Source organism: Triticum aestivum, chromosome 3D, assembly GCF_018294505.1.
Source record: "Triticum aestivum cultivar Chinese Spring chromosome 3D, IWGSC CS RefSeq v2.1, whole genome shotgun sequence".
Classification (NCBI taxonomy): Eukaryota; Viridiplantae; Streptophyta; class Magnoliopsida; order Poales; family Poaceae; genus Triticum; species Triticum aestivum.
Window position 1 is genome coordinate 278,543,070 of NC_057802.1, and position 72,089 is coordinate 278,615,158.

Consider the following 72,089-nt stretch of genomic DNA (forward strand, 5'->3'; position numbering starts at 1 on the left):
ATCTAGGCATGATCATGAATATAGGCATCACGTCCGTGTCAAGTAGACCAAAACGATTATGCATCTACTACTATTACTCCACACATCGACTGCTATCCAGCATGCATCTAGAGTATTAAGTTCATAAGAATAGAGTAACGCATTAGGCAAGATGACATGATGTAGAGGGATAAACTCAAGCAATATGATATAAACCCCATCTTTTTATCCTCGATGGCAACAATACAATACGTGCATTGCTGCCCCTCCTGTCACTGGGAAAGGACACCGCAAGATTGAACCCAAAGCTAAGCACTTCTCCCATTGCAAGAAAGATCAATCTAGTAGGCCAAACTAAACCGATAATTCGAAGAGACTTGCAAAGATATCAAATCATGCATATAAGAATTCAGAGAAGAACCAAATATTGTTCATAGATAATCTTGATCATAAACCCACAATTCATCGGATCTCGGCAAACACATCGCAAAACGTATTACATCGAATAGATCTCCAAGAACATCAAGGAGAACTTTGTATTGAGAACCAAAGAGAGAGAAGAAGCCATCTAGCTAATAACTATGGACCCGAAGGTCTGTGGTAAACTACTCACAGATCATTGGAGAGGCTATGGTGTTAATGTAGAAGCCCTCCGTGATCGAACCCCCCTCCGGCAGATCGCCGGAAAAGGCCCTAAGATGGGATCTCATGGGTACAGAAGGTTGCAGGAGTGGAAAAGTGGTTTCGTGGCTCTCCTGGATGTTTTTAGGGTACAAGGGTATATATAGGCGAAAGAAGTGCGTCGGTGGAGCTACGAGGGGCCCACGAGGGTGGGGGGCGCGCCTACCCCCCCTAGGCGCGCCCTCCTGCCTCGTGGCCGCCTTGTTGCGTCTCTGACTTCCACTCCAAGTCTCCTGGATTGCGTTTGTTCCAAGAAAGATCCTCGCGAAGGTTTCGTTCCGTTTGATATTCCTTTTCTGCGAAACACTGAAATAGGCAAAAAAAAGCAGCAACTGGCACTGGGCCTCCGGTTAATAGGTTAGTCTCAAAAATAATATAAAAGAGCATATTAAAGCCCATTAAACATCCAAAACAGATAATATAATAGCATGGAACAATCAAAAATTATAGATATGTTGGAGAGGTATCAGCATCCCCAAGCTTAATTCCTGCTCGTCCTCGAGTAGGTGAATGATAAAAACAGAATTTTTTTATTTGGAATGCTACCTAACATAATTTTCAATGTAATTTTCTTTATTGTGGTATGAATGTTCAGATCTGAAAGATTCAAGACAAAAGTTTAATATTTACATAAAAATAATAATACTTCAAGCATACTAACCAATCAATTATGTCTTCTCAAAATAACATAGCCAAAGAAAGCACATCACTACAAAATCATATAGTTTGGCCATGCTCCATCTTCGTCACACAAAATGCTCTAATCATGCACAACCCCGATGACAAGCCAAGCAATTGTTCATACTTTGGTATTCTCAAACTTCTTCAACTTTCACGCAATACATGAGCGCGAGCCATGGACATAGCACTATAGGTGGAATAGAATGGTGGTTGTGGAGAAGAAAAAAAGAGGAAGATGGTCTCACATCAACTAGGCGTATTAATGGGCTATGGAGATGCCCATCAATAGATATCAATGTGAGTGAGTAGGGATTGCCATGCAACGGATGCACTAGAGCTATAAATGTATGAAAGCTCAACAAAAGAAACTAAGTGGGTGTGCATCCAACTTGCTTGCTCACGAAGACCTAGGGCATTTGAGGAAGCCCATTGTTGGAATATACAAGCCAAGTTCTATAATGAAAATTCCCACTAGTATATGAAAGTGACAAAATAAGAAACTCTCTATCATGAAGATCATGGTGCTACTTTGAAGCACAAGTGTGGAAAAAAGGATAGTAACACTGCCCCTTCTCTCTTTTTCTCCCATCTTTTTTTGGGCCTTCTCTTTTTTTTGGCCTTTCTCTTTTTTTTGGGCCTTCTCCTTTTTTTATTTGGCCTTTCTCTTTTTTTCCTCACACGGGACAATGCTCTAATAATGATGATCATCACACTTCTACTTATTTACAACTCAAGGATTACAACTCGATACTAGAACAAAATATGACTCTATATGAGTGCCTCCGGCGGTGTACCGGGATGGGCAATGAATCAAGAGTGACATGTATGAAAAAATATGAATGGTGGCCTTGCCACAAATACAATGTCAACTACATGATCATGCAAGGCAATATGACAATGATGAAGCGTGTCATAATAAACGGAACGGTGGAAAGTTGCATGGCAATATATCTCGGAATGGCTATGGAAATGCCATAATAGGTAGGTATGGTGGCTGTTTTGAGGAAGGTATATGGTGGGTTTATGGTACCGGCGAAAGTTGCGCGGTACTAGAGAGGCTAGCAATGGTGGAAGGATAAGAGTGTGTATAATCCATGGACTCAACATTAGTCATAAAGAACTCACATACTTATTGCAAAAATCTACAAGTCATCAAAACCAAGCACTACGCACATGCTCCTAGGGTTATAGATTGGTAGGAAAAGACCATCGCTCGTCCCCGACCGCCACTCATAAGGAGGACAATCAAAGAAACACCTCATGCTTCAAATTTGTTACACAACGGTTACCATACGTGCATGCTACGGGACTTGCAAACCTCAACACAAGTATTTCTCAAATTCACAATTACTCAAATAGCATGACTCTAATGTCACCATCTTCATATCTCAAAACAATCATCAAGTATCAAACTTCTCATAGTATTCAATGCACTCTATATGGAAGTTTTTATTATACCCATCTTGGATGCCTATCATATTAGGACTAATTTTATAACCAAAGCAAATTACCATGCTGTTCTAAAAGACTCTCAAAATAATATAAGTGAAGCATGAGAGATCAATAATTTCTATAAAATAAAACCACCACCGTGCTCTAAGAAGATATAAGTGAAGCACTAGAGCAAAATTATCTAGCTCAAAAGATATAAGTGAAGCACATAGAGTATTCTAATAAATTCCGATTCATGTGTATCTCTTCCAGAAGGTGTGTACAGCAAGGATGATTGTGGTAAATTAAAAATCAAAGACTCAAATCATACAAGACGCTCCAAGCAAAACACATATCATGTGGTGAATAAAAATATAGCCTCAAGTAAAGTTACCGATAGACGAAGACGAAAGAGGGGATGCCTTCCGGGGCATCCCCAAGCTTAGGCTTTGGGTTGTCCTTGAATTTTACCTTGGGTTGCCTTGGGCATCCCCAAGCTTAGGCTCTTGCCACTCCTTATTCCAAAATCCATCAAATCCTTACCCAAAAATTTGAAAACTTCACAACACAAAACTTAACAGAAAATCTCATGAGCTCCGTTAGTATAAGAAAATAAACCACCACTTTAAGGTACTGTAATGAACTCATTCTTTATTTGTATTGGTGTTAAACCTACTGTATTCCAACTTCTCTATGGTTCATACCCCCCGATACTAGCCATAGATTCATCAAAATAAGCAAACAACACACGAAAAACAGAATCTGTCAAAACAGAACAGTCTGTATCAATCTGTATCAAACGAATACTTCTGGAACTCCAAAAATTCTGAAATAAATTGGTGGGCGTGAGTAATTTATCTATTAATAATCTGCAAAAATAATCAACCTAAAAGCACTCTCCAGTAAAAATGGCAGCTAATCTCGTGAGCGCTAAAGTTTCTGTTTTTTTACGGCAAGATTGCAAAGACTTCACCCAAGTCTTCCCAAAGGTTCTACTTGGAACAAACACTACTTAAAACATAAAAACACATCTAAACAGAGGATAGATGAATTATTTATTACTAAACAGGAACAAAAAGCAAGGAACAAAAATAAAATTGGGTTGCCTCCCAACTAGCGTTATCGTTTAACGCCCCTAGCTAGGCATAAAGACAAGAATAGATCTAGGTATTGTCATCTTTGGTGTGCAATTCTTCAATTGAACACTTATAACCCTTAGGAGATTCTTTCTTTTTGTTGATTATCAAACTCTTAGGCAAGAAATCAAGAAATTCATTTGTAGCAAAAGGTTCCTTAATGATAGCAAAAAAGTTGGGGTGAACGCTTATTGATTTGAGATCTTCATTCTCCTTACTAGAAGATTCACCCTTATTTTTAGGAACATACATAAACTTGGCAACTTTGGTAGGAGGAAGGTTTGAGGTGTTTCTATCGGCCGAAAAGGTAGACCCTAAGTTGGTAATAATATCCTCAAGTTTATCAATTCTAGTGGAATCTTGATCTATCTTTTCATTAACTATGGGTTCCTTTTCTCTAAAAAAATCAGAGTAACTCCTACCTTAGATCCATATTGGGTAATTTGGTTGTGGATATTTTTATCCAAATTCTCTACAGTGGCAATTTTATTTTCAATAATATCAAGCCTTTGCATCACATGTTCTAAAGTTAAAATAGTTCCATTAACCAAAAGAGGTGGTGGGCCTAGCAAATCTATCATAGCATTATAAGAACCAAAAGTATGGCTACCCAAGAAATTCCCTCCGGTAACGATATCAAGAATATATCTATTCCAAGGAGTGATGCCTACGTAAAAATTTCAAAGTAGAACAGAAGTAGATTGCTTCCTAGTGGATCTATTCTGAGCATTGCAAATTCTACACCAAGCATCTTTTAGATTTTCTCCCTCCCTTTGTTTAAAATTAAGAACTTCATTATCGGGAGTACTAACAATGATAGAAGGACTGGCCATGACGGTGAAACAAACGATCTAACACACGGACACACAAGAATCAAGCGAAAAGAGACGAACGAACAAGGGCGAATAAAACGGCAAAGGTGAAGTGGGGGAGAGGAAAACGAGAAGCAAATGGCAAATAATGTAATGTGAGGGATAAGAGTTTATGATGGGTACTTGGTATGTCTTGACTTGAGCGTAGATCTCCCCGGCAACGGTGCCAGAAATCCTTATTGCTACCTCTTGAGCATGTGTAGGTTTTCCCTTGAAGAGGAAAGGGTGATGCAGCAAAGTAGCGTAAGTATTTCCCTCAATTTTTTAGAACCAAGGTATCAATCCAGTAGGAGACTACTCGCAAGTCACCTAGTACCTACACAAGCAATCAAGAACCTTGCAACCAACGCGATAAAGGGGTTGTTAATCCCTTCACGGCCACTTGCAAAAGTGAGATCTGATAAAGATAATAAGATAAATATTTTTGGTATTTTTGTTGTATAGATTGGAAAATAAAGATTGCAAAATAAATAGTAAACTAGAATTATAGATCGGAAACTTATATGATGTAAAGTAGACCCGGGGCCATAGGTTTCACTAGTGGCTTCTCTCATGATAGCATATATTACGGTGGGTGAACAAATTACTGCCGAGCAATTGAAGAAAAGCGTTTAGTTATGAGAATATCTAGGCATGATCATGAATATAGGCATCACGTCCGTGTCAAGTAGACCGAAATGATTCTGCATCTACTACTATTACTCCACACATCGACCTCTATCCAGCATGCATCTAGAGAATTAAGTTCATAAGAACAGAGTAACGCATTAGGCAAGATGACATGATGTAGAGGGATAAACTCAAGCAATATGATATAAACATCATCTTTTTATCCTCGATGGCAACAATACAATACGTGCCTTGCTGCCACTACTGTCACTGGGAAAGGACACAGCAAGATTGAACCCAAAGCTAAGCACTTCTCCCATTGCAAGAAAGATCAATCTAGTAGGCCAAACTAAACCGATAATTCGAAGAGACTTGCAAAGATATCAATCATGCATATAAGAATTCAGAGAAGAACCAAATATTGTTCATAGATAATCTTGATCATAAACCCACAATTCATCGGATCTCGGCAAACACACCGCAAAAAGTATTAAATCGAATAGATCTCCAAGAACATCGAGGAGAACTTTGTATTGAGAACCAAAGAGAGAGAAGAAGCCATCTAGCTAATAACTATGGACCCGAAGGTCTGTGGTAAACTACTCACAGATCATTGGAGAGGCTATGGTGTTGATGTAGAAGCCCTCTGTGATCGAACCCCCCTTCGGCAGATCGCCAGAAAAGGCCCTAAGATGGGATCTCACGGGTACAGGAGGTTGCGACAGTGGAAAAGTGGTTTCGTGGCTCTCCTGGATGTTTTTAGGGTACAAGGGTGTATATAGGCGAAAGAAGTGCGTCGGTGGAGCTACGAGGGGCCCACGAGGGTGGGGGCGCGCCTACCCCCCTGGGCGCGCCCTCCTGCCTCGTGGCCGCCTTGTTGCGTCTCTGACTTCCACTCCAAGTCTCCTGGATTGTGTTTGTTCCAAGAAAGATCCTCGCGAAGGTTTCGTTCCGTTTGGATTCCGTCTGATATTCCTTTTCTGCGAAACACTGAAATAGGCAAAAAGCAGCAACTGGCACTGGGCCTCCGGTTAATAGGTTAGTCCCAAAAATAATGTAAAAGAGCATATTAAAGCCCATTAAACATCCAAAACAGATAATATAATAGCATGGAACAATCAAAAATTATAGATACGTTGGAGACGTATCACAATCCATGTTGAATTCTCCTCATGCTTATAATCAAAATAAAACTTCTACTAAACATATCGTTGATGCTATGATGCAATCTTTTGAAGAAAAGCTTGAATTGAAAGTTTCTATCCCTAAAAAACTTTATGAGAGTGGGAACCTACTATTAAGATTAAGATTAAAGATTATGAGTGCCATGCTTTGTGTGATTTGGGTGCTAGCGTTTCCACGATTCCAAAAACTTAAGTGATGTGCTAGGTTTCCGTGAATTTGATGATTGTTCTTTAAATTTACATCTTGCGGATTCCACTATTAAGAAACCTATGGGAAGGATTAATGATGTTCTTATTGTTGCAAATAGGAATTATGTGCTCGTAGATTTCATTGTTCTTGGTATAGATTGCAATCCTACATGTCCTATTATTCTTGGTAGACCTTTCCTTAGAACGGTTGGTGCAATTATTGATATGAAAGAAGGAAACATTAGATTTCAATTTCCGTTAAGGAAGAGCATGGAACACTTCCCAAGAAAGAAAATAAAATTGCCATATGAATCTATTATGAGAGCTACTTATGGATTGCATACCAAAGATGACAATACCTAGATCTATTGTGTTTTATGCCTAGCTAAGGGCGTTAAATAACAGCGCTTGTTGGGAGGCAACCCAATTTTATTTTTGCTTTTGCTTTTTAGGTTCTGTTTTGCAATAAATAATTCATCTAGCCTCTAGTTAGATGTGGTTTTTGTGTTTTAGTTAGTGTTTGTGCCAAGTAAGACCTTTGGGATGGCTTACGGTGATAGTTGATTTGATCTTGCTGAAAAACAGAAACCTATGGCCTCCAGGACTATTTTCCATCATATAAGTTTCCGATCTACAATATAAGTTTTCGATCTACTATTTTGCAATCTTTTACTTTCCAATCTATAAACCAAAAATACCAAAAATATTTACTTTATCGTTTATCTATCTCTATCAGATCTCACTTTTGCAAGTAACCGTGAAGGGATTGACAACCCCTTTATCACGTTGGGTGCAAATTGTTTGATTGTTTGTGCAGGTATTCGGTGATTTGTGTGTTGTCTCCTACTAGATTGATACCTTAGTTCTCAAACTGAGGGAAATACTTATCTCTACTTTGCTGCATCACCCTTTCCTCTTCTAGGAAAAAACCAACGCAAGCTCAAGAAGTAGCGGTGAACAAATTACCATTGGACAATTGATATAAAAGTGCATAGTTACGATGTTATTCATGGCATCACTACTGCAGGATGCTGCTAACGCGACACTACGATCAGAGACCCTTTGACGAAACTGTGTGCCATGCGTTAATCGCAAACGGTGATGTAAAAAAAACCGTCAAAAAGATGCAAAACGTTTGCGATGGCGTAGCCATCAAACACGGTTCCGATTTTAGTTGCGTGTGCGATGCAGGGCAAATGGTTCAGTTCAATTAACTGTTTGTGATGAGGAAGAAGAACATAAATGGGCGGCCAGATGAAGGCGTGTGTGATATACGACATACATTTCACTCGGATTAACAGTTTGTGATGAGGCGGAACAACAGAAACGGGCAGCTAGATAAAAGTGTGTGCGATTGAGGGCATATGCTTCAGAAGGATTAACTGTTTGCGATTAGGCAACACAAGAGAAACGGTCAGCCAGATCAAAGTGTCTGCGGTTGACGACATACACTTCACACGTATGAACTGTTTGCGATTAGCCACAACAAACAGAAATAGTTAGACAGATCAACGTGTGTGCGCTACACGGGCACACATTCTAATTAAAAGAAGCATGCGCGATGGTAATAACGAGCGCGCATGATTGTTGGAACAAGACATGTGCTGACATTGTCTATTGCGGTGCACCCTATGGTGCAAACGTCACGCACGCGACCGAGAAAGCATGCCCACGTTACGTCGTCCGGGAATAGTGCCGCACTTAGAAATTATAGAACCGTCAATAAATTTTGAGCCTGCGTCCCGTCACATTTTAAATTACTACCACGCTATATTTAATTGCAAACCTGTTCACACCGATCAAAACCTAAACGGTTTCCCACTTAGGAGCGTATTAGTACTTGGTTATAAATACTACTACTCCAAGATTACTGCACATTCCCCCTCAACTCCTCGTCCAAAAAAACAAACAAGTCATTCATCATCGTTCCCTTGCGTCTGCCATGGCCAGTGTGAGTTCTGGGTCAAGAGATTGCCACCAGGGAAAGGCGAGCATGGAAGCGGAAGCACGAGACATGTCCCGCCTCACCGCGAAAGCAACTGACATGTCCCACCGCGTGGCCGTAGCAGCACAGAGGTCCCGCCGCACCGCCGAAGCAGCACGGAGGTCCCACCGCGCCGTCGATGCAGCCGACTGGTCCGGCCGCGTCGTGGACGCAGCAGAGATGTCCCGCCGTGCCGCGAATGCAGCAGAGATGTCCTCCCGTGCCGTGGCGGCCTGGGAAAATGTCTCGCGGGCAGGCGAGGACTCTTACAGGTGCATGAATGCGATCGTCCATAGCCAGATGAATCAAATCTCTGGTAGGGCGAGGTTGCAGGACGACATGAAAGCCTCGTTTGAACAGGCTACCGGCATCATCCGGCAACTAAGTGAGGGCCATGCGAAGCTCTGGGATGAGCGCGACCTGCTGAGGGCGAAGATCGTCGGAAGTGCGGAGCAGCAGGAGGAGACCATTGCCTTGTTGAAGAGGACCGGCGCCATCGTCAAGAAACTTATGGACGAGAATGACATGCTCCGCATCGAGCGCCAGCGGCTGGTGTTGGAATCCGTGGATGCTCTCAAGCAGCGTCTTGAGGACACGAAAGAGCTCATCTCCGCTCGCCGCGGAGACTAGTTCCCGCGGCCTGTAGCAACGCATCAAGAAAGTAGAGATCAACGAGCCAGATTGTTGTCTTCCTTCTTCTTTTGCCCTTGTGTATTTCGGGCGTTGCCGCATGTGGCTTTTTTAATTATCTTCCTAAATATGTAAGACAATTATTATCCACTGTCATCATTCTTATATTCATCAGTCTTGCTATAAGTCGCAGTCGATGCTATATAGGTCCGTCGGATCTTACATCAAGATCTGTGCAAAACTTTCTTTTCAGATTTCTTTTTTCTCTCTTAAATCTCAGTTGAGTGAGACATAGCCACGCCATGAAACAGGGGCTCGGGCGCCATTAATGGAGACGTTGGGAGGGAGGTGGGCGGCGGATAGAGGTCAAAGGGATCTCCTCCGATGAGCACACGCAGGGGTCTGATCGCACGCCTCCCGTACTCAAATAGCTACCCTGCACGACACCTCCTAGCCAATAAAAAAAGGGGACGCGTGGTGGCACGTAATTGGTAAGCAGAACGCCCACGGTTTCAATAATACTTGTGTTTCCGATTTCTAATGTGACAACACTTGTTCCAAAATGACTTTGTTGATTGTTAATGTGTGCGCCTTCGCAAATCGGACAAAAAAATTACCACAGCATGTTGGTGTCATGTCATGACACCATGATACGTCTCCAACGTATCTATAATTTTTTATTGTTCCATGCTATATTATATTCTGTTTTGGATGTCAACGGGCTTTATTATACACTTCTATATTATTTTTGGGACTAACCTATTCACCGGAGGCCCAGCCCAAATTGCTATTTTTTTGCCTATTTCAGTGTTTCGCAGAAAAAGAATATCAAACGGAGTCCAAATGGAATGAAACCTTCGGGAACGTGATTTTCGGAACAAACGTGATCCAGAGGACTTGGAGTCCACGTCAAGAAAGCAACCAGGAGAGCACGAGGCAGGGGGCGCGCCTACCCCCTGGGCGCGCCCTCCACCCTCGTGGGGCCCATGTTGCTCCACCGATGTACTTCTTCCTCCTATATATACCTATGTACCCCCAAACTATCAGAAACGGAGCCAAAAACCTAATTCCACCGCCGCAACCTTCTGTACCCGTGAGATCCCATCTTGGGGCCTTTTTCGGTGCTCCGCCGGAGGGGGCATTGATCACGGAGGGCTTCTACATCAACACCATAGCCTCTCCGATGATGTGTGAGTAGTTTACCTCAAACCTTCGGGTCCATAGTTATTAGCTAGATGGCTTCTTCTCTCTCTTTGGATCTCAATACAAAGTTCTCCACGATTCTCGTGGAGATCTATTCGATGTAATTTTCTTTTGCGGTGTGTTTGTTGAGACCGATGAATTGTGGGTTTATGATCAAGTTTATCTATGAACAATATTTGAATCTCCTCTGAATTCTTTTATGTATGATTGGTTATCTTTGCAAGTCTCTTCGAATTATCAGATTGGTTTGGCCTACTAGATTGATCTTTCTTGCAATGGGAGAAGTGCTTAGCTTTGGGTTCAATCTTGCGGTGTCCTTTCCCAGTGACAGCAGGGGCAGCAAGGCACATATTGTGTAGCGACCAGACCTCAAACAGTCTGTGCTGCTATGCACCAGTGTCATCCCTGGATCAGTAATGCTGACAGCACAGTACAAATGGAGGATTTATAACAGAGTAGCAATCACACACTTATTACAACGAGTATCTCAAGAGAGAAATAAGTATGACAAATATGGCTTAAGGCCATCTAAAAACAATAACAGCGGAAGACTTGGAAGATAAGTGAGTCCATCAACTCCAATGGCATCACTGAGTATAAGACCATGACCTAAGGCACCTTACTCATCGTCTGAAAAGTCTGCAACATGAAACGTTGCAGCCCGAAAACGGGTCAGCACATGGAATATGCTGGCAATGTAACACATAGAGAGTAATGAATATAATAATGCTATACTACATGCATATATGGCTGCTAGAAGGCTCTATGGTTACAGTTTTGCGAAAAGCCAATTTTCCCTACTGCAAAGGAATAAATTTTATTTAACTATCATGGTGGTTGTTAAACATTGAGATGGTTGACAGCATCTCAATCCCAATTAAGTATCATCATTAACCCAACAAAATTAATTAAAGTAACATGATGAGATTCACATAATAATCCAAATACTAGATACTCAAGATATCCATAACCGGGGACACGGCTAATCATGATTAGTTTGTACACTCTGCAGAGGTTTGCGCACTTTTCCCCACAAGACTCGATCGCCTCCGCTTGATTCTCGCACTACATGATGTTTGAGAAACGGATGACTGAGACACAGTCTTTCAGAAACAATAACTCTTTACTCCGGGTGGACAGTTACACCTACTTTCCCCTACATCTGCTAGCCCACCTCTTCAAGAGATCATGTAACCTACTCAACTATGCTAGAGCCCATAATAGCTTGTGGCTGCACACGGAAGTTTCTAGCATGAATAATCTCATGATCCCTTTGAACCTGGGTGGCGGTCCAAAAGAAAAACGGGCAATCCTGGAATGCCCAGGTACCTCAATCCACCCAGATGTGAGTTTTAGTTGCCACCTTAAGGTTGACCATTAATTAACAATCTCACATCTGTCATGGTAACACTCAAACCCAATCCACGTCTACTAGCATAGCATAGCAATATGAGCAAACGTAGAAGTAACTCCCAAGGTTTGATAACAAAACAGGTAATAGGTACTACCTCAACTACTTCCCAATACCCACAATTTAATTAGATCCTAATCATGCAATTGTTTGAGGATTGGTCTAATGCAATAAAACTGGGTAGTAAAAGAGGTATGATCAAAGTGTTACTTGCCTTGCTGATGATCCGTGAAACCTAGAGATTCGAAGTAGCAAGCGGCGCACTACGGGTACTCTATCGCAAACAAACAAGCAAACAATAAGCACTCATCTAATGCACAGGTAAAACTCAAATAAAGATCTAACCATAAAGTTCAACTTAAGAACTCCGGTTTGCAAAAAGAATCGAATCAAACGAAGCAACGAAAGTCAAACGGCGAAAGAAACAAGCTTTGTTTACTAATCTGGATCTAAGTCAAATTTTACAGTAGCAAAAACTTGTTTGAATAGGTTAAACGGAAAGAGAATTTCGAGACGAAACTCTAGGCGCTTGAATCGCCTGATTCCGATAAATGAGCTAAAAGATAAACTAAAACGAAAAACACATCAGAAATCGCGATCTGGGAAATCGCGGAAAATCCGACGAAAAAGAAAACTGACGAACAGTCAAACGAACGGACGTTCGTTAACTGCGGCTAACCGGTGAACACATTCGTTAAAAGGAACGGATCGGTGAACGTTCACTAACTAACTAAACCGAAAAAAATAAACCAATCTAATAAAAAAATCTAGGGTTTCAAAAAAAACCGAACGGTTAAAAAAAAACCGCACGGCGGCGGTGGCTGCGGCTACCTCGTCGGGGCAACTCCGGCGGGGCTCGAGACGGGCTCCGGCGGGGCTCGGGGAGGCGACGGGCGGCGGCGTCGAGGCTTCCCGAGGCGGCGGCGATAGGCGGCTCCGGCGCGGCTCCTCCGGGCGGCGTCGGGTGCGGGGCGGGGTCGGGATGAGGTGAGGAGAGGGCGGCGGGGCTGGGGTACTTAAGGAGGGGGGTGGCGTGGGGAAGGGGCAAGGCAGCGGCGGCGTCGTCCCCGACCGGGACTCGGGCGGCGGCGGGAGCTAGGTCTCCGGGAGGGAGACGGCTCGGGCGGTGGGCTGGGCCGTCGGCTGGGCTTCGGCCCAGTCGGCGCGCTCGGGATTTTTTATTTTTATTTTTAAATAATTTCGCCGAACCTAAGAAAAATCATAGAAAAATAAATAAAAATCCAAAAATGCCAAAACAAATTTTCACCGTCTAATTAAAATAATTAGAACGAGATGAACATTTTCTTGGCCCAAAAATGCAGTTTTGAAAACGTGCAATTTTTCTAATGCAATTAAAATTGCAAATAAAATCAAATATTTGATTTTAATATTTTTCCTCCAATATTTCAATTATTTTGGAGAAGTCATATTTTCTCCTCTCATTTATTTTAATACAAAATATTTTTCGGAGAGAAAAATAATTAAAACCAAAATCCTCGTTTCATTATTTGATAAAAATCAAATATAAAAACCGCGAAAAATCCCCAACTCTCTCCGAGGGTCCTTGAGTTGCTTAGGATTTTCGAGGATTTTGCCAAAATGCAATAAAATATGCTATGCATTGATGATCTAATGTATAAGATTCCAAATTGAAAATTTGGGATGTTACATATTGTATTGTTGCCATCGAGGATAACAAGATGGGGTTTATATCATATTGCATGAGTTTATCCCTCTACATCATGTCATCTTGCTTAAAGCGTTACTCTGTTCTTATGAACTTAATACTCTAGATGCATGCTGGATAGCGGTCGATGTGTGGAGTAATAGTAGTAGATGCAGGCAGGAGTCGGTCTACTTGTCACGGACGTGATGCCTATATACATGATCATACCTAGATATTCTCATAACTATGCTCAATTCTATCAATTGCTCAATAGTAATTTGTTCACCCACCGTAATACTTATGCTCTTGAGAGAAGCCACTAGTGAAACCTATGGCCCCCGGGTCTATTTTCCATCATATTAATCTTCCAACACTTAGTTATTTCTTTTGCCTTTTATTTTACTTTGCATCTTTATTTACTCTTTATCATAAAAATACCAAAAATATTATCTTATCATATCTATCAGATCTCACTCTCGTAAGTGACCGTTGAGGGATTGACAACCCCTTTATCGCGTTGGTTGCGAGGTTCTTATTTGTTTGTGTAGGTGCGAGGGACTCGTGCGTGATCTCCTACTGGATTGATACCTTGGTTCTCAAAAATTGAGGGAAATACTTACGCTACTTTACTGCATCACCCTTTCCTCTTCAAGGGAAAACCAACGCAGTGCTCAAGAGGTAGCACACCATGCCAAGTTTCATGATTTTCAGGCGAGTTTTGGATTTACAGGAATTTTAAAACCAAGTTTCTCGATGTTTCCGGCCGAGCCAAGACGCCCAGATGTTTGGATTCCATTCCCACTTCTTCCATGGGACCTAGAAGTTCGCCCGAGTACACATAAATGATTTTCCAACTAACTTTTGCGCACTCGAGCATGCGCTTGTACTTTAAATTTGAATTATGAGCATTAAATGCCTGGAAAATCAATTAATGTATAAAAAGGCAAAAAGGACTCGGAATAATTCTAAAATTTAGCACGAAACTCCTATTTGGTCTAAGCTGCCTGTGTAAAAAAATCAAGGCGGGAGAAGGCAGTGTATGTCGTTTCGCACACGGAGGTGACACGTTCCCTCTCGGAACCATGAGCCATCTTGAGAGAAGCTCCGGTTTGTAAGAAGCTTATACCAAAGCTTGTCCCAATTCGGCCAAAAAAATTACCACAACATGTTGGTGCCATGTCATGACACCATGCCAAGTTTCGTGATTTCAAGGCGTGTTTTGGATTTACAGGAATTAAAAAACCAAGTTTCTCAATATTTCCAGCCGAGGCACGCCGCCCAGATGTTTGAATTCCATTCCCATTTCTTGCATGGGACCTGCAAATTCACCCAAGGACAGACATGTGACTTTTCAACCAACTTTGGTGCACTGGAGCATGTGCTTGTAGTTCAAATTTGAATTATGCACATTAAATGCCTAAAAATTCAATTAATGTATAAAAAAGGTCAAACGAACCCGGAATAATTCCAAATTTTAACACGACACTCATATAGTTCTATGTTGCCTATGTAAAAAATCAAGGGGGGGGGCAGCGTATATCATTTCACACACCAGGGTGACATGTCCCCCCTCAGGAACCACGAGTCTTCTCGAGAGAAGCTCCGGTTTGCAAGAAGCTTATACCAAACTTGTCCAAATGCGGCCAATTTTTTACCACATCATGTTGGTGCCATGAAATGACACCATGCCAAGTTTCATGATTTCCAGGCGAGTTTTGAATTTCCAGGAATTTAAAAACCAAGTTTCTCAATGTTCCCGGCCGAGCCACGACGCCCAGATGTTTGAATTTCATTCTCATTTCTTGCACGGGACCTAGAAATTCACCCAAGGACATGCATGTGATTGTTCAACCAACCTTGGCGCACGGAGCATGTGCTTGTAGTTAAAATTTGAATCATGCACATTAAATGACCAGGCATTCAATTAATGTATAAAAAAGTTCAAACGAATCCGGAATAATTCCAAAATTTAACACGGCACTCATATAGTTCTATGTTGCCTCTGTAAAAATCAAGGGGGGAGGCAGCATATATCATTTTGCACACAAAGGTGACACGTCTCCCCTCGGAAACCACGAGTCTTCTCAAGAGAAGCTCTCGTTTGCAAGAAGTTTATACCAAAACTTGTCCAAATGGGGCCATTTTTTTACCACAACATGTTGGTGCCATGAAATGACACCATGCCAAGTTTCATGATTTTCAGGTGAGTTTTGAATTTCCAGGAATTTAAAAACCAAGTTTCTCAATGTTCCCGGCCGAGCCACGACGCCCAGATGTTTGAATTTCATTCTCATTTCTTGCATGAGACCTATAAATTCACCCAAAGACACACATGTGATTTTTCAACAAACTTCGGTGCACTGGAGCATGTGCTTGTAGTTCAAATTTGAATTATGCACATTAAATGCCTGGAAACTCAACTAATGCATAAAAATGCCAAACGAATCCAAAATAATTCCAAATTTAAACACAACACTCATGTAGTTGCATGTTCACTGTACATAAATGTTCTAGCAATTCAAACATCATTCTTTCCCTCCGTAACACCATTTTGTCTTTCAGAACATAATGAAAAAACCAGGTATACCACAAACAGTTTACTAGAAAGAATCGTGTGGGATGCGATATAAAATATCTTGGCGCACTGTCTTGTCTGGATTACGCAGGAACCTTCGTCGTCTACAGTCCACCGTTTGCGCTTGAACCACACTTGCGCGCGAGTTTGTCGCGGCACCGAGCGAAATTTTTCTACCACCACGGAAATATATATCTCCCCGCCCCTCCCTCCCACCAAAAGACATATTTACACGATTCCTCCTTGCTTTAACCTTCACTGCTGATTACTGGCAGCTCAGCCTCCTCGACGGCGACCCTTCTTCTTGCAGCGCCGCCTCCTCGCCGGCGACCCATCTTCTTGCTGCGCGGCCTCCTCGCCGCCGACCCTTCTTCTTGCTTCGCGGCCTCGTCGATATGGTCAGGTAATCCACATCCCACCCACACCATCCTCCTCCTTCCCCGTCCCACATGCCCCGGCCGACGGCGCGACACCTTCTGCCGAAATCACTGTCCCTGTCCTCCAATTAAGCGCCGCCTACAGCCATTCTGCATGCAGTATAACATGGAGCCCAGTAGCATCTGGCAGCGGAGAAGCAAATTGCGGTCGCACGCGCGCATGAGGTCGCTATGGCTGCCATGCGTGCCGACCGCCAGATCTTGGAGGAGCACCTCGTCTTCGAGGTCATCGTCGACACCGCCACACGGTTTGATACGTCTCCAACGTATCTATAATTTTTTATTATTCCATGCTGTTATATTATCAATCTTGGATGTTTTATAATCATTTTATAGTCATTTTATATCAGTTTTTGGTACTAACCTATTGACATAGTGCCAAGCGCCAGTTGATGTTTTTTGCATGTTTTTTACATCGCAGGAAATCAATACCAAACGGAGTCCAAACACAGCGAAACTTTTTGTGGATTTTTTGGGACCAGAAGACAACCAATGGGCCGAAGAAGCACCTGGGGGCTGCTCCAAGGGGAGCACAACCCACCAGGGCGCGCCTGGAGGCCCAAGCGCGCCCTAGTGGGTTGTGCCCACCTTGGGTGCCCCCCGGACCGCTTCTTTACTCTATAAATACCTCAATATTCCAGAAACCCTAGGGGAGTCGACGAAAATCAATTCCAGCCGCGCAGAGTCCAGAACCACTAGATCCAATCTAGACACCATCACGGAGGGGTTCACCACTTCCATTGGTGCCTCTCCGATGATACGTGAGTAGTTCTTTGTAGACCTTCGGGTCCGTAGTTGTAGCTAGATGGCTTCCTCTCGCTCGTTTGATTCTCAATACAATGGTCTCTTGGAGATCCATATGATGTAACTCTTTTTGCGGTGTGTTTGTTTGGATCGGATAAACTTTGAGTTTATGATCAGATCTATCTTTTTAACCATGAAAGTTATTTGAGTTTCTTTGATCTCTTATATGCATGATTTCTTATAGCCTCGTATTTCTTCTCCGATATTTGGGTTTTGTTTGACCAACTTGATCTATTTATCTTGCAATGGGAAGAGGTGCTTTGTAGTGGGTTCGATCTTATGGTGCTTGATCCCAGTGATAGAAGGGGAACCGACACGTATGTATCGTTGCTACTAAGGATAAAATGATGGGGTCTATTTCTACATAAATAGATCTTGTCTACATCATGTCATCGTTCTTATTGCATTACTCCGTTTCTCCATAGCGGTCGATGTGTGGAGTAATAGTAGTAGATGCAGGCAGGAGTCGGTCTATTAATCTTGGACGTGATGCCTATATAATGATCATTGCCTGGATATCATCATGATTATTTGAAGTTCTATCAATTGCCCAACAGTAATTTGTTTACCCACCGTTTGTTATTTTCTCGAGAGAAGCCACTAGTGAAACCTACGGCCCCCGGGTCTCTTTCTCATATTATTTGCCTTTGCGATCTATTTTATTTGCCTTTTATTGTCAGATCTATTAAACCAAAAATATAAAAATACATTGCTGCAATTTATTCTTATTTATTTTATTTGGCGTTCGATCTATCAATCTATTACAATTTATTCGCGTCTGTTTGCCAATTTCTAGCGCCGTTACCCAAAAGGGATTGACAACCCCTTTAATACGTCGGGTTGCGAGTATTTGTTACTTGTGTGCAGGTACCGTTTACGTATTGTTGCTTGGTTCTCCTACTGGTTCGATAACCTTGGTTTCATCACTGAGGGAAATACCTACCGTCGCTGTGTTGCATCATCCCTTCCTCTTTGGGGAAATACCGACGTAGCTTCAAGCCGCATCATGGTTGTCTACTTTAAAATACAGTTCGTGTTGTTTTCTCGAGGCCACCGCCAGTGCCTTCTAGTGATTTGTCCTCTATAATGTCAATATGTAATCTGATGTTCAGTTAACAGTTTGGTCCTCTGAAATGTAAAGTTCAGTTAACAGTTTGGTTCTCTGAAATGTACTGTTCAGTTAACAGTTTGGTCGAACAATTGCTACATTTTGTAGTACTGTTCTCAAGCATTCTTTGGTTTGTTAATTGTCTTATCTTCTAGTACATGTTTCTATTCTGCAATGTCGTGCTCAGTTAACTGTTTTGGTTCATTTGGTCTGATGTCCATTTAACTATTTGGTTCAATTCTGCAATTTGATTTTCATTTGTTGTGGGTACAATTTTGTATTGTTATGCATGTGAGAAATAAATCGAATTTGACTGTACTCAATACATATTCTACTGATAGTATGTCAACTCTCAGTTAACCTGATCAAGGTCTTCCTTATGTGTGTTGCAGGGAAACAATGCGAGACACTGCGATTTACCATCGAGGTTTGCTCATGCATGGCCCTTTCGCTAATAGCATATTATTGTGCAGTTGCAGGAATCATTCTAATATTTAGGTTTCTTACAATTTGGTCTTGCACATGTAAGTCCTACTGTCAGAGGCTTAGACCCACTGTTCGACCCATTTTGCATATGGGGAAATGAGATGTCCATGAATGTCAGTCAAGTCAAGAAACTCAGAAAGATTGTTAGGATGAAGAAACTTGCGACGAGTAACAGCAAGATCTTTGTTTGCACAATGAAGAAGACATCAGTCAACTATAGGATGGTACTAACTCTTTTACCTTGTTTTTACCCCTTGCGCCATTTCGAAATTTGTAACAGCGATTTATGCATATCTTCGTTTTCAGTACTTTTCAAAGCAGTTCACCGATGATTACCTCTCAAACCACCTGCATGGTCAAGAGGCGAGGAAGGTATTCATTCAACACCCACGGCACAATATTGAAGTCTTCCTGAAGAGGACAAAGGTTGGGCGGGAAATTATCCATAGCCACTGGCCTAAAGTTGCAAGGACATTCAACATCACTGAAGGCTCAATATTTGCCTTCCGCTTCTGCAGTTTCCCAGATGGGATTCATCTTTCTATTTACCGTGTATGATGCTACTTTCCAAAGGTTTTCGATGTTGCATGTGAAACTTGGTGCTGTTGTGTAATGGTGTAACTGAGTGCTGAAGCTATCTGACGTAATTCGATTATGAAATCCTGGTTGATGTTATACGAATATGAAATATCTGGTGTGTTTTATAAGAAATATAAATTTGATTACTACGTGGATTATCAATAATAGGTTAATTACCCTGCTTATTGGGGTTTTCTATTGCATAAGGTTACTCAGACAGCACCGTGGGTGATGAACTCAAACAACCCACACGGTTTCTAGAAAGTAGGCGTGCTTGATCAACTAACAATCACACACGGCTTCCGGTAGAGAACTATTTGCGTTAGGCCACCTTGCACAAACATTCCACACAAAAAACTATGTGTGGTATACATACGAACGGAAATGTTTTTCTGGGATTCACCGTGTGGGATGTACATACGAACGGAAACAATTGGGTTTCGATGCCTCGCCAGATCGCACGCGAGCTCATTTTTTCCCCAGCCTGTGTGCCAGGAGGGCCTATCCCCGACGGTTTCTGGGTCGTGTAGAAAGGACTCCCCTATCGCCCACACTCACTTGGCGATGGTTCCAAACACCGTCGCGGAAAGGGGTTAAAAATTGTTTGTATAGCACGTCGCTGCACCAGTGCATGATCAATATATAGGCATTACGTCCTAGACAAGTAGACCGACATCCATCTGCATCTACTGCTATTACTCCACCCCTCGACCGCTATCTAGCATGCATCTCAAGGTATTAATTTCATAACAAACAGAGTAACGCTTGGAGCATGATGACATAATATAGACAAAGTATAATCAATCATTATGATTGAAACCCATCGTTTTACCCTTAGTAGCAACAATACAAATACGTGCCTCACTACTCCTCCTGTCAATTGAGGACACCGCAAGATTGAACCTACCACCAAGCACCTCTCCTGCCGAAGATAAATCAATCTACTTGGCCAAAGAAGACAGATAGATCGAAGAGAAATACAAGGCTATAAAATCACACATAATAAATCTCAGAATGAACTCAATTACTTTCAATGAATAATCTGATCATAAACCCACAATACATTGGATCGCAACAAACACACGTGAATGGATTACATCGAATCGATCTCGAAGAGAACATTGTATTGAAGATCAGAGAGAGAGAGAGAGAGAGAGAGAGAGAGAGAGAGAGAGAGCTTGCTACTGCTATGGACCCGTAGGTCCTGTGGGAACTACTCACGTATCCTCATGGAGGCATCAAGGTTGATGAAGATGGCATCCGCAATCGATCCCCCCTCCAACAGAGTACCGACAGAGGCCTCTAGATGGGATCGCGAAAGAACAAAGGCTTGCAGCGGTGATAAAATTGTTTCGGGTCTCGCTCTGGGGGTTTCTGGATTTTAGGGAATTTATAGCGCTGGAATTAGGTCTGGCGGTCTCGGGGGGGGGCATGTGAGCTTGTGTCTCTCATGGATTTTCTGTCCTCCCCCCAAAGCTTCTAGGGTCTCTCCCGGTCCAGAAAAAATCACTGTAAAGTTTCATCGTGTTTGGATTTCGTTTGGTATGATTTTTCTGCGAAACAAAGAAATAGGCAAAAAAACAAGAATTGATACTAGGCTCTGAGTTAATAGGTTAGTTCCAAAAATAATATAAAATTGCATATAAAGAATACGAGATTGATATTATAATAGTATGAAACAATCAAAAATTATAAATACGTTCGGAAAGGAGAAAAAAAGTGCTCCTGGTTCGGTTTTTTCGTCTCTTTTTTCCTAAAAAAAAGTTCGTCAAAACCTATCAACATGGGATCTAGTTTTGAAGATCTCGACGCGAGGAATCTAATGGTGAAAACAACTCGAGATTTGGACGGGCGATTTAAGAGATAAAACGTTTTGAATAAACGGATCTACGAAAAAAAGAAAAACTCTCATGTTACGACAAATAGTGCACATGCAATGTGCCACTTGTCGCAACCTAAGAAGGTGGGAGTGACCTTTGAAAAGAATGCTCGTTAATTAGTGATTTCGCTGAAGGCTACGCTGCTGGGCAAGTCACTTCTAACACCGGTTAGCATAGGGAGGGAGGTAGGGAGATTCTCAAAGAATATCCTACTTAGTGCTCACAGCGAAAGATATTCCGTTAGATGTAAAACCTGGACTGGGCCTTGCCCAACTTGGTAGCTTGGGGGTACACATCGCATATTTGGTTCTACCAATTTTTATTTTTATTTTATTTTGTTCTTTTTGTTTTTATGTTTCTTTTATCTTCCAATAGTTTCTTCTCTTTTTAGTATTCTTATTTTTGAAAATTCTTCTTTTACATTCTAATAAAATAGTATTTTTGATTCGCTAACACTTTTAAAGCCCATGCATTTTAATATCCATGAGCAATACCTGAATTAAAAAGAACAAAATTAAATCCGTTGATATTTTTAAAATTCATATATTTTTTAAAAATACAAAGTTTTTTATATTCATAATTTTTTTTCAAATTCACAAAGATATTTTAATTCATGATTATATTTTTAAACTTGTGTACATTTCTTAAATCCTGGAAAATTTTTATTTTTTATGGGAAAAGGGTGAATATTGAAAGAAAATCCATGATTTGTTTGTATTGTGCACATTTTTTGGATTGACGGATTTGTTCAGACCATGTCCTAGATTTTTCGAACATACAAGCGAGCCTGTGATAATTCATGAATTGATTCAAATTTGAAAGAAAAAAGCTATTGGAGCCAGAATCTGCTGGTTTTTTTGAACTTCACGGTGAGTGAGGCGTCGCTACAGAGACACGGCCCACCTAGCACTATGTGATAATATGTCGCTTAAGGATTACTACCTTTTTATGATTTATTAGATCCATGTGCATTCCTAGATTGATAATTTGAATACAGTCATATATTATAAAAAATATACCATTACAAACTTCAAAAATAATATTTTCTAATAATGATATACCTTTTGTAATACCTAATTCATATTAGATTTGTATAAAATTGATGACCTAAAGGTATGCGCATGACCTAAATCGGAGAGGAGGGAGCTCGATATGCACACAAGAAAGGAGAGCCACAGTTTGTTTGTTTTTTAGGCAAAGAGAGCCACAGTTGTGGTTAGCCCTCTTTTCTGGGTTAGCTTGGGCCCATCTACTAGGGGCTCTAATCCTGACCACCAGGCCCATTTGTCGTGAGACCATCTCTCACCATAGGTCAAGCTGCTTTGGAAGGCGGAAGTGGAAGCTAGGGTTTAAGAAGGTCCAGGACGAAGTGGATCACGGCGATGGCGTCGGCGAAAATCCTAGCGCGGGCTGGCTCCTCCCTCCTCGGCCGCCTCCTCGCCTCCCCGCCTCCGTCTCTTCTGCGGACCGGACCTCCTCTTCCGTCGCTGCTCCATAGGATCCAGCCGCACGTCCCGCCGCCGCCGGCGTCGGTGGACGCACACGAGGCGGAGGTGGTCGCGAGACTAAATTCGCTCCCCGGGGAGATCTCCTTCCCCTGCGGCCTCCCCTCTCTCCGGTTCCTCATTGACGATGGTATGACCTCTCGCATGCTCTACCCCACTTTCCCCTTAAGCTTTCTAGAATATTTCGCTGCATCAGACATTTGGATCGTTGGCCTTTAGCTGTACCGTTGTTGGATAAATGGTGAATGAGAGATGTATAAAGTGGGGAAATGTTGCATACAACTCGCTGTCTACAGATTGCGGAACTCCTCATAAGTCTCTTGCGAGCTAGAAAGTTAATTTTGACACTAGCACTTGTCTGGGGCTGTGGGGGTGGTTGAAAGAACTGATAGGATTGCTTCGGAAATCCTACTTCACATTGATTGTCTGATTTACTTGGTTGATTTGGTGCACGAGCAGCTTAGTGTTCTGCAGTCCCATTATGTCATTAGTGCCTCTATTCATTTTTTTAATACCAAGTGCCTCGACTCGTGGTATGAGGTGTTGGTGGTTATTTGATATGTTTATTATACACTTAGCAGACATCTCCGGCGCATGATAATTTGAGTAAATTGCTGATAAGTTGAGGAATTGTGTCCTGTTTGATCTGGCTCGCTAAGCTTAGCAGACATCTCCGGTGCATGATAATTGGAGTAAATTGCTGATTAGTTTAGGAATTGTGTCCTGTTTGATCTGGCTCACTGATACAAATAAAGGTTTGGTGCCTAAAATAACCAGTACTTAGCCGTCACCCACCTAGTAGCTATCATACGACCTACCCAGCTTAACAAGCGAGTAGAGTGACTCATAGCTTTATCTATTCCTTTTATATGGTTAAATATACGGTTTACTGGAACCATTTTCAGTACACTGCCAATGTTTTGTAGGTTTGGTTCACATTTTCTCAAGCTACAAATGACAGAGTTTAATCAATTCATTTCTTGCAAAGTTGCTTGCTTTCGATGTAGTGATGTTTCTTATATTTGTTCAGTTATGTACCTCACTCACAAAAAGTTTGCAATCACTGTTTTGTAGAGAATCATGCGAGCATAGGAATGCATTATACATTGTTTTAAATTTCCAACTTGTCTTTTTATGCTTGGATATCAACCAGGGTAACAGAACATAAATTTTATGGATCACTGTTTTGTAGATTTCATCTGTTTATGGAGCACGTGGAACCATGAACACTGTTCAGCAAACCATATTATAATAAAGACTTCATGAATTTTGAAAATTCCTCAACACGTGGACATGTGATTTAGGAAGGCTTGGATTCCCTGGAATCTAAAATGCTCAGAGATACTTGAGAAATACTCCTGTTTTTTGCTATTACGAATAGTTTGACTGAATGGAGCACATAGTGTGCTGATCTTTTGTTATTTTTGCCGACCATATCGTTTCATTGTTTTTTGGTAAGTGCCGCAGAATTGATTATTAATTACCTTCTAAATGTATGACTGAAATGGTTATTTTTTGCAAATTGGATTATCTTCCTTAGTTGATACTTGGCTATCTGTAGGAATTGATCCTGTTGCTAATGAACCCCTTGAGTTACTTCCCAAAAGGACTTACCAACCCAGCACCATCAAGCGGAAACGAACCCATGGATTTCGTGCACGGTCTGTCTCCCTTCCCTCCCTCGCTCCCTCCTTCATGTGACTAACTAAAATATGCCAATTTTTTATGACGAGCAATTAGTTTAGCTGGTGTTTTTTATGGACCAGACTTTCTGTGTTCTCAGTGTGCTGATATCCGGTTTTCCCATTCCTTTTCTCATTTTGCAGTAAATCAACCACGGGTGGGCGTAAGGTGATTGCTCGGAGAATTGCTAAAGGAAGGCACAAAATTTCATGGTAATGAAAACCCATGGCACCGATGGGAGTTTCACCTCAGCTTTGAATGATGCTAATGTGAACATCTAGGAGCTTACAATAGATGTATTCTCCTTCCGAGGCGGGGTTAGAGCAAAGCCAAGAGACACCTGCCTGAATTTCTTCACCAAACAAAACGTTTGTTCCACTGAATAAACATGACAAGGAGATGGTTATCGATGATTTTACTGCTATTTGAGCTATGTACTTGTATGCTAGTTCGACTGCGTTATGCATTTGCTTGTGTTGTCAAACTGTCAGAGTAGCATCCTTGGGGTCATTTCCGTCCATCAAACTATGATGTTGGGTTCGCGTGTGAGATACCGTGGTAACTTGTATGGTTGCTCTTCGCGTTTTCCCCCCTTTAAGAAAAAAGTTTTGCGTGCATACTACAGCTGCTAAACTTAATTTTCTGCTTTGTGCAGTGGCAGCCAGGTCGCGTCTGGTTCTGCCCCGTTGGTTTTAGTCTAGTCATAGTGCGGGTAACTTGGTACTACCTCCGTTGCAAATCCATTTTGGTATTTTGTTTCGTTAAGACACACATTTGACCAATAGTTGCTCCATAAATTATATGACATGAAATTTGTGTCACTAGATTCGTATTTAAAAGTACTTCGTTATGATAATCATTTTGTATCACATTCAAATATGAAAAGAGTAATTGTTGGTCAAGTCTTGTCTCAATTAAAGGGAATAATCAAATATTAAAAGAGTAATTGTTGTTCAAAGCCTTGTCTTGATGAAACGGTAGTAACTTAGGGTTCGGGTAAGCAAATTTACTTATGTGGCAATGAGTTAAGGGACGTGCTAGGTGTTGGCCGGTGGATCTTTTTGAAAGATCCATCGCCTCGACAACAGTTAGATTTGGTGACATCTAGCGGCCATCGTCTTGTCCTCACATTTGCAACAAAGTAGTGTTGTAGAACCCTTTGCAATAGAGCTCATGTTACAGAAATATTTGCAATAAAGGTTGTGCTAGAGTATTTTTTTTCATCTTCACCTTTTTGCAACAAAGACGATGTTGCAGAAGGACTTTTGCAACATGGGTGATGCCGCGGGATTTTTTTTTGCAACGAAATATATCACGGAAGTTGCACTGCCGTCGTTGTTGCCATAGATGTTTTGCAACAAGAGTTTACAAACCTTCTTCACAACCGAAGCTTTGTTAAAAAAACCATTATGTGTGGATAAGTATAGACTGGGATTTGCATGGGTCACAACCACGTGTCTTTCCTAGGAAGTGCGGACAAAATCTTTACGATTGGCCGGATGAAGGGAATCATTTCCCATGAGTTAATGAGGAGAAACGATTAAAAGCTTTGTTACAAAACCATTATTTATGGATAAGTATAGACTGTGGCTTGCATAGGTCACAGCCACGTGTCTTCTATGGGAAGCACGGACAAAATCTTTACGATTGTCTGGGTGAAGGAATCATTTCCCATGAGTTAATGAGGAGAAACGATTTTTAATGCCAAATTGATCCAGTGTGGCTACATTGTCAAAATATACCTCATCCCGTTCGACCTTCCCTTCTTCCCGGCCTCGCCTACCATTCACCATCACTGACCACCTGTTTAGCATCTGACGCTATAACAAAACTTTGAAAACCTGGGTCTTCGGCCAACGCCAATGCTTCACGGCAAGCAATTAGGGCTGCAAACGAGTCTAGTTTGAATGAGTTGGAGTTGGCTCAACTCAACTCATATTAAAATTCGAGCGAGCTAAAACTGAGTGAAGCTCAAGATCGAGCTTTAGAACATGACTCATACTCAGCTTGTAACGTTCTCGAGTCGATCCAGAGGAGTTTCGAGCTAAATGAGATGGTAAAAATTATAAATTTATGATGATTATTCCAAATAGATAAGGACACAACATGACACAATTTTGTACGCCATCTCATCGTGCTTTTTTTTTGTGTGTGTGTTTTTTAACATCAGTACAGACACAATCGCTCATATACACGCGCATACACTTACCCCTATGAACGCACACACGCACACCCTACCCCTATGAGCACCTCCGAAAGACTGAGCCGACATATCATCTTGAAATTTACGACGTCACCGTCGTGCTTGGGAGAGCCCATCTTGCTCTCTTGGGCGAACTAGCAATAGATGGTGGTTTTCGTGGACGGAAAACAAGAAAAGAAAGGTGCATATGCTGAGAACTTTTGCAAAAAAACAACAACAGAATTTTAACACACTGTCAACCACGTATCGTAATTAGGCCTAAATCTTCAAGCTTCCATGTTTGTTGGTAAATATAACGAAGAAAATCATGGACAACATATATGATAACAAATTATCTTATTTCTATTTAATATATGACATGATCATTTAACATAATGATATTATGTTGAGTTATCGAGGTAAAATCGAACTCGTTTCTTAGTTGAGCTATGCAAAGTGTTTAAACTCAACTCGTTTCTTTTCGAGTCGATCTCTAATAGAGTCAAAAAATGAGTCTGCCTCGAGCGGCTCACAAGTCTCGAGCTTTTTTTACAGCCCTACAAGCAATTGACTAAGATGGTGGCGTCGTGCAATCCGAATATGACGAGAGAAGAGCTTCCCAGATTATTCCCGTGATGGTCGCGGCAAAGAGCAGCTGCGGTTTCTCTGGATCTTGATACACCATGTCACCAGCATCAAACTGTATTTTAGCCTGTTCACCCTAATTTATGGGCCAATTTGGCATCGTTAAAGGCCGAAGTACCTATAGCTAACGGTATTACACTCTGGCCCAAACTCTCTTATTTGCCGCCTCTGCTTTCGACGACAATGGGGTTTCCTCTCCTCATCGGACAGTTCCGTCGGCGCCGCCGAGCTCGCACGGCGAGGCTGACCACTGCTCGATATCCTAACTCCAACCCAGCCAACTCCCACCCGTAGACCCTAATTCTAAGGCAGCCTAATCCCTCGCCATGGAGGATTCCCTCGTGCCGCCTGTGCCTCCTGCCCCAACCACCCTTTTCCTCACTCGCCGGCGATCACATCTCGACAGCGCCTCCTACCGCACGCTCTCCCGGCTCTTCTCCCACTGCCTCCACCATCGCCCCTCGCAGCTCGCTGCCCCGGCGCCCCTGGAAGTCGAGCCCGCCGCTGCGAACCCTATATGCGACGAGTCGCCACAGGGGTGCTCGGTACCGCCTGAAGACGCCGAGTCTGAACGGGGAAAGGACTTAGGAGAAGAGGAGACTGCGGTAAGGACTTCTGTCATCGAGAACCCCTCACCCGCGGCAGTCGATGCAGCCACCGGTAACCCTATTGCAGACCCGGCTGTGGCACCACAGAGATACATGGAGCATCAAGTGGCCGGGGTTCAGCGGGTGGAGGGCGTAACAGATATGGTTGTTGGGGGAAACGTCTGCCGTGAGACAGTTGCGTTACTGGAGGAGTTGGGGGCAGAGGATGTTTTGAGGTCGATGAAGGATTGTTTGGAGGGGGAGGTTGACGAATTGGCAGAGCCAGGTGTAGTGGTGGTCAATGATGATGAACATCTGCTGCTTGATACGATGATGACCAACTTCTCAGGGTTGATTGCTGATGCCAGTGGCGGCACAACGTCAATGCTGAACTACGGGGTTTCTGGAGGTGAACCACACAATGATGGCAACATAGCTGAGGGGGTGAAAGAATTGGGAGCTGGAACTGAAGAAGACAGACCTATGGGTGATTCAGATCAGCACTCAGTTGATGGTGGCGTGGTTGAGGAAGGAGAGATTGAGGGTGACATGCAGGCTCTGGATGTAGATGAATCTGATGATTCGGAGCTCGAAGATGCAGATGATGAGGAATTGGGAGAGGATTTTGCTAACAGAGTGTTGGGGGAGAATGAATCATCTGGCCAGGACATACGGTGTCTGAATTTGCTTTCAACGCCTAAAATTAAAGGAACCAGCGATCTTGTACTGAACAAGGAAGGTTATATCAAGGATGATGCACTAAAGCATGTTACCAGGGCGCAGGCTGTCAGTTATGATGAAATTGTGGAATGGAATGAGACACCACTGCCTGATACTGAGGTACTAAATATACCATTTTTTATTAACCAGTATTGGTTATTAGATGTTTCTTCACATGTTGCTTCTTCTTGTTTAATTTTGTGTTTGGATGAAAGTATAGCTTGTGAGATGCAAGTTATCATGTGATACCGCATAACACATTATTAATTTCTTGCTTAAATTCCATCACATGCACTTTTAGAAGAGTACAAAACTCACCAATATCCAATAAGTTATTCTCTTCTTGACAACAGAAGTACTGACATTACGGTAAAAAAAGAAGCACTGACATTAAATATGCCTCATGACAAACTTTGCAGGCTCCCAAACCAGGGAAGAGAAAACGGCATTTGACAGAGGAAAGAAAGGCTAAGAAGACGGTGTGTTCTGGTTTCACTACCATTTGAGTTCAACACATACTTTATTCAACTGTGCATTCTAATTGTATTTTTCCTTCTGGAGTATTAATCTTCCTTCGTGATGTTTTTGACATATAGAAAAACAAACGGGTTAAGAGAGCACAGCAGCGGATAGCGGATGGTGTGAAAAGGCTGAAACTTGCACCAGTTATAAAGCCGAAACCAGTGAAGTTATGCCACTTCTACATGCATGGGAAGTGCCAGCAGGTAAGCTTTTCTCTGGCCACCAACTTATTGTTCACTTGGAATAGATCGTCATGTATTGCTGATTCTCAATTACATTTCTATCTTTTTAGGCCAATAATTTATGTGTTTTTCTGTGAACCACATATAGAGGTTTTTGCCTCGAAAGGTGATGGAGTAATGATCACAAAAGTCCTGGTTTCTAGGAACATTTCTTGTTTTGTTTGTATAGCATTGCGAGGAGCCGTATCATAGCGAATGATGTAATGTATGTTGAATTGCTTCTTGCAAAGCCATCCATTAGACATTTTATTTTGATAAATCAACAAAGTTTCTGTACAAACACTGGATAATGAATTTGTTGTCAATAGTTATTTTACAAACCTAATTCTCTTCTTTTCTCTTTGCAGGGCAATGCTTGCAAGTTCTCACATGATACTACACCTTTGACAAAATCTAAGGTATGTGCTTCATAGAAGTTTTTATGTCTGCCTGCACTATTCATTATGCATAACTGTGATATTAGTGCATGTCCATGTATGTATGGCTGCATTCAGTTGTTCCACGTGCGCATTTTGTGCATACCTATATAAACCATCTTTCAAGAACTATCGATGGTGCTTGAAATAGATGGTTTGGACAGGCATGCACGAAATGGTGGGTGTTAACTGTTGAGTTGTTCACATGATATGAATAGATTATGTGTACAAGGCTGAAGTATAAAACTGTACACCAATATATCTTAATCCAAGTGGCAGCTAACTTCATTTCTTTACATTTTCTTACATTCCTTTCTGTTTGTTTTGATGTATGACATGTTTTGGTGTCCGCTTATTTCTTTTCTTAATTTTACAGCCCTGCACACATTTTGCGCGCGGTTCTTGTTTGAAAGGAGATGATTGTCCCTATGATCATGAGTTGTCAAAGTACCCTTGCCACAACTTTGTGGAAAATGGAATGTGCTTCAGAGGTGATAAATGCAAATTTTCTCATGTGGTACGTGATTTTCAAAATCATTTCCTATTGTTTATTTATAAGTGAAATAGCCTGGTAAAATTTTAGTTCCACCCTGTGAATTGAAAAAACTGCGTTGTTTATCAGGTGCCAACTGCAGATGGTCCTTCCAAACCAGATGCAAAGAAATCTGATGCGTCATTGGTGTCTGAAAAACCCGGCAGAGAGCAAACAAGTAGTCAGAAAGCATCAACGGTCCATGATGGCGAACGTGTAACTTCTGCTCCTACCAAACATTACTCCATCCTTAAAAATCTTGCCGGCATCTCAGTAAATGCTCTAAAAGCATCAACCGGTACACCAAAGGGTGTACAGTTTCGTCCTTCCAGTAAAGACAGATCAAATTCTAGCATGCTGCATCAGGATGCTCTACCCATCGAGAAGCATATGTATACAAATGGCAGTAAACATCAGAATTTTGGTGGACCGCAGGCTGAAGAAGGGGACAAAAATGGCATTCCAAATAAACAGAGATCAGCTCCACTGTTCGATGAGAAGAACTCATCAAAAGAAGCTAGTTCACATCCAAGTTCAGACCCAGAGAGAACTAGTTTGCCTACTGGCTCTACTACAGTGCTTGGATCACTCAGCACTCAGCACGAAGTTTCAGAGGCTTCAAGAATTTTGCAGGAATTCCTATTTGGCGCTGGCAGTTAGAGGAAAGTATGAATACACTACTCTGCCTTTGATACCTGTAGACTACACATAGTACTAGTTCTTTTTACCTCTGCAGTATGAGTTCATGCCATGAGTGTGCGGCTTGTTTTGGTACTTTTGGCTCTGTTTCCATTTTGTAATTGCATATTGCAACTGCTATTTTTGGTAGATCAACATAAGTATAATATTGCAGTGATGCGTATAGTTTTTGGTTACCAAGAAAGTTCACAAACTTATTTTGCAGAATTAGGCTAAGTGCCACCGTGGGTACATGAAGATTCGTTATTATCCAGTCAACTCACTTCCAACTGCATATGGTACTTCCATTTAGTAAATCATTTGTAGCATTAGATCTAAGCTTACTGGTATGATAAATGCCTTCCTGAATCGGTGCTTTGATGAGTCATCTCTCACATATGATTCATTTTAACCACGCTTTGGAAGTTGCTCTGAGTTTAATGAGTGTGCGGATTTTTAAATGTTACCTTGTCGTAGTTGAGGTGTTAGTAATTTTTAGTTCATTTTGTTGAATCTTGATACTTGATACCACTAATTTAGTGATGAATTTTACATCTGTGGTAATAGTATTAGAGCATCTACAACCACGGATAGCTAATCCGAGCCCCTATACGCCCGCGGACAGTGACCAGACGAGCATCAAAACTTGGCATTTGCAACCACGGTCCCTGTTTTCAAAACACCAAATCCATGCAAACACATGCACGTCGATCATTTTGGACAAACATAGCTTAGTGCACACAAATACAAATAGTTCATAATTAATAGTACATAATCCAAACATAGTTCAAACATAAATATTGTTCATAGTGCATAACTAATAAAATAAAAGACAAGTTTACTGATTTCCAGTGTGGTCCACATTTGCTCGACAAGATCACCCAGAAGTTGCATATACACTTGTTGATCTCGCAGCTGTGGATGCTCATCATCATCATCATCATCATTTCGGCATCCTCATCCTCCGAATCAGATGACGCGATGAACTCGTTGAATATGAATTCATCTAGATCATTGTTTCCATCGCCATCATTCCACGACGATTCCATTGGTGACCTAGAAGTAATGACCGAAAGAATAAAAAACCGGCTCGGACATTCATCGAACACGTAGAGCGCGGGGTGAAAGTATGGTGGAGTTTGACGTACCGGGGCGGCGTTCGGTGGCGGCCTGGTCGGCGGCGGTGTGCGTTGGGGCGTCCGATGGCGAAGCCATGAGTTGGGAATGGCGGCGAAGCACCGATAGCGGCGGAACTCCGGTGCGGCTGTGCGGAGGAGGGAGAACAGAGAAGAGGAGAGGGCTTCTCGGGCAAGGAGAGGGGAGGCGGATATGAGTGAATTGAGCGGGCCCTAGTGGTCAGCCCGACGTGGTGGGCGCGTCCGGGCGTCCCCATATCCTCCCCATATTTGGGCCGGATATGGGGAGTGCCGGTCAGTTCGGGCGTTTGGGTTGGCTATGGGGAGGCTGGTTGGGTGGCGTTTTTCCGTCCGGGGACAGCCAGTCCAGGCGTTTGGGGCGGGTATTCGGAGCCCGGTTGTAGATGCTCTTATATTATGTTTTTTGACTTGGCATTGCTTACTGCCGCCCAAGTATAATTTTGACCATGAGTTGTATCATAATTATTTGAAACCGTTGGGCAAGTGATTGGTCCAGCGGCTGGTTGCTGGTGCAACCGATCGCTGAAATAGTCTAAAAGAACAGTTCAATGATGTTATGTTTAAATATTTATCTACTAATTAATTCAGTTTTCATTTGTATGACATAGTAGACCGCTGATATAAGTTGTAGTTCTTTCTCTGGAAGCACTGAAGCGTTCTGCCACCTGTTTTCTTGGGTCCTTGGAGAGCATTTGTAGTGGAGGTTTGATTTCTGGCTCAGCACTAAGTTAAATGCAATTTTTATTCTTTTTTGTTGCTAAAATGGTATTTTACACTAACTGGACAGGGGCAGTCTTTGGTACCGGTTTTCACTAATTCTACAGGCGGCCTAATTTCATGAAGAGTTTTTGCGACAATATATGTTCATGGTATAAAAATTGTGAGATTGTTCAAGTATTTTCCTTTTATGACCAATTTACTTCTTCACTTATGATTTGTGAGACAAATTCAAAGATTAAAAACCAATGTTTGGGTGCATTCTTCCCACGGCAACATGTTCTCTCAGACCAGTTCACAAGTATTAGCTTTCCTTGTCAAACAAAGCATTAGCTTTCATCCAAGATTTTTTGTGTGGAAAAATATTTATCTGCAGAGCCTTGTGGAGATCTTGAACCAGATCTCGTTAATTTTTTCCCTTGACTATTGATTGAGTGCTAAATTATCTGCTGTGTTGGCATGTGATCTAATGCTGTTTTGGTTCACAAGGCAAAGCAGTGGAGATTTGAGGTGTCATTATTCAGTTCCTAACAAAGGCTGCTTTCTAAGGCACCTCGGGTCGATTCAGTACACACACATTTCTTTCTGTTGGGCTGTCTGTAGAAAGATGCCATACCGTGCACTAAATGATTTCGAGCTGCTCTTCTATCAGTATCTCAAGTATCCAATGTGCTTATCAGATGTGGAGAAAAGAAAAAAAATCCATCTTTTTCTGCCTTCAGGCCCTCCGGACTAGAGTCCAGGCAAAGAGAGCATTACTGGTGTCTGGTGTTGGCCTGGTGCATTGGATGTTTGAACTTGCATGCGCATGCATGCAGTACCCGGGATTATCACTTGGTTGAGAATTGCTTGCGGAACTAGTCTGGAGACTCTGGGACACAGGGGCAGGCAGAATCAAAGGTGTCCCAGGTATGAGCTGGACTGCGTATGATTGTTTTTGCTTCATTTCAAGCTTCCCTCCGACCTGCCCCGTGCCTACTCGCTGTCAAACTCACAGCTGTTGTCGCATCAATTCAGAATTACATTCACATGATCACTGAGGAGGCTCACATGGCGTTTTATCACCTCCAGATTTGTCGCAGACATCTGAGTTTACGCTCCATGGTGACTCTTAACTGCCTATCTCATTACTCAGTCAGAGTTTTTCTTCTAATGATGATGATGCCCTTTAAACCGTGTTATTTCGTCATGCTGCTCATGTCAGTTTTGAGTGGCTTGTGCCCGAGGTGCAATTTGTTATCTTGGTACTGGAATAGCTCTATCGCACTCGTGAAATTAACTGATTCAAAGGTTTTGAGTGGCTTGTACACCTGAACCTGTATGTGTTGCTTGTCATGGGGACTGGATAAAGTGTGAACCTGGTGAAAGCCCCCCCTCCCTGAGGATGTGATGGACTGATAGGTAGCCACTTTGTTGCTTTCCTCCTATGATAAATACTCTCCCTTAGTTGGAAAACAAATGCATATTTACCAGTACTTCAGGGCCTTTCTATATACACCATTCATGGAGGATTTGTTACCATCTACACCTAAGGCTCTGTTTGGATTATCGTTTTCCTTTTGAATACCCCTATAAAAAATACAGATCTCGAGCCGTCGTATTGTTTCTGGCCAGGAATTGCTCAGTGGCCGTTGAGATACACCTGTAAGTTAAACACCTCCGTATAAAATTACATTGATCCCAAGCGTGGCCTAACTGTGGTGTAAGGGGATATGGCGAAATATGGTTGACCAGAAAAATATAGTATGTATGTAACCTTTTGTACCCAGCATTTTGTGTGCATATCAGCTGGAAGAGCAAAAGACAAGCAACTACTCCATCCTTTTCAAAATTTAGGTGTGTTTTGATATGTTAAGGAAAGCCTTTGATCAACAGTTCTTATATTAACTCCTATGTGTTCTTTTGTGATGCAAATCACAATCATATTTGAGTATTGTTGAATACAAATCTAATGATATAAAAATATGTTACGTAAACCACATATATTAATAAAGTAAGTATTGGTTGTTAATAAATCAAAACATGTCTTATATTTTGAAACAGAAGGAGTTTGCATGATTTTTTAAAATAAATAGATAATTAAAATAACTCATACTGCTCACTCATCGTGTAATTCTCCTCCGGCGTCATGTACAGCTCCTCGTTCTCGACTAATCGCTGTCAAGCTATGTTCCCCAGTTTGCAACCATCTCTACATGGGGAATGACAATCCCCAGCAAACTTCGTTTGTTTTGTTGCCACCATTTTCTGGCCATATGTAGTCAGCCATGCCATACTCTATTGCAAAGTCCATATAAATAAGTTCGCCTGACAAAATCTATTTCGCTATTCAGAGTAATCATGTCGCCAATCAGTATACAGTTTTGTTGAATTATACTACTCTCTCTTTCCCATAATATAAGATGTTTTTTCTAATTGTGTAGTGGTGAACTCTTTATCTGATTATTAAGGCTACAGCTTGTTGCTGACTTTTATCAACGATTGTACAACGCACCGACAAATGATTTGTCATTTGACAGGATTGATACCTCCTTTTTTCTTTTACCTTGTTACATTTGACATGGACTCTTAACATCTTGTTGTCCTGATCCCATCTTCATTGCTGATGATGGCAATATCGTTTCATTGAGCTGCTTTTGTTTCATAGGACCAAATTGTTCAGCAGACTGCCATATGCTAGTTTTTTTTTCCAATGATGCCAAATCTGACATTGAGTCGTCGGAGTCGCTGTTTGACACAGCTTTGCTGCTTGTCTTTCTCATCTTAGCACGGTCACATACATAAATCCTGCACAGGGAGTACTCAGGCTGGCTGACAAAAACAACACCTCTTGAGTGATCTGATTCATCAAACTGGCAGCCTCCCTCAGCAAACAGGGAACCCCTGCATCCGTTCAGTTCATGTCCAGAGACCAAGGCCTCCGAATTCAGCCGGCACACCCTCTGTTGAATTGCTAATAGGACCATTCCTGCATGTACTGCAATTCACTGTTCTTGAATTATCTCAGTAATGGACTGAGTCAATGCCAACAGGAAGAATGATGAGGTGGAATCCACGGACACGGTTGGAAAATCTTAAGACTTTGTTCGTGGCTGTTCTGCCCGGCCGTCCATCCTTGTCTGATGGTAAATAGGAGGTCTATGTACTTGAACTCGAGGTATTTATTTACAATGTTTAAAATCATGGAGTGCTCAAACTGTACCCCTCCGTCCTTTAAAAAGTGTACTTTCCAAACATTGTTGGAGGGTGCAACTATCTCAAAGTTTGAAGCGAGTTTATGAAAAAAATACCAATGGTTTATGAAAATCAATAAGTATATTATAAAATATATTTCTATCATGACTCTAATGCTACTAAATTGATGGGCATAAATGTTGGTGTATTAATTGTATAAATACGGTCAAAACACATAAAAAGTATTGACTTTCCCACAAAGTTGGAAGTACACTCTTTTAAAGGACGGAGCGGCAGTCCTTTTAATTAACATGTCCAAATCAAAGCCTTGACCCATTCGTGTCTGGATTGCGCTCAGGTTATTATGATTTTTTCAGGAAATTATGTACAGCTGATTACTTTGATTGGTCGCCATTTCAGAGATAATAAGCAGGAGGGTTAGGCAATTATGGGTTTCAATACCTCCGGAGAGTGGCCATTGTCAGTGTCATCTCCCTCATATTCTACTCTACATACAATATTTCATGAACCGCAATTTTCTTATGACAGTTTTGCCTATAATGTAGTAGCTGTTGTCCCATTACATTCCTCAGTTAGAAATGGAGACTATCACCCGAGACCCTTCTTGAACATGACAACGACACTCCATGAATCCTGGCTACTGCCATGTTCTCATGCTCACCGCATATCATCACGCAGTTCAGCCAAGAACTACAGTTTGTTCTCTTCTCTTTCGATGACGATAAAAATACACATGGTTTCATTGGTCACGCGAGCGTGCAATTGCCCTGTGGATCCGGAGATCCTGCTTTCATGGCTCCTGTTACTGAATCATGAGTTTTCTTCTCCAAACTAGTGCAGTAATTCTTCCTGCTACCAGATTCAACTGAGACTGCAATTTGCAGGAGGGGCCTGTCCTTTTCTTGATGCAGACATGCTTATATTCGGGCTCATAATTCGCGCCTTGACCGCTTTTTCAAAATCATACATGACCATAATTCTAGCAGATTGATATTGACATGGGTAGGCAGGCAGGCAAGGGGGGTTTTCTTTTTACTATTGTCTGGAGATCTTTGATTGTGTTCATGACTAATTGCACAATGTTTCGGATTGCTCATCTTGCAGGAAAAATCTAGTCTCGCTGTTTTGGTTGACTTGATTCAGCAAAAGCTAGCCCAACTACACTGTGCCAATTATCTTCTAATCATTGCTTCACTGGTTTTCATGGGTCTTCTCCTTTTAGGCATCTGCTGGGAAAGTTGGATCCCGTCTTTGGATGCTAAAAAGAATTGCAGCTTTGCTACTATCTGAATGATGATGTGCTGTAAAAGACGGACCAAAGAACCAGAGGTCATGTGTGGATGAGTGCTGTGTAGTACAGTACAAAAGATCAAAACAACCAAACACGTGATACATGTAACACTAAGGTTCAAAGCAAATCATATTTCTTAATTTAATTTAAGGGCAGTATGCGCCGGTCGACCGGCCTGAGCGCTGGACCGGTGACCGCGTGAGCCATCGGATTGCTTTCTCGTCAACCGGGCGAGCCCATAAGTTAGCCAGGTGCGCGTAGCAGTTTAGGCACGTTGCATGCCTCCGCTAGCTGCTGCGATCACAAGGAAGGAAATGTTTAGCAGGCAGGGGTGAGATGGCACATGGCATGTCTCTGTTGACCCTTGTCTGCATGCCATCAGCGGAATAAAATACATCCACGGCATCAGACAGCGACCTACCCTACTCTACTGTACCCAAGTATACTCTCCTGACTCCTATGATAAGATTAATATGCTGTTTCCTTTCGAGAATTGATTACCACAACTCTCTTAATTTCTTGTACTATTCGTATTGTCCATGACGCGCGGAGAAAGTACAACCATCTTGTCCCCTCCATCTTACTAGTTTGATGTTATCGAAAAAAGTTTCAAATGGTACTAGTATTTGTGCTGTATAATTCACATTTTATCCATCAAACTGTTTGTCAATGTTATACCATGGGGATTGAGGGCAGGAATATTATGCCATCTTAGCAAAAATCGTGAACTGAGTATAGCTCAGATAGTCTGGGTGCTTGTGGCGGAACTAGCTCATCAGAATTTAAGTTCTAAACTTATATGATATTCACATTTTTATGAATTGTTTTTTAAATGTACAGGTGTACATTTATAGGGGTAATCATAGCAAATCGTGTGGCAAATGACAACACCAAACGAAGCCAATAGCCATATACTACCCTCGATTAACTTGCCTCGACGCGGACACGTACGGGCCCACAGGCCATCCTGCACGACGGGTAGATGCAGCCGGCGACACGATGGATCCAAAAAGCTGCGACCTGTTCTCATCACCTCATAATCTAATCCAGTTTGCCTGAGTGGTTAAACACTATATTTAATGATCGCGTAATTAGTTAACATTTTTCGCTCTGGCTCCGACCCAATCTTTGTTTTGTTTTACATAGGGGTCAGGAGCAACGTAGGCCTGCTGCTGCTTGTATACCTGGCTTACGTACACGTACTGCTGTCCAGTGGTGATAGTGGTAGTATTTCTATATGCGTTTTTGTCTTGGCCATCATTTTTTCTTTCGTCTTTATTTCTTTTCAGTGGTTAGGAGGAATCAGACATCAAAGTATCCGATGTGATGTGACAAGTTCGATTGTCATGTACTTTTATTTTGTTTTGACAAAATGTTCTGTCGTGTTCACCGTTTATTTACTTGGCACATATACCTGTAATACAGATGTTTACGACTGCTCCCTCTGGTCCGGATTAATACAGTTGGCTTTGATTTTTAGTCATCAATTTCACTATCAAAATATGTGTCATATACCATCAAAAGCCTATCATTGGATTTACATTTAAGTAGAGTATCTAAGCATATAATTTTGATGTGGCATACAACAATTCGTGAGCCAAATTGACCATCTAAGAAATCACGTGCATACACTCACCCCTATGAACAGACACGCACACCCTACCCATATGAGCAACTTCGAAAGACTGAGCCGGCATATCATCTTGAAATTTACGAAGTCGCCGTAACCACCTCGTCATCGACGGAATGTCTCCTCACACTGAATGCGCATCGTCGGAAATCCTGAAATAAATGCGAGCACCAGGACTTGAATCCTGGTGGGCTGGGATACCACAGTCCCTCTAACCATCCAACAACAGGTTGGTTCGCTCCTTAAATATATACTTGTATGTACCCCTCATGAAAATCGAGGCATGTACTATAAATTGAATTTTGCAGATGAAGGTGTATTTTACATTTCAATCATATATATTTGCCAGATTAGTATTTTAGCATTTTTTCACTAACATTGTCACACACATAAACAAATACATATTTGGTTAAACAATTTAATAAAATGAGAAAACACATCATGTGAAATCGAAATTTCTTCAAAAGTCAAGAGGTTTTATTTTTCTTATGAACATCAGTGACCCTCTTATACGGGCAAAGGCGAAAAAGATGCAATACCATGGTTCGTGGAAGTTTATTTTTTATTAAACTGGCGTTATTCTCCACCATGAAAACAAAATGGTGCTATCCCGTTGCAGCCTACCTAATACACGTAATCTTTTTTGGATTTATGATTTTAGATGTTCGAAGAAAGAAGCAGACCACATGATAAGGATGGGTAAGGTACTAACAAAAGCAGCTCAATAACTAAGTCTAAGCAAATATTAGTCTGGCCAAGAGAGTTAATAAATGAAAGGAAAAGGATATCCCCAATATCTGTGCACTGTAGACCCATGTAGCCTATTTGCTCTTTTCAAAATTCCCACCTACACATAAATGCACGCACCATGCATCGCTCGAAGAGATGGGAAGTGTTTCCCGGAAATATAACATTCTTTCTATGCGCATGTTTCTTCAAACAACTATCACAACAAACAACCTAGCGTGCATATCTATTGTACTGGCGATTTTTCGGGTAAAAAAACCCTTCACGCCCCACAGTCCACTCTCTTCCCGCATCTAGACCCCGACACACCGCCGTCACACCAACCTCGGAACACCCGGACCGAATATCACCACCATAATGGATCTCTCCAACCCCATGAACGCATTCATGTCCAGCATCTTCGAAATGTAGTTGTCGCCAGGCAAAATCTGGAGAGCACCAAACACAAGAGCAACGCATGAACGCCAAGGCCCTAGAGGCCGATGCGGATGCGTGAGTGAAAGCTCCTCCTACCTGCTATGCTGCCATATTGAATTCGCCCACACATGAGGACTCCCCAGTCGCCCCAGCCTCGCAATACAGGTCAACGTCGCAGTTCGCCGCCTCATCCTAGTCCGATTCTGATCCATTCACCGTCGACCTCAACTCCGACTACAACTTCACCGAGTCATCATAGCTCATCCAGTTGCGGACACGCCGAAAGATGTCATCTCGGCGAACGACTGCAACCTATTCGACAAAATGACCCACCTCGAAGATCGACGGCGAAAGAGATGTTGATGTCGATGATCAACAAAGCGCAATTGTCCAGAGGGGTGGAAGATTAATACTCGTCGAAGCCCGATGCAAAAACAATGAAAGCAAAGAGAGGAGTCGCATACAGATGAAGGATGGCGAGTTGTTGTGCTTGGCATGGTTGGGCCCAAGTGTTGATTCATTTCAAGGCGACAAGCAAAGGGGGCGACCTTTTGGAGGAAGGTGTACGAGTTCTCACGAAATGAAGAACTACACACCGTTTGATGTGACAAGAATTGTGGCGTGAGAACTCCCTCACTCATGGGTGGTATGCCATTCACAAATTGATTAACAAATATTGTGGTGCATATGCCCAAATTAAGAACTGTGCACCAAGTGGAATGGGTCTGGTCAATTACATAACTTTTGCCTCCTACGAAGTTCATTATACGGTTTATTTTCTCTATGCCGCAAATTGCTCATCATGTGATTCATTTGTAATTCATTTGCTAGCCCACGTTGGCGACGACATTATACAAGCAAACCAAAAATAAGATATTTACCATGCATCATTGTTGGAACAAGTTGAATGACCAAAGCAAAGGAGTTATTTGGCCAGTTCACTCCAGACTGCTAATGCTAAGTGACTCAAGTGCCCTAGTGGATTAAGATGGTCCATCAAGTGGAGGATGTCTGGCACCGATAACCCGTGTGCCAAGGGAGAGGGGGAAGAAGTGGAAGACCAAACAGACGAAGTGCAATGGGGCAGCTAGCCAAATGTCAGAGAAGTAGGAGGTCATCTTGGACAAGAAAGAGATGGCAAATGCGACTAGGAGGTATAATCTAGTTGCGGGAATTGTTGCACTACACAAATTCTCCTTCCCTTACTTCCATTGTGTGGATTTATTGGTGAGTTGATCATTACACATAACCTCATAGTGATCTTGGGATGATCGTGTGCGTATTTTTTTTGTTGCGTAGCATGTTCCCCTACACGATCAATGCCGCAATCACATACCCGTAACTTGTCGTGGACATCGGCAACGAAATACAAACTCTTGAAGCAAAAAGCCTGCCACTTAGCAAATGAGGTGGCACGGATCTGGGCCTCCGCCTTCTTGGAGACGAAGCGAAGGGCACCAAGGGAAAGCTACCATCCTAACATGAGGCTACAGATCTTGACACAGAAGGCCCTCCCAATCTATTCGATGGCTCCATGAGCGTGAGTCCCTACCCGGTGCGCCAACTGTCGGATTTTTAGTCCAGCAGTGCCGTCGAGCAACATCACATTTGTTAGCAAGGGTGCGTGTGCGGCACATCGGGATGGTGAGGCATGCAACATGCGATTTACCCATGTTTGATCCCTCGGGGATGAGGTAAAACCCTACTCCTGCCTCTGATGTTTATATTAATGGGTTGGTCGCCGGAGAGATCTTATGCTTGGGTTACAAGTCTCCTGTCTGGTACTGGAGAGGAAGGAGAATATGATAAAGGAAAACTCTAGCTCTAGATATGTCCAGAATGCCATTCTCAACCCGAGAAGGCCAGTTAGCCTTCCTTATATACCCTCCTTAGGCTAGGGTTACATGGATCGGGTTGGACCGTCGTTGGGCTTGCTCCATGGGGTTGCGTCGGGTTTCTAGCAATGTAGCCCTTCGTCATCTTCCAAGTCATCCGCCTCGTTGTTGAGTCCATTTAGGGACCTAGTAAAGGAGCAGAATGGATTGCCACCTTTTTCCCTAAAGGTGACCCTGAATTATCGAAACCACGAGAGGAAGTGCATCTTTAAGACAAGGGTTTCTACCAAGTTTTGTAAGAGAATTAAATTCTAGTTTTTGGACCGGGTCGAAATCAAGTTACATAGTTGAACACTTATAAATAAAACTAGGCATGGGTATGAGGACTTATTCTTACAACCATATATTTGCGAACGGGGTCATCATGATATTTCTTTATGCTCTGGAAGTCATCATCAAGATATGCTTGCAACATTATCGAAGTGGGGGATGTGTCCAAATCATGTCTTGACCGGCACGCGTCCTGCATCAAGAGTTAGTTGCCCAACCAATGGCTCTATTCGTCGGGCGGGGTTGCCTCGGTAATTAAGGCAAAACAGAAAGAAAAAACATTAGGCGTTTACCTGTTGTATCCCCAGAGATAGGATTCACGCTATCGTACTAAATCTTTCTGTCACTGGTGTTCAGAATAGCGTTTCATGGTCTCTATGCCCTTAGCATCGTTGTGGCTCGCTCTCTATGATCTTGGGTACCTGTAGGGACAAAGATCGCGAACAAGACAAGAGACAACTACGTAGCAATTTTATTTCACACATACAAGATATTATCATACTTTCATCGACCACTCCAATAAATACATAGGGTTGTAGTTATGCCTCAACCCATGGCCATGACCTTACTGAATTACTCACACATAGCGATCAGATCGCAAGAAGGAATCATTGAAGAACACATCATGAAGATCGATTGATATATGTCTTACAATAGTTGCCAGATGCGATATAGGATTACAAGGTGTGGCTAACTAGGATGAATGTTGTGATGATGGTGATGGAGATGGAAAATGGCGGTGGCTAGGGTTGTTGTGGATGAAGAAGATGGAGGTCTCGGCGATGTTCTGTTGCCCTTCTGGTGCTGGCCCATTTATAAAAGTTGTTGGGGTGGATCAGAGGATGCCGCTGGCATGCCATAAGAGCACTCATACGAGTGTGTGCACTCGCATGAGACACTGTCTTGTGCTCTGGTGGCTTTCTGTGCCTCCCACTTTGTCTCTCCTTATCTCCTCTTTACACATTTCCATATACTAGATGACCCATTGCGCCAATTGGCGCAGAAACCAACTTCATCCTGCAACTTAAGCAAAGTACATGAAACATAAAGTGGAAGTCAAGTGAACTATTTGAAGAGATCAACAAACCAATTGCAACTCGGCAGCTAAATGAACTATTTGAAATATAAAATGAAAACCAAGTGAACTCTTTGAAGAGACCAACTGTAGCTCAAAACATAAGCGAATTGTTTGAATGATTTTTAAACAACTGTATGAAAATAATTAAGTTCATACTTTGTTTCTATTTGCCTTGACAATAAGCGTTACCCATAGTATTCGATAATAAAACTATTTGAAGGGTTTTGTCCTCAACAGTTTGCAAATAATTATGTTCATCCTAACAATCACTGATAGAAACATAATGTGAACGTTGGGCTTTTTTTGCTTGTATTCTATTGCACCAATTGGCGTAGTGACCAACTGCAACCTGCAAAATTAAGTGAACTATTTGAAACATAAAATGGAGATTAAGTGAACTATTTGAAGGATGTTTCTCTTGAATAGTCTGAAAGTGGTTATGTTTCTATTGTTTTGTTTCTGCCCGTACAATTACAAACCACAATTAATGATTATCTTAGAAAGTTTTTTTCTTTGACCTTGTGATCGTAGAACAATTGTTCTACGGTATATTATCATTAATAAAGTAAACATTTACAAGTACAGAGGAATAAATATAAAATCAGCCAATACCAGCTCTAGGGATCATTAAACTAAATCACAAGTTCTGTTCTATCTAGACTCTAAATTTCTCTGCCTTTTTCTACTTAGCTCTGATGTGACAGGCCCACAATCCTTCTTTGAGTTAGTACTTCCAGTTTCCAATATGTACTACAGTAGTTTTGAAAATCTTGTCATTTCTGACACACCATATTCCCCAGCATCCCATGAGTACAATGTCTAGTGCAAGCTCTTTTGGTAGGTTTGACCTAGTGATTTCAAGAGGAACTTAACATACATTAGCCAACAACCGGTATTCTAGGAGAGCTTAGCCAAGGATCTGCAAGACAAAATGTTTCGATGAATAGGAAAGCCCTTCGGTGCCTTCCTAATGCATGAGCATAACATTGACAAAAAATTTCAAATGTGGTAGGATTGCCAGCACAACCGACCACCTATTGAAATATGGTTTCAAAGACTAGGAAAGTACTCCACATATATAAATTGCAATAGGACATTCAAAGAAAAGAACACAATGCCATTTCAAGATTCTAACACAAATGTCAAAAATATTACAAGGTTCAAATTAAAATATTGCAAGACCCAAATTCAAAGATTACAAGATTCAAACTAATAATATAAAAAACTCTTCCAGTTCAATAATTTTGCAAAGGGATCAGCCACTGACAAGTCATGCATGGGCTGGACATCAAGACTTCTAATTAAGTTGGTTCTGTCGTTCCAAAATGCAATTTAGCTTCTGGAGAACTGATAGCCCACAAGTATAGGGGATCACAACAGTTTTCGAGGGTAGAGTATTCAACCCAAATTTATAGATTCGACACGAGGGGAGCCAAAGAATATTTGAAGGTATTAGCAGCTGAGTTGTCAATTCAACCACACCTGCAGATTAATTATCTGCAGCAAAGTGATCAGTAGCAAAGTAGTATGATAGTTTTGATAATAGTGATAGTAGCAATGGTAACGGTAATAATGATAGCAGTAGTTTTGTAGCAAGTGCAATAGTAACAATAGCAGTAGTAACTTAGCAAGAACAATATAAGATAAATTCGTAGGCATGGGATCGGTAATTTGTTGGATGATATTCATCATGTGACAGTCATAACCTAGGGCGATACGGCACTAGCTCCAGTTCATAAATATAATGTAGGCATGTATTCCGTAAATAGTCATACGTGCTTATGGAAAGAACTTGCATGACATCTTTTGTCCTACCCTCCCGTGGCAGTGGGGTCCATATTGGAAACTAAGGGATATTAAGGCCTCCTTTTAATAGAGAACCGGAACAAAGCATTAACACACGGTGAATACATGAACTCCTCAAACTATGGTCATCACCGGGAGTGGTCCCGACTATTGTCACTCTGGGGTTGCCGGATCATAACACATAGTAGGTGACTATAACTTGCAAGATCGGATCTAGAACATGGATATAATGGTGACAACATAAATGGTTCAGACCTGAATTCATGGCACCCGGGCCCAAAGTGACAAGCATTAAGCATGGCAAAGTCATAGCAACATCAATCTCAGAACATAGTGGATACTAGGGATCAAACCCTAACAAAACTAACTCGATTGCATGATGAACCTCATCCAACTCCTCACCGACCAGCGAGCCTACGAAGGAATTACTCACTCCCGGTGGGGAGCACCATGGAATTAGTGATGGAGAAGGGTTGGTGATGATGAAGAACGAAGACCCCCCCTCTCCGGAGCCCCAAACGTACTCCAGATCTGGCCTCCCAATGAAGAACAGGAGGTGACGGCGGCTCCGTCTCGTGGTTCGCGATAATTCTTTCTCCCTCATCTTTTCTGGAAAAATAGGATTTTATAGCGTCGGTTTCAGGGTCTGTGGGGCCATCAGGTGGGGACAACCCACCTGGGCGCGCCTGGGAGGGCAGGCGCGCCCTGGTGGGTTGTGCCCACCCAGGTGCCCTCCTCCGGTGGCTCTTGGCTCCAGAAATTCTCTTTTATTGTATAAAAAATCCTCGCAAAGTTTCGTTCCATTCCGACAACTTTTATTTCTGCACAAAAACAATACCATGGTAGTTCTGTTGAAAACAGCGTCAGTCCGGGGTTAGTTTCATTCAAATCATGCAAATTAGAGTCCAAAACAAGAGGAAAAGCGTTAGGAAAAGTAGATACGTTGGAGACGTATCAAGAACCTTTGTTATTCAGTGATACGTCTCCAATGTATCTATAATTTATGAAGTATTCATGCCATGTTTACAACAATTCTATGTGGTTTTCGTATGATTTGAATGGAACTAATCCAGACTGACGCTATTTTCAGCAGAACTACCGTGGTGTTGTTTTTTGTGCAGAAAAAAAGTTCTCCAAATGTACCGAAACTTTTTGACGATTTTTTGGAATAAAAGAGGCACTAGAAGCTTCGTGGGAGGAACAAAAGGTGAAGGAGGTGGCCGCTAGGCACCAGGGCGCGCCACCCCCCCTCTGGCGCGCTGATACGTCTCCGTCGTATCTACTTTTCCTAACGCTTTTACTCTTGTTTTGGACTCTAATTTGCATGATTTGAGTGAAACTAACCCAGACTGACGTTGTTTTCAGCAGAACTACCATGGTGTTGTTGCAGAAATAAAATTTCTCAGAATGGAACAAAACTTTTTGGAGAATTTTTATACAATAAAAGAAAAATACTGGAGCCAAGAACCACCGGAGGGGGGGGGTCCCTGGGGGAGCACAACCCACCAAGGCGCGTCCCCACCTAGCATGCCCAGGTGGGTTGTGCCCACCTGGTGGCCCCGCAGACCCTATCTCCGACGCTATAAAATCACATTTTGGGAGAAAAAAATCAGGGAGAAAGAATTATCGCATTTCACGAGACGGAGCCGCCGCCACCTCGTGTTATTCATCGGGAGGCTAGATCTAGAGTCCGTTTTGGGCTCCGGAGAGGGGGATCTTTGATCTTTGTCATCACCAACCCTTCTCCATCACCAATTCCACGATGCTCCCCACTGGGAGTGAGTAATTACTTCGTAGGCTCGCTGGTCGGTGAGGAGTTGGATGAGATTCATCATGTAATTGAGTTAGTTTTGTTAGGGCTTGATCCCTAGTATCCATTATGTTCTGAGATTGATGTTGCTATGAGTTTGCCGTGCTTAATGCTTGTCACTTTGGGACCGGGTGCCATGATTTCATATCTGAACCATTTATGTTCTAGATCCGATCTTGCAAGTTATAGTCACCTATTACGTGTTATGATCCGTAAACCCCGGAATGACAGTATTCGGGATACTTTCCGGTGATGACCGTAGTTTGAGGAGTTCATGTATTCATATGTGCTAGTGCTTTGTTCCGGTTCTCTATTAAAAGGAGGCCTTAATATCCCTTACTTTCCTTATGGACCCCGTGAAAGTGCAACAAATCCCCCGGTGGTTTTGGTAATTCATAACAACATATAGCTCACTGAACTATATCCATTCAAGTTGAATATTTCAGAAAGTTCAATGATTGGCATGGCATGGACTAGAGATGTGGACCCCTCAAACTGCTGAGGACAAATATTGGCAAAAGCTCAAGACTCTTCATTTCTATTTTAGTGATCCAAGATCACACTGAGTCCATAGAAAAAACCAATACTATTAAAAGGGGATGAGGTGTTGCTTAATGGTCTACTTGCTCAAAATGCTTAGTGATATGCTCTAAAGCCCTCAACCACTTTCTCAATTCCAAATATGTCCAAAACCTAAAGTCAAACTCGGCCCCACCGATTTGATCTATCCGGCGCCACCGAGTTCCTTTGACATAGCCACTGCCAGAAACCCTAATCAGTTCGGTCTCACCGATAGGGATCTCGGTCTCACCGAGATGGGATTGCAAACTCTTTGTTTCCCTTCATAACATTTCAACCCCACTGAAATGAGCGATCGGTCCCACCGAGTTCGCAATGCAAACTCTCTGTTCCCTTTCGTAACATTTCGGTCGTACCGAAAGGAGCGATCGGTCGCACCGAGTTTGCCTGACCAACTCTCTATTTGCTCATTGCTGAAATCGGTCTCACCGAGTTCATGCAATCGGTCACACCGAGATGAGGTTTTGCCCTAACCCTAGCACATCGGTCCCATCGAGTTGATCATGTCGGTCCCACCGAGAATCCTAATGTTCACATTTTGAACTGAATCGGTCTCACCGAGTTCACCTATTTGGTCTGACCGAGTTGGGTCAAATGTGTGTAACGGTTAGATTTTGTGTGGAGGCTATAAATACCCTTCCACCCCCTTCTCTATTCAAGAGAGAGCCATCAGAATGTGCCTACACTTCCACTACTTATTTTCTGAGAGAGAACCACCTACTCATGTGTTGAGACCAATACATTCCAATCCAACCACAAGAATCTTGATCTCTAGCCTTCCCCAAGTTGCTTTCCACTCAAATCATCTTTCCACCATGGCCAAATCTGTGAGAGAGAGTTGATTGTCGGGGAGACTATCATTTGAAGCAGAAGAGCAAGGAGTTCATCATCAACACACCATCTATTACCTTTTGGAGAGTGGTGTCTCCTAGATTGGTTAGGTGTCACTTGGGAGCCTCCAACAAGATTGTGGAGTTGAACCAAGGAGTTTGTAAGGGCAAGGAGATCGCCTACTTCGTGAAGATCTACCGAAGTGAGGCAAGTCCTTCGTGGGCGATGGCCATGGTGGGATAGACAAGGTTGCTTCTTCATGGACCCTTAGTGGGTGGAGCCCTCCGTGGACTCGCGCAACCGTTACCCTTCGTGGGTTGAAGTCTTCATCAACGTGGACGTACGATAGCACCACCTATCAGAACCATGCCAAAAATCTTCGTGTCTACATTGCGTTTGCCTTCTCCAAACCCTTCCCTTTACCTTCATATGCAATGTTTTACTTTCCGCTGCTACACTCTTAGAATTGCATGTGTAGGTTGATTGCTTGACTTGTGCTAATTTGCTAAAATCTGCCAAGACTTAAAATTGGAAAAGGCTAGATTTTTATTTGGTCAAGTAGTCTAATCACCTCCTGTTGGGGAACGTAGTAATTTCAAAAAATTCTATGCACACGCAAGATCATGGTGATGCATAGCAACGAGAGGGGAGAGTGTTGTCCACGTACCCTCGTAGACTGATAGCGGAAGCGTTTAACACAACGCGGTTGATGTAGTCGTACGTCTTCACGATCCGACCGATCAAGTACCGAACGCACGGCACCTCCGAGTTCAGCACACGTTCAGCTCGATGACGTCCCTCGAACTCTGATCCAGCCGAGTGTTGAGGGAGAGTTTTGTCAGCACGACGACGTGGTGACAATGTTGATGTTCTACCGACGCAGGGCTTCGCCTAAGCACCGCTACGATATTATCGAGGTATAATATGGTGGAGGGGGGCACCGCACACGGCTAAGAGATCAATGATCAATTATGAGTCTATGGGGTGCCCCCTGCCCCCGTATATAAAGGAGCAAGGGGGAGGCCGCCGGCCAAGGACGAGGGCGCGCCAAGGGGGGAGTCCTACTCCCATCGGGAGTAGGACTCCTCCTTTCCTTGTTGGAATAGGAGAAGGGAAGGGAGAAGGAGAAAGAAGGAAGGGGGCGCCCCCCCTCCCTAGTCCAATTCGGACTAGTCCATGGGGAGGGGTGCGGCCACCCTTTGGGGCCTTTCTCTCCTTTCCCGTACGGCCCATTAAGGCCCAATACGAATTCCCGTAACTCTCCGGTACTCCGAAAAATACCCGAATCACTCGGAACCTTTCCGATGTCCGAATATAGTCGTCCAATATATCGATCTTTACGTCTCGACCATTTTGAGACTCCTCGTCAAGTCCCTGATCTCATCCGGGACTTCGAACTCCTTCGGTACATCAAAACATATAAACTCATATATAACTGTCATCGTAACGTAAGCATGCGGACCCTACGGGTTCGAGAACTATGTAGACATGACCGAGACACCTCTCCGGTCAATAACCAATAGCGGAACCTGGATGCTCATATTGGCTCCCACATATTCTACGAAGATCTTTATCGGTCAGATCGCATAACAACATACGTTGTTCCCTTTGTCATCGGTATGTTACTTGCCCGAGATTCGATCGTCGGTATCTCGATACCTAGTTCAATCTCGTTACCGGCAAGTCTCTTTACTCGTTCCGTAATACATCATCCCGCAACTAACTCATTAGTTACAATGGTTGCAAGGCTTATAGTGATGTGCATTACTGAGTGGGCCCAGAGATACCTCTCTGACAATCGGAGTGACAAATCCTAATCTCGAAATACGCCAACCCAACAAGTACCTTTGGAGACACCTGTAGAGCACCTTTATAATCACCCAGTTACGTTGTGACGTTTGGTAGCACACAAAGTGTTCCTCCGGTAAACGGGAGTTGCATAATCTCATAGTCATAGGAAGATGTATAAGTCATGAAGAAAGCAATAGCAACATACTAAACGATCGAGTGCTAAGCTAACGGAATGGGTCAAGTCAATCACATCATTCTCCTAATGATGTGATCCCGTTAATCAAATGACAACTCATGTCTATGGCTAGGAAACATAACCATCTTTGATCAACGAGCTAGTCAAGTAGAGGCATACTAGTGACACTCTGTTTGTCTATGTATTCACACATGTATCAAGTTTCCAGTTAATACAATTCTAGCATGAATAATAAACATTTATCATGATATAAGGAAATAAATAATAACTTTATTATTGCCTCTAGGGCATATTTCCTTCACCTCCCTCTAGACCTACTTTCGATCCTACAAGTGGTATTAGAGCTTTGGTCTCCATTTGCCTTGATTTCCATAGCGTTGGTGATCATAGCCTTGGTTTCACAACCTAGGAGAGTATGGCATCTAGAGTGGGAAATTACCACCATAGAGGTCCTTACTTTGATGGTACTAATTTTGCTAGTTGGAATCATAAGATGAAAATGCATATTCTTGGACCTAACCGCGCCGTTTGGGCTATTGTGTGTATTGGTTTGCAAGGTGAATTCTTCGAAGATGGAAGAGAACCGAATTGTGAAGCAACCACGGAAGAATTGAAGATGTTGCAATACAATGCTCAAGCTTGCGATATCCTCTTCAACGGATTGTGCCCCGAAGAATTCAAAGAAATCAGTCACCTTTAGAATGCAAAGGAAATTTGGGATACTTTGGTTGATATGCACGAAGGTACCGAGTCCGTCAAGGAATCCAAATTGGATGTGCACTGGTACGCATCGGTGCTATACAAACGGTTTTTAACCCCTTTCCGCGACGACATTTGGAACCGTCGCCAAGTGAGTGTGGGCGATAGGGGGTCCTTCCCACACGACCCATAAATCGTCGGGGATAGGCCCTCCTGGGACACAGGCTGGGGCAAAATGAGCTCATGTGCGATCGGGCGAGGCACCGAAACCCAATCATTTCCGTTCGTATGTACATCCCACACTGTGAATCCCAGAAAAACATTTCCGTTCGTATGTATATCACACACAGTCAATCCAAGGAATAGGTTTCCGTTCTTATGTACATCCCACACAGTCAATCAAGGGAAAACGTTTCCGTTCGTATGTATATCACACACAGTCAATCCAAGGAATACGTTTCCATTCTTATGTACATCCCACACAGTCAATCCAGGGAAAACGTTTCCGTTCGTATGTACATCCCACACAGTTTTATGTGTAGGATCATGTGTGAAAGGTGTAACTATCACACACGCTCTGCCTTGGTTAACTGTTTGCTTTTATCAACTACATCACACACGATTTGATGAAGAAAACCGTGTGGCATTGGGCTATCCATCACAAGCGCTTTTACTGCTAGAACCGTTTGCAAAGTTCCATCACACATTTAGCAGGTTTATTAGTTTACAATTAATAATTCCAGTATTACGCAAATTCACATTTCATATCGAACAACTGTTTGCCAATTTCATACCAGGAACATAAATATATTTTAACATCACAATACGATAGCTACATGAAAACAACACATTACAACATATAGCTAGTTCAATTTCATAAGAACAATATTAGAACAATATATTCATTTCCCTAATCGAGGTCATCAAGGCTCGTCTTATCCACCTCTGCTTTCAGATCAGTAAGAACCTGTTTTGCACTGGCCAACTGGGAAAGTGCCTCCTCCTTTGCCAACACCATCTTAGCAAAGTCTGATTTAAAAAATCTAAGCTCATTCTCCACCTTCCTCTTTTTATCCCGCATCTTCAAATATTCTTCAGCGTTGACAACGCTTTCTCTGTTCTCTTCCATACATGCTCCAGTGCTTCGCTAGGCACATCTTCAAAGACTGTGGCCACTCTTGATCAACCCACTCCAAGTAAGAACACTTCCGTTCATCCTATGATATTTAAAACTAGATCAGAAACAATTGTAGGGGAAATGGGTTTATAGCAACATAGAAAATCACTAATGCTTATTTTGAAAAACTGAAGAAACGTGTTAATTATGACATATCTTCTCAAAAAGATCAATGTGCAAATGAATTAATTGCTACTGAGACAAGAACCAAATTCTGGAACATCAGAAGCTATAATTAACTACAACAACGCTATAAGTTCTTACTCATGTACAATAAATAACAAATTGAACATTTTATGAGGAAGGTAAATATAACTGCAACAACATAGCGACAGTGTTTGGATGACAACAAATTGATACTAACAGTTGTGTACATGCACAAATTTAGTAACATAGAACTAATAGCACTAAGGCCGTCCACTATGTATGCCAAAACTGGTGTAAAGACAACTTTTGCTACATCTCGCACTGGTGCCCTGCACTGGCGAGCCGGTGCAGCGGAAAAAAATCAGGGACCTGGACTCCGGAGCACCTAGTTGCTCTGATGCATAGTTCCTTCGTGCCATAAAGATTTAGTATTTTACTGCTTGGCTGCTCGGATGTGTGGACCAAAGTTGGCTGCACAAACTACTAAAGCGGTGACAAATAATTTTCTAATGGCACCGCTGATGAGATGGCAACAATTTTAGATACTAGGTACAAACTGTGACACTGTCTTAGGATGCGTTTGGTTGAAGGTGTGGTATGAATGGGTTGGGACTGTGACAGTGTCTGAATCACATCTAACAAATGATTTGTAACAACGAAAGAGGGTCTAACCTTCTCTGCACATGCCAGAAACTTCCTCCCACTGTCCACAAATTCGAATGCAACTAGCTTCACACATGGAGATTGATGGTGACAACGAGCAGATAGATCTTCAGCCACCCCGCTCCATTCGTTGCCACTGATGGTCCTAGGGAGCTACAAGAGGAAGAAATGACTCAAATCGACTGCATGGTAAAAATTCTTCATTCCAAGTCATAGCCTGAGAGAGAAAAGAGAGGCATACCTGGGTGGTGAAGGAGTTGTCGCCGGAGGAGGAACCGCTGGAGAGGTCTTTGAAGAAGACAATGGCGACCCCGGCGGTAGGATGCGAGACAACGAGAGCGAGGAAGCGGTTTAGTTTAGGAAGGAAGGAAGGAGGAAACAGGGGAAATGTGACTTGTGGTCGGGGAGAAAAGAGGGTGGGGAGGGGGGAGGGGGCGGGGGTAGATATTTTGGCGGTAGGCCAAAATTTTGGAAATGTGGAGGGAAACTTTGCGCGCGGTGCCGCCGGACCATTCACTTTGAACGATTGTGTGCATCACAAACGATTCTTCTGCTTTACGCGCATGGGATGAGTTTGATAATTCAAATTTTGGTGGAATTTTCCCGGGGTACGTCATTGCATAATTTAACATCGCTTGCTAATTTTGGTACACAAAAGAGCGTACTACAGACAGACCACACTTACTGAATCGAGCAATTTTAGTAATTAAGTAGAGCCAATTGACCTAAACATTGCTCTAACAAAAGACCAGCATTAAAAACAAAGCCTAAGTACGCATAATTTTAACAAACCCGCCGCCGCGCCGGCCTATGCATCGCCGATGTGAGATGAGACGTCGATGACTTATCCTGGCGACATGCCGCCGTTGGTGGACTCCGCATCCCCCCTGCTGAAGTCGACCGCATCCTCGTCCTCGTCCTCGGTGCTGCCCTCAAGGTTGTAGTACTCGTAGTAGTGGCTGCGCCAGAGCTCGTGTTGGTACTCCACCGCTGATTCCTCGGCGGACAGACTCTTCTCTACCTCGACATCGGCCATGCGCAACTCCTCCTCCAGGCGCTCCTCGATCTCCGCTGCCTCCTGCATCTCCAACTCCCGCTCGGCGACCTCATGAGGAAGCAGGTGCTCCATGGCCACCGCCGCCTTTTCGGACGTGGGTTGCATGCTGGAGTCCGAGGTGGCCTGGAATATCTTGGCATGTGCATCCTCGATCTTGGCGTGGATGGCCTCGACCCGGGCCAGGGCGACATTGGCACGGACGGCAGCTCGAGCGCTCTCGGCGTTTGCAGCCGCCGTCGTAGCAGCAGCTGCACCCATGTCGACTGCTGTAGCTGCCCTGTCGGCTGCCGCAGATGCCCTCTCGGCGGAAGCAGACGCGCTCAATGCGGATGCGGCGGCACTCTCGGCGTAGGCGGCGGTGCTGGGGGGGCATCGTACGGGCCTTCACAAAGCGTTTCCACGGTGTCATCTTTGCAAGAAGGGGTGCGGGAATGGGGATCGGGATTCGTGGATTCGGGGGTTGCTGGCACTGGAGCAGACGAGCCGGCGAAGCTTAAGGAGGAAGACTTAAATAGACCTAGAAAACAACTGTGTGTGATGTTGTAGATATTTTTTATTAGCTGTGGAAGACGAATTTGGAGTAAAGTGGCAACGGATGGTGTTTTAAATGTACGAGAACATTTGTAGTACTAATACAACTGTTATGTCAAATTTTGGAAAATTTCAGGGGTCATTTGACCATTTAAGACTTTTAAGTAATTTTCTAGCCATTTAATGACCGTAATTGAAATTTGAACTACATGTACATGCAACAGCTAACCATAACGGTTTGAAAATTCATATTTTGTGTACTTGTGTGTGATTTAATTCCATGTGCAGTAAATTGGAAGGAATTTTCAAACATATTGGCCTAACGGCTATACACAATTAAGCATGGAGTTCCATGGCATTTAAATTCCAAAAAAATTAAAAAAATATCAGAAACACATGAAACCTTGGTTGATGTAATGTCATGCCACCAAGATGATATGGTAAAAAAATTGGCATGTGTGACGAAAGATTGGACACACACCCCTCACAAATCGGAGCAACTCACAAGAAGGCTCGTGGTTCCAAGAGAGAACAATGCATGTTCGATGACGAACGGGAGATCGCTTCCTCTTACAGCCTTCAAATTTTTTCAACGTGTAACGTGCACTAATACAACCGTCATGTGAAACTTTGGAAAATTTCAGGGGTCATTTGACCTTTTGAAGACATTTAAGTGATTTTCTAGCCATTTAATGACCGTAATTCAAATTTGACCTACATCTACATGCAACGGCTAACCATAACGGTTTGAAAAATCATATTTGTGTACTTGTGTGCGAGTTAATTCCATGTGCAGTAAATTAGAAGGAATTTTCAAACATATTGGTCTCACGACATGGACACATGCATATGTATGCATGGAGTGCCATGGCATTTTAATTCCAAAAAATTAAAAAATGATCAGAAGAACATTAAACCTTGCTTGATGTAATGTCATGCCACCAAGATGATGTGGTAAAAAAATTGGCATGTTTGACGAAAGTTTGGACACACAGCCCTTACAAACCAGAGCAACTCACTAGAAGGCTCGTGGTTCCGAGAGGGAACAATGCATGTTCGATGACGAACAGGAGATAGCTTCCTCTCACAGCCTTCAAAATTTTTCTACGTGTAACGTGCACTAATACAACTGTCATGTGAAAATTTGGAAAATTTGAGGGGTCATTTGACCTTTTGAAGACATTTAAGTGATTTTCTAGCCATTTCATGACCATAATTCAAATTTGAACTACATCTACATGCAACGGCTAACCATAACGGTTTGAAAAATCATATTTGTGTACTTGTGTGCGAGCTAATTCCATGTGCAGTAAATTAGAAGGAATTTTCAAACATATTGGTCTCACGACATGGGCACATGCATGGAGTGCCATGGCATTTTAATTCCAAAAAATTAAAAATGATCAGAAAAACATGAAACATTGCTTGATGTAATTTCATGCCACCAAGATAATGTGGTAAAAAAATTGGCCTGTTTGATGAAAGTTTGGACACACCCCCATCACAAATCGGAGCAACTCACTAGAAGGTTCGTGGTTCCGAGAGGGAACAATGCATGTTTGATGACGAACGGGAGATAGCTTCCTCTCACGGCCTTCAATTTTTTTCTACATTTAACGTGCACTAATACAACTGTCATGTGAAAATTTGGAAAATTTCAGGGGTCATTTGACCTTTTAAAGACATTTAAGTGAGACGTCTACGCGGTAGAGCCAGTCGCCCCAAAATTCAATCCGTGGTCGTCGTTCCCGATCACCTTCGATCGCCAAGATCATCCAACCAGCATCCACCATGGCAGTTTAGCCGCACTGGTCCTCGACCCAATCATCGACGGATTTCACCTCACATGAGTCCTAATGGACGGTGGTAGCAGCCTCAACTTGCTCTATCAGGACATAGTGCGGAAGATGGGCATTAACCCCTCACGAATCAAACCAACAAAGACTACCTTTAAAGGAGTCATACCAGGCATAGAGGCCCGTTGTACGGGCTCAATAACGCTGGAGGTAGTATTCGGTTCCCCGGATAACTTCCGAAGCGAAGAACTAATCTTCGATATCGTCCCATTTCACAGCGGCTATCATGCCCTGCTCGTACGAACCGTATTCGCTAGATTCAACGCGATACCACATTATGCTTATCTCAAGCTCAAGATGCCCAGTCCACGTGGCGTCATTACAGTAAATGGAAACACAGGACGCTCCCTCCGTACAGAGGAGCACACAGCCGCCCTAGCAGCAGAAATACATAACGACCTTCTCAAGCAGCATCATTATCGGGCTGCCAAGCCCCTGGACACCATCAAGAGGGTCCGGACAACACTGCAGCAGGACAGCTCGGCTCGTCACGAGCCGAATTAGCAATTCGGCCTCCGTCCCAACCCCGATGAGGCAACGACATTACTGCCGCGCGTACATAAACTACGCATTCAAAACCCCATGGGTATGGACGGAGGCATAACTCGTTCGTGATCCGCAGTACGGCTTGACCGACCCTGGGATTCGCCCGCTTTTACTTTTTTATGGGTTTTCTTCTCTTTTCGAGGTCTATACGAACAACCCTCTTTCAGAACACACCAAGGAGGCAAGGAGCTTTGGCGCACAGGGGAACCCCCAGGTGATCTCTAATAAACGATTACCATACTTGTTTTACATACCCACACGCAGCTCGCCCTTGGTTACGGCATGTTAAATAGCCTTACTCGCTCATCGCATTACTTGTACAAAGCACGCCTCGAGGTACTAGTTACATCACAATGGTGAATAAATGGTGGCGTCAGCTCATTACTTCATTTTTTCCCATTTCCTCACCTTAGTATCTATTACTTATTGCACACGTACACCATGGTACGTACCGCTATGCCAGGGGCTTCATTACACCCCGCATCATGGCAATAAAAGCCCGAACACTTTTACAGTACTGTTCGGCACCCCGAACTTATAGCATTATATGCATCAGCTCCGAATCATGTCTTTGGTCAATAGTTGGGTTGCCCGGCTCCTGTGTTTACTACCTTACGTTCTGCTATATCGGCTAGGGTAGTAAAGGGTGTACTACTGTGATTGTGTCCCGGTTATTCCGGACCAGCACCTCAGTAGAGAAAGCCGAAAACTGACTGTCATGATGCGGTGAGAGCCGGTCAGCTGTTCGCGAGGTTCCAAATCGTTGGAGATTTTTCCGCTTCTTGCGAAGAATCGGTTCTTCCGATTAGGCGTGTATAACGCCCCTAATTCGGCCTTCCGAACACCAGGGGCTTCGCCAAGTTTATTAATTGTCAAACTCCTATGGCTAAGTGAGGGCGGTAAAGGCCGCATAGTCTGATTGCCTTGTTCGTTGCGCTAAACACCTCCTTTAAGGACCAGAATGTGGAGTAAAGAGTGTTTAGATTTATCCCGAACACCCCCGTACTATCTACGTGGGGTAGAAGCCGACGACTGGTCAACCCTCGGGTTTAATAAACGACCGCACAGGAGGTAAAATTTAAAATCATAAACATTATACTACATAACATCATTCTTCCATATTACAGAGCAAGGTAATATACATGTTCTCATGGGAATATAACATCGTTCGAACATTGCTCCGCCACAAGGCATGACCCCTCCAGAACACCGTCAAAATAGTGCTCGGGTCGACGATGCTCCTTGCCCTCCGGCGGTCCCTCGGTCATCAGCTTCTTGGCATCTAGCTTCGCCCAATGCGTCTTGACGCGGGCAAAGGCCATACGCACACCTTCAATGCAGACCGACCGCTTCACGGCTTCGAGGCGCGGACAGGCACTCACAAGCCGCTGCACAAGCCCGAAGTAGCTGCTTGGTATAGGATCGGCAGGCCACAGTCGGACTATCAGGTCCTTCATGGCTAGCTCTGCCAACCTGTGCAGCTCGACCAACTGCTTTAGCTGGTCGCTGAAGGGCACCGGATGTTCGGATCCCAGATGTTGGGACCAGAATAGCTTCTCCATAGACATCCCTTCTTCGGCTCTGTAATGCTCGGCAGCATCTGATACACTGTGCGGCAGATCCGTAAACGCCCCTGGAAAATCCAAATTCAGGATAAGTACAAGGAACGTTTCTTCTATATACTTGCTATGCACGGTGGAAGACTTACTCGCTGTAATCTTCTTGGCCGCCTGAATTTCCTGGAGGGCGCTCTGGGCTTCGGCTCGTGCATCCTGCGCGCTTTGGCAGACCTTCGCCAATTCGGACTCTTGCACCTTACAATCGCGCTCCAGGAACTCAAATCTCTCTATCGCGCCCTGGAGCTGTTGCTGCGCCTCGACAACCCGGGCCTCGTGCTTCTCACGCGAGGCGCGTTCCTTGGCCACTTTGTCATCGGCCTCGGCTAGCGCCTTCTTAAGGGTTGCCACCTCGGTCGTGGCCCCTAATAAAGTTTATGACACTTTAGTCTAGTCGGACTATTCATTTTTTTCGAAATATACCCACAGGTTACTGCATACCTTGGCTATCCTCCAGCTGCTTCTTCACGAGGCCGAGCTCCTCCTTGGCCCGCGCCAGTTTCTGCTTCAGTCCGGAGAACTCCGCCGCATGAGCAGTGGCAGCCTGCAGCGATACCTGCTTATTCACATGGACAACTCATGTTAGACTCATGCGATATTTATTCTTGATCCTCTGTTCGGCTTTTCTTCCCGAACACCAAACATAGCATCAGGGGCTACTGTCTATACTGTGATAGTTTTCCTACAACCACATTATTTACCTCAAAGCCCGTTAGAAGGCTAGTGCAGGCTTTGGTCAGTACGCTTTTGGCGAACTGAACCTTTTCTATTACCGTGTCCATAAGGACACGATGTTCATCTACGATAGAGGCGCCTCATAGCGCCTCCAGCAGATTATCCGGTGCCTCTGGCTGGACAGAGGTCACCGGTGGAACAGGCACGTTCCCTCCTTGTGGAGAGTGCAGTTCGCTGGACCCTGGAGCCGTGTGGATCTTCGGAATGGTATCCGGGTGAGGCTCGAAGGGAACTCGAGCCCCGTCACCAGTCCTCGCGGGAACTTTTTCCCCCATGTGTTCGGCGACTGAAGAATCGTCCTGGGGCGCCACCCCGATGATCTCCGGAAGCTCCTCCCAGTTGGGGAAGGTATTTTGCGACACCACCTCGTCATCACCCTTGGGGGAGACGGAATGAGCAGGTGGCGGAGACATGCTAGCCATCTCCTTTGAGTCTAGCGATTCCTCTGTCGAGGATCGCGGGGAGCCATCGCATGCCGAACTGTAATAACATGGTTTAAGGTATATCAATATCACAGACCAGAAAGGATAGATGTTTTCGGATTCTGGTAATTACGAGGTGGCCTAAGGCATGGTCTGACGAGGTCGCTCCAGACTGCTATCAACATCCCACACGGAGTTATCCGCGAGGGAGCCTCTAACCCTCTTGGGCGTTTTCACCCCCGGACTTGTTGGGGCCGCTCTCTTCCTCCTCCCCACTTCGGGTGGGGAGTCATTTTCTTCTTCCTCTTCATCGTCGTCGTCAGCGGACTAGGAGGAAGTCTCGCTCCTGGACGTCACATCCGGAGTGCTTTTGCAGCGAGGGCCCTTCTTGGCCCGTTGGGCCGCCTTCTTAATCGTCTTCTCTGGTACCTCATAAGGCGCAGGGAACAACATTTTCTCCAGTAATGGAAATTCTTGGTCCTCGAGCAGCGGAGCCGGATAGTTGATCTCCTCTGCCACCTTGATCCAGGCCTGAAAACAGGGGAAGGAAGCTTAAATTTTCTCTCAAGACATGCTAAGTAGGGGGTAGTGCCTGAAAACATTAAAGGAACTGACCGGGTTGGGCTGGCGTTTTAAGCTAAGGCCGCGATCTTCGGTCGTAGGTGGTGGCGTCTCGCCGGCCTTGAAGAGCACTCTCCAGATTTCTTCGTGCGTCGTGCCGAAGAGCTCTAGTAGCGTCTGGTGCTTGGCCGGATCGAACTCCCACAGATAACAAGTCTGGCGTTGGCACGGAAGGACTCGACGAACAAGCATGACCTGGTTCATGTTGACGAGCTTGATTTTCCTGTCTATCATGTTCTGGATGCACGTCTGGAGCCCAGTCAGCTCGTCCGAAGGACCCCAGGTTAGGCCCCTCTCTTGCTAGGAGGTGAGCCGCATCGGGATTCCGGATCGGAATTCGGGGGCCGCCGCCCAGTCAGCATTGCGCGGCTCGGTGATGTAGAACCACCCCGATTGCCACCCCTTCACCGTCTCCGCAAATGAGCCTTCGGGCCAGGTGACGTTGGGCATCTTGCCCACCATAGCGACTCCGCACTCTGCTTGTTGACCGCTCACTACTTTCGGCCTCACATTGAAGGTCTTCAGCCACAGGCCGAAGTGAGGCGGGATGCGGAGAAAAGCCTCGCAAACGACGATAAATGCAGAAATGTTGAGGATAAAGTTGGGGGCTAGGTCATGAAAATCTAGCCCATAGTAAAACATCAACCCACGGACGAATGGATGAAGAGGGAACCCCAGCCCGCGGACGAAATGTGTAAGAAACACAACCCTCTCGTGAGGCTCGGGAGTAGGGACGATCTGTCCCTTGGCCGGGAGTCGATGAGCGATCTCCTTGGCCAGATATCCGGCCTCCCGGAGCTCCTTGATGTCCTTCTTCTTAACGGAAGATGCCATCCACTTACCTCCAGCTCCGGATCCGGACATCTTTGGAGTGCTTTCTCGAACAAGGGAAAAGCTAAAGCTTGGGCGCTGGAGCTCAGGGACAGAAGGGCTGAGGAGGAACCGAGGTGTGGGTAAAGAAAGGGGATCCTTACCCCCTTATAAAGGCCATGAATGTCAAGCGCCTTCCCACTCGCCTTAAACTCACCTATTCCCAAGGGTCGTGCAAACGACACGGTTGGGTTACCCATGCCCACATTGATGAGAATCCCATAATAAGGGGACACGATCTCTACTTCGACAAGACGTGCCAATAGCAACCGCGTCTTGAAACGTGGGATGGCAGAAGAAAAACGGTTCGGAATTATGACCGGACGGACGTAATGTTACGTTGCAGAAAGCTGTCAGCAGATGGAACTCGTGTAAAATATATATATTCTCTCTGCAGTTGTATGGTGTGTGTAACGGGTCCGGACACAATCATCACATCCGAAGACTATCTTGGAGTTCGGAAGAAGGGAAACCCGCCTTGCAATGCCGAAGACAATCTGCGCGCCGGACTCCTCGTCATTGAAGCCAGGTTCAGGGGCTACTGAGGGAGTCCTGGACTAAGGGGTCCTCGGGCGTCCGACCCGTTATCCATGGGCCGGACTGATGGGCTCTGAAGATATGAAGGCCGAAGACTATATCCGTGTCCGGATTGGACTCTCCTTGGCGTGGAAGGCAAGCTAGGCGACCGACTATGAAGATTCCCTCTTATGTAACCGACCCCATGTAACCCTAGATCTCTCCGGTGTCTATATAAACCGGAGAGCGTAGTCCGGATAGAGACTCATGACCATATTCATATAGGCTAGACTTCTAGGGTTTAGCCATTACGATCTCGTGGTAGATCAACTCTTGTAACACTCATATTCATCAAGATCAATCAAGCAGGAAGTAGGGTATTACCTCCATAGAGAGGGCCCGAACCTAGGTAAACATCGTGTCCCCCGTCTCCTGTTACCATCGATCCTAGACGCACAGTTCGGGACCCCCTACCCGAGATCCGCCGGTTTTGACACCGACACCGATTGCCTGTCAAAGCGTGCTGCATTCAAGCTACCTGTGGAACCATGTACTTTTTTGCTTCGGTTAACTCAACCATCCGTCGAACCATCAACAGAGCAGAACAAACAGAGGAAATCAGGCCCCGGCAAGTACTTTCCCGCTGAGCCCCCGGGGGCCGACGGCAAGGGTGTTGCCGTGGATTCTGAGCCTGCCGAGGAGCGACTGACTCCGGCAGGCCGTCAAGCCCTGGCCGTAGAGACGATCGCTCCCATGGCAGAAGAAATGCCTTTGGTCCTTGCCATCGAGCCCCAGGCTCCGGCATGGGCACAGCATACCGTCCAATTCCTCCAAACAGGGGAGCTTCCTGGGGAGCAGGAAGAAGCGGCGAAAGTAGCTCGTCGGTCTGCTATGTATCAGTTCATCGATGACGTCCTATACAGGAAGAGATCGAACGGTGTGAAATTGAAGTGCATTCCCCGGGAGGAAGGACTGGAGCTGTTGGCAGAGATACACGGAGGCATATGTGGCTCCCACATAGGGTCGAGGGCCCTTGCCGGCAAGGCGTTCCGGTAGGGTTTCTTCTGGCCCACTGCCCTCCAGGATGCAACGGCACTAGTAACCAAGTGTGAAGCGTGTCAGTTCCATTCGAAGAAGCTTCATCAACCAGCTCAAGCCCTTCGAACAATTCCTCTTTCCTGGCCATTCTCGGTCTGGGGGCTCGACATCCTGGGCCCTTTCCCCCACGCTGTCGGGGGCTTTGAGTACTTGTACATTGCGATCGACAAGTTCACAAAGTGGCCGGAGCTAGAAGCAGTGAGGAAGGTGACATCACAGCCAGCCGTCAAGTTCTTCAAGGGGCTAGTTTGCCATTTTGGTGTACCAAACAGAGTCATCACCGACAACGGCACGTAGTTCACAAGCCACACCTTCATGCAATACATCCAAGACCTCGGCAGCAAGGTCTGTTTTGCTTCCGTGGCACACCCACGGAGCAACGGCCAGGCGGAGAGGGCAAATGCTGAAGTGTTGCGAGGCCTAAGGACAAAGACTTTTGACAGGCTGCACAAGAGCGGAAGGCGCTCGATTGATGAGTTGCCGGCGGTTCTTTGGTCGATCAGGACGACGCCAAATCGAGCCACCGACCAAACACCCTTTGCCCTGGTATACGGGGCAGAAGCAGTTCTCCCCACGGAACTCATATATGGGTCACCTCGAGTGCTCGCTTATAACAAGATTGAGCAAGAGCAATTGCGGCAAGATGACACAACGCTCCTTGAGGAAGATCGTCTTCGGGCGGCTGTGAGAGCAGCACGCTACCAGCAAGCCTTGCGCCGCTAAAATAGCCACACGGTTCATGCCCGAAGCTTTGAGGAAGGCAACCTTGTTCTTCGGCGCGTTCAATCGGCCAAGAATTCCAACAAGTTGACGCCGAAGTGGGAAGGCCCTTATCGGGTAATACGAGTCACCAGGCCCGGCGCAGTTCTCCTGGAGACCGAAGATGCTATTCCAGTGAGCAACTCCTGGAACATTCAACATCTTCGCAAGTTTTACCCATAAGGCGCGGTTGTCGGCCCACCGGCAAGCCACCTTTTGTACAAGCTTTGCCGGCAAGGCATGTAACCCTCTGTACAAAGCTAGGCGCAGACCCTGAGCATAAATAAATGAAGCGTTGGCGCCCTAAGTTATAGCATGCATGCTAGGTTAAGTCTCTCCCTCGGTTAGGGTTGATAGTGCTTAGCGGCGACTAACCCCTAGCCTAGAGGTCGAGTGTGTGTCTTTCTGTCCTCTTTGGTTCGCAGGGCACGTGGACACTTCTGCTGAGCCACTTGGAAGAAAGAGAACGAACCGGCGCTCCGGCCCCGGCAAGCCAAGACTGCCGGGGGCTGAAGACACAAGGATCCAACCACGGCAAGCCAAGGTTGCCGGGGGTTGCGGATTCAGATAAGTCTTTCATCGCCTGTTATGCATTTCCGTATGGAACTGGGACATGTGAAACCTCGTTTATATTCTTAAACCACCGTGCTCCCCTTTTCCTCTACCCGAGAGCTATCCCCTGGGTCAGAACTTGGTCGTAGCCGCGATGGCAAGAAAATGAACGAGGGACCTAACTCTACTTCGCCCTGCCTCCACGAAGAGCGTGAGAATGGTCGACTAAAGTGGGGGGACGGCAAGGCATGTTGCTGGGCAACAATGTTTATATTAAAAATAACAAGGATTCATTCCTTGGCATGGGCCTCGCTCACGCACAAAGAACCCGGCAAGCACCCTTTTTCATTAAAAACGTCTCATACAGGTACAGTTCATACGGAATAAAAACATGAGAAAGGGGATTACAAGTTTTAAATCTAACAAGTGCCCGCAGGCTTACAAACTAAAAAAAGATAAGATGCCCGTAATCCCTTTCTTGTCTCTCTCCTCAGAAGATGGAACAAGGTAGCAGGAGGGCGAAAGGAGCGCCTAGGCAAGGTGCGAGAAGCAGAAGGCACCAAGAGAGCATCCCGGTGCCAGGAGAGGAGCTGGAAGATGAGGCAGCGGCTCGACAATACACGACGAAGGCGTCGGTGCCCGCGTACTCCGACTTGACGGCCACCGCCCGCCTTCTTCGCCTTCTTCGGCCCTCCTATGCCAGCCGCCCAAGGAGGCGATGGGGAACGCGCCGATGGAGAGCTTGACGAGGAAGGCCCTCGGCAGGGCGCGTGTCCGAGGGAGGGGCGACGCGGTCAGTCGGAGTCGGGGTCGGCGTCCCGCCGCTCGACGCCCTCGTCGTCGCTGTCGCTATCCTCCTCGTCACTCCCGCTCGAGGAGGAATCTTCATCGTCGGAGGAGCTCTCCACGCAACACTTCAGGCGAGTTCCAAGATCTCCAAAGACCTTGACAGAGAGCAGGTCATTCTCCATTAACTTGAAGTAGAGGACGAGCCTTGCCGTCAGGCTGTGGATGCGAGCAAACGTCTTCCACCCGCGACGAAGGTACATGACGTGAGGAGCGGGGAAGTCGACGTCGACCCGCGTGCCGCCATTCTCGTAGCCCCTCGTGTGCAACTTGAGGGTCTGGGGCAGATTGAGCTCCATCTCCCAAGAAAATGGGGTAGGGAGACGAAGACGACGACGCGGTGGCCGGCGCAGCCGGACGAAGAATTCACGGGGCTGGTCCCCGACGTGGCCCTCCATCGGGGGAGGCATCACCGCCGGAGGCGGGGCTGGTGTGCCGCCCCGTCCACCTCTTCCCCGAGCGCCACGGTGACCTCGGCCTCGCCCCCTCCCACTTCCTCTCGTGGCTGGCTCCGCCACCGCGAGCTCTTGGGAAGGAGGGGCGCGCTGTCGAGCAGCAACCCTCGCCGCCACCGTTGAAGGGCCGGTGCCTCCTCTCGCCATGGCAGACGGAAGAAAGGAGCCGAAGTGAATGGGGACGGATGATGAAAGGATGTGGGATGCCGCCCCCCTCCGCCTTCTTATAAAGGGGTGGGGTCGGGGCTCGGCCGCCCCGCTTGGCCAATCCGGCCATCGGGGGCGGAGGGAATCGAGACCGACCCGCTGCCCCAATCAGCGACGGCCCGGTTTCCCACCTCCACCGCCTGCCACCTACATGGGGGACACGTGGCGAGCAAGCAAAATTGAGGGGACGGGTGAGGCGACCGTTCCCCACCTCGTGATCATGGGGCACGGACGCCTTGAAGGCCACGACCCGAGTCCGCCCGAGTAAATGAGCCGCGCCTCTGCGCCTCCCTCTTTTTTAGGGAAGGCGCGAGCCGCCTCTTTACCATGATGTGACGCATGTGTGCGGGAACCGCCCCACGCATGACCCCCACTTCATGCACGACCCTCCATGTCGCGCGTTCAACGCGGGTCGTGGGGAAGCGCAGCGGACGAAAAGTTACTGCGGTAAAATCCGCCCCACCTGCCCGCGCACCGTTCTGGGCCTAGCCCAACAACGCGTCGCGCTTATGTGTGGCCTAGGCCCGGGGGCTCCTGTCGGTGTACAAAAGTAGGGGCTCTCCTTTTGACCCCTTTACTTGTGCACGGGCAGTCAGAGCCGCACCCGCGGCCACACTTAACAAAGCAGAGGAGGGAAGCCGGAGGGAAACCGAAGCACAAGGAGAACAAAGCAACGACGAGACCAGAAGCATAAAAGAGCAAAGGGGCGAGGTGGACTCCCCCGGCAAGACCCTTGCCGGGGCGGCCTCCGCGGCCTCGGCAAGAGCCTTGCCGGGGCAGCTTGCCCAACACCAGCAGAGCGAGACACCCTTGAGCCCAAGGGTTCCAAACGCCGCCAACAACTACATTGGACCCAGGGCTCGGGAGGCACCTCTGTGGTGGCATGTAGATCTTTGTCAAGATCATGAATACATGAGATCAGATGAGGACTAGAAGACGACGACCCTCGGCGGGATTCTAGCCGAGGAAATCCACAAGACCCCTGGCAAGCGCCTTGCCGGGGACGACCGCAGCGCCACGGCAAGACCCTTGCCGAGGGCATCAGCAGGGCCACAGCCAGGACCACACCAGCCAAGACTCCACCGCCATCCCCAAGCAGCAGCTAGCTCAACCAGCTGGGCAGGCACCTGCGTGGCGACGGGCGGCCTCTACACCGACTCAGTAAGCACCTGCGTGGTGGCATGCAGATCTTCGTGGAGGCCCTGTCACCATGACACCTCAGCAGCCTGCCTGCCTACATGGCGCTGCACACATCGCTGGCCTGGGCGCGTGTCGAAACGAGGCAGAGCAGCGACGGACGGGACGGGCCTCGTTCCCATCCCCGATAAAGCTAATGGACACCTAAGTAGCGCATTTAATGCGCTTTGTCCCGTAATGCCGGGCGATAAGCTCGCGCACTGTAGACCTTTCCACCTCCTGTGTGCCACTATGGCAACCCCTTTTTCCTATAAAAGGAGGCCCGAGGCGACCAGGAGAAGGATTCGGCTCTTTGGAACTAAACAACCACCGTAGCTTGTTCGAGAGCTCAAGAACACTCTGAAATACACACCAAAGTAGGACTAGGGTATTACGCATCCTCGCGGCCCGAACCTGGGTAAACGATCTTTGCGCTAGCTCCTAAACCTGCTCTTCTCACAACCCCGCGCCCGCCAACCGTAGAAGGGATTCCAGTGATCCCATAGGTATCGTTTCCCCGACAGATGGGGTCTAGCATGGCAGACGGGTTACACAGAAAACTCATGTGCGATAGGGCACAAATCACACACAGTTCATATGTTGGCCCTTGTGCCTTACATACTGTTTCCCAATCTGTTCGTTACGACAGACCGTATGGTTTCACTGCGTCATTAGAAACGCTTAATCACCGATACCACACATGCGAAAGAATTTAGTGTGTGCTGCATCGCACACGATTACATTCTGGAAGGCCTCTGGATCACTTTTCCATATCCCCGACGGTTTCTGGGTCGTGTGGGAAGGACCCCCTATCGCACACACTCACTTGGCGACGGTTCCGAAGGCCGTCGTGGAAAGGGGTAAAAAACCGTTTGTTTAGGACCGACGCGCACCAGTGTTTGCTGTCAGCTAGCTAGCGGCAAAGAACGTCTTTGCCATCAGCTTAAAGAAAACTAACGACAAAAATGAGCTGATGGCAAAGGTCATGTTTTCCATCGGCCAGCTCTTTGCCGTCCGCTAGCAAACGACAAAGAGTGAGGGTGGCCCACTAGCGAGAACCACCTAACGGACACTTTCCTTGCCGTCCGCTAGTAGACGGCAAAGAAGTGGCCAAACTAATGTCTGTTTGCTAGGCTCTTTGCCGTCTGCTAGGAGACGGCAAATAACCGTGCCCTAACTAAAATGCCAACAACACTCGCCCGCGCCCCATCTCTGTGTCCCCCCCCCTCTCTCTCTCTCTCCGCCCGCGCCCGAGCCGCCGACGCCACGCGCCACCCCGCCCCCGTGCCGCCGTCACCCCGCCGCGCCGGCGACCCCCTCCTCTGCCCCGCGCCATCCCTGTCGCCGCGCCGCGTAGCCCCGCCCCGCCCCCGTGCCCGAGCTGCCGCTGTCCCACGCCACTGTCGTCGTCGTGGCACCCCCTCCTCCACCCCGGCGGCCCCCGGTGCCCCTCTCCTCCACCATCGCGGCCGCCCCGCCGCTCCGGCACCCCCTCCTCCAGCCGGCCGCCCTGACGCCCCTCTCCTCCACCACCGCGTCCGCCTTGCCAGTCTGGCGCCCCTCCTCCACCTGGCCGCCCCGGCGCCCCAAGACAAGTTCTTCGAGAACGTGATCAACCCATATTTGCGGGAGGTGATGCAGCACCCTCAGGCTATCCAGATGCATGAGGGGGTGCTCCACATCTGCGATGTGCAAGGTCCCAAAGGGACGGGAACCGTGGAGGCCAGGCTTGAAGCTATGGAGCAGGAGGTCTTCCGGTGCAAGGGGATGGTGGAGCGTGGACTCAATGCCAATCACCTCATAATCACGGACTACACCCGTGATCTCAAGGTGGATGGCAAGTCCATGAAGGACATCATCTTCACCTTCAACGAGCACATCAACTTCCTCCAAAGCCAGATCTACGATCTCCAAAACCAAGTCTTTGAATATGGTATGAGTTTGGCTGCGAGTTGCAGGACCCGTGAGACACACTCCTCCTCTTATGATAGTGAGCCTCTGCCATGGAAACCCGAGGATAAGATTGCCTCCACTTCATCACCACCACCTCCTTCTTCATCACCAAAGGAAACTTGAGTATCGGGTATGGGCACTCCCCTTGGCTTGTGCCAAGCTTGGGGGAGGTGCCCCGATATCGTATCACCTCCACTATCTTTTGCCTTTACTTATCTTAGTTTGATCCATAGTTATCTTTTGCTTTAGATGAATAAAAGTTTAGTTCGATCCTTTCTTTTCGAGAGTTTGCTTAGTGATCTATCCTTGTAATCGTGTGCGAGATATATAATAAAGTTTAGTTTGAGTTTTCTTTTCTTTACTTCCATGTTCAATAAAAAGAAAGGAAATAAATGAAAAAGATCATATGCTAATCTTATGGTAAGTAATGACATCACATAAGTAAGAGTATAAGTAGGAAATTTTATTGGAGATTTACAAACATAGCATTGGTCAATGATGCAATTCATGAAAGAATTAATAAGGGAAGAGAAGATTTACATGCAAATACACTATCTTGGACATCTTTTGTGATTGTGAGCCCCCATCAAAATATTGTATGCCAAAATTGTTGATGTTGGACAAGGAAGACAACGTAATGATTTATGTTTGTTCATATTCACATACAAGTTATATTGTCATAGATCCTTTAACATGTGGTGCTTGCCCCTTATCTTTGCTAGCCAAAAATTCCGCACTAAGTAGAGATACTACGTGTGCATCAAAAAACCCTCAAACCCAAATCTTGTTTTGAGAGTCCACCATACCTATCTATGGTTTGAGTAAGATCCTTCAAGTAAGTTGTCATTGGTGCAATAAGGCAATAAAAATTGCTTCTAAAAGTGTTAGATCATTTAGTGTAAGAGAATACTGAGCGTTGTATGAACTTGTGATGGCAAAGAATAAAAGCGACAGACTGCATAATAAAGGTTACTATCATAAGGGGCAATATAACGTGACGTTCTTTTGCACTAAGGGATTGAGCATAAAAACAAAAAAGCGCATGGCAACCTCTGCTTCCCTCTGCGAAAGGCCTATCTTTTACTTTTATGTATTTACTTTTATGCAAGAGTCAAATTTTTTTCTCTCTATTCCTTTTTATTTTCTCTTTTGGCAAGCATCATGTGGTGAGGAAAGATCTAGGCACATATATCAAGTTGGATATGGGTGACATGAGTTATTATTGTTGACATCACCCTTGAGGTGAATACGTTGGGAGGCGAAACTATAAGCCCCTATATTTCTATGTGTCCGGTTGAAACATTTTGCTCATGTTTATGCGGTGAGTGTTAGCAATCATAGAAGACTATATGATGGTTGAGTATGTGGACTTGCCAAAAAGGCTCCGATCACGTGACCCTTCCTGAAAAGATGATGAATTGTAGCTGCAAAGTTGACTGAGAACATCGTTTGTTGGTTTTCAATAGAGTTTATGCTTTATACTTTGATGTTGTGATGAATTGTTACTTATTCATGAGAAGTCTATGATGGAAGTTTTATGATAAAAGTTCTGTGATAAAGTATTATGTTAAAGTTTGTTGCTGTTATAATAATATACATGATGCTTCTATGTCTGTATTTTGTTTTTATCGACACCTCTCTCTCTAAGCATGTGGACATGTTTTTCGATTTCAGTTTTTCGCTTGAGGACAAGCGAGGTCTAAGCTTGGGGGAGTTGATACGTCCATTTTGCATCATGTTTTCCTACTGTTATTTATGTTGTTTTATGCATAATAATGCCTTTTGGAGTAATTCTAATGCCTTTTCTCTCATAATATGCAAGGTACACACAAAGAGGGAGAATACCGGCTACTGGAATTCTGGACCTGAAAAAGCTATGTTAGGCTACCTATTCTGCACAACTCCAAATGAGCTGGAACTTCACGGATATTTTCTATGGAATATATAAGAAATATTGGAGCCAATAAGTACCAGCAGAGGGGGCCCACCAGGTGGGCACAACCCACCTGGGCGTGCTAGGGAGCCCAGGCATGCCCTAGTGGGTTGTGCCCTCCTCGGCCCACCTCCGGTGCCCCTCTTATGGTATATCAGTCATTCTGACCTTGAAAAAAATAAGGAGAGGACTTTCGGGATGAAGCGCCGCCATCTCGAGGCGGAGCTTGGGCAGGAGCACTTTTGCCCTCCGGCGGAGCGATTCCGCCGGGGGAACTTCCCTCCCGGAGGGGGAAATCATCGTCATCATCATCACCAAAATTCTTCCATCTTGGGAAGGGCAATCTCCATCAAAATCTTCAACAACACCATCTCCTCTCAAACCCTAGTTCATCTCCTGTGTTCAATCTTTGTACCGAAACTATATATTGGTGCTTGTGGGTGACTAGTAGTGTTGATTACATCTTGGAGTTGATTACTATATGGTTTATTCGGTGGAAGATTATATGTTCAGATCCATTCTGCTAGTTAATACCCCTCTAATCTTGAGCATGATTACCATTGTGAGCAGTTACGTTTGTTCTTGAGGTCACAGGAGAAATCTTGTTGCAAGTAATCATGTGAACTTGATATGTGTTCGATATTTTGATGGTATGTATGTTGTGATTCCCTTAGTGATGTCATGTGAACGTCGATTACATGACACTTCACCATATTTGGGCCTAAGGGAATGCATTGTGCAGTAGTTATTAGATGATGGGTTGCGAGAGTGACAGAATTTTAAACCCTAGGTTATGCGCTATTACGTAAGGGACGGATTTGGATCCAAAAATTTAATGCTATGGTTAGAATTTATTCTTAATACTTTTCTCGTAGTTGCGGATGCTTGCGAGGGGGTTAATCATAAGTAGGAGGTTTGTTCAAGTAAGAACAGCACTTAAGCACCGGTCCACCTACATATCAAATCATCAAAGTTGTGAACACAAATCAAACCAACATGATGAAAGT

General features: G+C 44.6%; 2 protein-coding genes across 8 annotated transcripts; both read left to right on the forward strand.

Moving 5' to 3' along the window:
* Nucleotides 1–22,805: 22,805 nt before the first annotated feature.
* LOC123078421 (uncharacterized) lies at nucleotides 22,806–25,330 on the forward strand. The gene is made up of 3 exons (XM_044500925.1): nucleotides 22,806–23,160; nucleotides 24,592–24,691; nucleotides 24,857–25,330. Exons 1-3 carry the CDS (start codon nucleotides 22,908–22,910, stop codon nucleotides 24,927–24,929), a joined length of 426 nt encoding a protein of 141 aa, XP_044356860.1. The 5' UTR covers nucleotides 22,806–22,907; the 3' UTR covers nucleotides 24,930–25,330.
* A 2,336-nt stretch (nucleotides 25,331–27,666) lies between these two features.
* On the forward strand, nucleotides 27,667–36,247 carry LOC123078422 (zinc finger CCCH domain-containing protein 7). 7 transcript variants are annotated; one of them, XM_044500931.1, is made up of 9 exons: nucleotides 27,667–28,967; nucleotides 29,267–29,326; nucleotides 29,444–29,572; nucleotides 29,959–30,009; nucleotides 30,404–30,544; nucleotides 30,650–31,225; nucleotides 31,464–31,536; nucleotides 33,006–33,097; nucleotides 33,182–36,245. In XM_044500931.1, exons 1-6 carry the CDS (start codon nucleotides 27,867–27,869, stop codon nucleotides 31,217–31,219), a joined length of 2,052 nt encoding a protein of 683 aa, XP_044356866.1. In that variant the 5' UTR covers nucleotides 27,667–27,866; the 3' UTR covers nucleotides 31,220–31,225; nucleotides 31,464–31,536; nucleotides 33,006–33,097; nucleotides 33,182–36,245. The 7 variants fall into 7 exon arrangements, with proteins under 7 accessions (XP_044356866.1, XP_044356863.1, XP_044356864.1 ...); XM_044500928.1 differs by having other exon boundaries at nucleotides 30,650–33,097; nucleotides 33,182–34,020; nucleotides 34,129–36,247; XM_044500929.1 differs by having other exon boundaries at nucleotides 31,464–33,097; nucleotides 33,182–36,247.
* Nucleotides 36,248–72,089: the final 35,842 nt, after the last annotated feature.

Excerpts from the sequence above, each read along its gene's own strand:
- LOC123078421 (XM_044500925.1), top strand. The coding sequence starts at position 22,908 with ATGGCGTCGGCGAAAATCCTAGCGCGGGCTGGCTCCTCCCTCCTCGGC. Across the intron at positions 23,161-24,591 it reads CCGGTTCCTCATTGACGATG|GAATTGATCCTGTTGCTAAT; the intron begins GTATGACCTCTC and ends GGCTATCTGTAG. Across the intron at positions 24,692-24,856 it reads ACCCATGGATTTCGTGCACG|TAAATCAACCACGGGTGGGC; the intron begins GTCTGTCTCCCT and ends CTCATTTTGCAG.
- LOC123078422 (XM_044500926.1), top strand. The coding sequence starts at position 27,867 with ATGGAGGATTCCCTCGTGCCGCCTGTGCCTCCTGCCCCAACCACCCTT. Across the intron at positions 29,327-29,443 it reads AAAGAAAGGCTAAGAAGACG|AAAAACAAACGGGTTAAGAG; the intron begins GTGTGTTCTGGT and ends TTTGACATATAG. Across the intron at positions 30,545-30,649 it reads AATGCAAATTTTCTCATGTG|GTGCCAACTGCAGATGGTCC; the intron begins GTACGTGATTTT and ends GTTGTTTATCAG.